Here is a 72,089-nt window from a genome sequence, read left to right on the forward strand (position 1 = left end):
ATCAGAGCTTAGGGATCCTGGATACTGTGCAGTCATCTCAGTCAAGAAACTCCAATGAACAATTAATGTTAAGCTTAAAAAAAACTAAAAGGCCATGAATTAGACTTGATAAGGGAGTGGTGGGAAAATTGCAGCATTATAATCTCTAATCCTAAGTGAAAATCAGGTCAGCTACACTTCAGTATACCTTATTAATGATATCTTTAAGTTTCTTCAGTGAATGTTGGTTATTGTTAGTTTTCTGGAAATCAGTTAACTATCCTGAAAAGGCAAGTTAGCAGTGGTTTCCATCTTCCAAATTCAGTACTTGTAAACATTTTCCACAGTGCCTTTTTCCCTGTAGTAGACTTTGTACTGTTGAAAACAATTGCTGTTTTATTTAAGCAGAACTCGCTCTTTGCAGCCTTCGCTAGGTGAGGAGACAGCCTTCACGTGGAAAAGGCTCCAGCTAGGAATGTTAGAGTGCTTCACACTTAACTTTTACTAGAGAATTACAAGAAAGCATTAGTCGTCCAAATCCAAATTATGCCTACCAGTATGCAAATGGTTATTCCTCTTTTCCAGAAGATAAACCATTAAATCAATGATTAATTACTAGATTGTACAAGGTAAAAGAAAAATTTGGGGCTCTCTGGGAAATCCACTTCGAGTTTGATTTAAGCAACAAATCAGAAAAAAGCAAAATAAGTTTGTCATTCTCTGGGCTAAGATAAGGAAATTATGAGTGCTTAAAAATATACCATCTGGATATAGTAAAACTCCAATGTTGACTACTCTAAACATACCATTTATCTAGAAGTTAATTTTTTTCAAGTGTTGTGCCATGAGGCACCTTCTGTTTAATCCCCCCCATTTTTTTTCTGACTATTTTCCAGTCTTTTCTTCATATGTGGATGCACTTAGTACCTTAGAAGAATCACTAGAAGCAGGTTAACATAGTACTCACTTCCACTCTTCAGCTGAGCCCATTCCATCACATTTTCCCTAAGAGAGATTTTCTTTCAGAGTTTTAAGTTTGTAAGAAGCTCTTAGGGCCACATATTTCACCTTGATCTTGTTTTGTAGCTTTCACTAATCTCTGTGCAAATGTTATGGGAGAATTTAGTACAAAGACAGTCCTAAGAACAACTTATAAATGGGCCCGACTCAAATCTTCATCTTGCAAGCGCCAGGATCCCATATGGATGCTGCTTCATGTCCTGGATGCTCCACTTCACTTCCAGCTCCCGCTTGTGGCCTGGCAAAGTGTTAGAGGACAGCCCAAAGCCTTGGGACCCTGCACCTGTGTGGGAACCACGGAGGAGGCTCCTGGCTTCAGCTCCGCTCAGCTCCAGTTGTTGTGGCTAATTGGGAGTGAGCCAGCAGATGGTGACTTTTTCTGTCTCTCTTCCTCTCTCTGTGTTCTGCCTTTCCAATAAAAATAAATAGGTCTTTAAAAAAAAACATAAAATTCACAAATGAACTTGCATGTCTATGTGACTTATAGAGCATCACTGGAAACTAGATCGAAATATTGGCGAAGACAGACAAGAGAAATTGTCATTGGGATTTTCTTCCCTTCCATCTGACTAATGCAAGAAGTGAACCAAAGTGCCTATTTCTTGCTTTAAGGAGTGTTAGCAGTAGAATGGGAAAGATTTGAAAGAATTCTTCAGCTGCAAAATTTCACTCCAGGGACTATTTCTTTGAATAGGCTCTGGCTACTTAAATTGAAAATGAAATTAAGCATTTTCAGAGATTTTTCAATTCCTCCCCTGCCAGCATCTCCCGAATCGCCTCCCCTGGTAAATGAGGTGCTTGGTAAAATATGGCCTTGAAGACCTGCCAGCCTGCCTCCTTTCAAACAGCAGGAGCTGTTTATTACATTTCATTCAAAGCTGTCAGATGTGTTTTCACTACTCTGATATAATTTAGAGGTTTTTTTTTTTTTTGCAAGAAAAGAAAAAATTAAACTGATAGTGGAAACAATGACTCAACTGAAAAATTGAACAATTTTAAATACAATGTAAGATGAATCAAAGAATCAACTGGGATTGTTCTGAGAGATTTGGCTTCAGTTACAAACAATGTATTATTTTTTAAAACATACATATTAATGTGTCTCGGCTTCTGTATACTGTGTTCCACGACAATGATCCCAATTAAGAACTCTTCCAGACTCTCGCCTAGTTCTCCTGTAGGCTTCAATTGCTAGAAAATGTAATAGTTGGCTCTTGAGATGTTTAGCTGAAATGTATATTAAATTAAACATCTTAAGAGCTGTATTTTATTTTCTCAACAAGTTGTTTTTTAAATAAGCAGTTACTACTATTATTTAAAATGTATTATTTCAATGATGGAGAAAGGGATCTAACAGGAATAGAGAGGCAGAGAGCCATGTCTGTTGGTATTATTCCAAGTGGCCACCACGCTCCGAGGTTGGGCAGGCCCAAGCCAGGAGGCTGGACTCCACCCTGGTCTCCCACATGGGTTCAGTCCTTCAGTCATCTTCTCCGCCCTCCAAAGTGAGAAGCAGAAACGTGGATCTGAACTAGTGCAATCAAACTTGAACTGACACATCCAGGCAGCTTAACCCAGTGCATCAAACACCAGTCCTGCAAAGTAGTTTTTGTCTATCTGAATGAATTGCTTGTGGGAAAGCATGTGTGTTTTTCATGATTTTTCTTTATGTGCACTTATTTGTATTGACTTGCAAAAACCCCCAGGGTGTCAGACACATGCTCTGCTAGGGGGTCCAATGGATGCATGCACTTTGTTTTGAATCAATCTGAGTCTTTTTTTTCTTTTCTTTCTTTCTTTTTTTTTTCTGCAAAGACCCATTTATGTAAGATTTCCACTTAGACCAGCAGTAACACATAAAATGTGTTTTAATGAATAACTGAAATGAACAAATTAATGAAACTTTGAATTCATTGTTTCACTATTTTCCTACCTAGAGTTATATAAAAATATATTAATATATTATATATATATATAAATGGTTGCAATTAAGCATTTTTACATTGGTTTTTGATGCAATTTAGTTGGAAGTTGGCTGTCTCCTCTCCCCATCCCTCCCCCAAATTCTCTCCCCTCCAGTCTGTTCTCCCCTCTAGGTTCATAATATGTGTCCATCGTGAATTTTCCCAAGTCCATCATGCTTCCACTGGAGTGTCTCCCAGCCATGTAGGAAACTGACATTTTGTTGTAGGTTATTCTTGTATCCTGAGACCCTAATGTAAGTACAGTGAGGATTGGGTCTTCATTACTTATGGGCTGTACCAATAACAGTGATAGAGTGGACATTGACCATCCCAGGTGGTTATAAACAATCGATCTCTTGTGGATGGTTGATTAATGAGTTACATCACAAATTCTTGTTAAATGAGGTACAGGTAAGCAATTAAGCATTTTAGAATGGCAACTGCATTACCCACACCATGGGAATTCTTTTCTGGGTTACGTGGAAATCATTTTGCGCCAGTGATAGTTAAGTCGGTGATCGCCAGAAACCTCAAGTGAAACATTCTGTGTTGTCTTCATTTAATGTAATGATGTTTCGAGGTGGTCTGTTTTGTCTGCAACAGTTTCATATTTTTTTGATGTTCTGGACCTTACATGATTACTGTATTAGAAGCTCCAAGAGAAGTTTTTATTTTTTTTCCCCTAAAGTCTATACCTATTACATTGTTCTATAAAAATATTTAAGGGACTGGTGTTGTGGCTTGGTGGCTTTAGCTACTGCTTGGAAGGCAGCGTGTGATAGCAGAGCATGAACTCCGGTCCTGGCTGCTGCATTTCCGAAGCAGTCCCATAGTCCATGTGAGACAGCGGCAGAGCACGCCGTATTCATGCTGTCTCGTACTGCCCATGTGAGAGGCCTCCGTGGAGTTCCTGGATCCTGCCTTCAGATTGGCCCTGCAATGCTGTTTTAATTATTTGGATGTGAAAATGGAATATGTCCTTTGCGTCTCTGTCATTCTGCCTTTCAAATGCATAAAATGTATCTTTTTAACAAAGTTTTTGTTTTCATCCATCTTGCTCTTCTCCTTTCCCCTTTTCTTCAAAATGTTTTCAAGCATTTCATTTTGGCAAGTACAATTCATTTATTCTCTGCATTTTTCTTTTTTCTACTTTGTTTTTAGTACTGCAAATCATTCTAAGATAAATTTGTATTTCTCTGACCCCATTCTAGCTGTTTGTCCATGGAATTTAAGTTTCTTTCAGTAGAGAATGATATTTAGAAAAGAAAATGTCTGAAAACTTAAAGTACAGGTTCTTATTGTAGTCTTACGCTTCTGTTTAGTATAACTGCTTAGAACCAGCAAGTGTATAAAATTATAAGGTTATGCTGATCCCATCAAATCGTAGCCAGCACTAAACAGTGTTCTCATCGTTCCAATTCCTTCCATATCCCTATGCTTATTTGTGATGAAATCTGGCTTTGAACAGTATATATATATATATATATATGATATAATTTGCTCAATTCAACAATTTTCATAAAAATAATATAGAATCAGCACAGCAATCTGTGAATCTGTATATAAGTTTTGTTCCACTTTTGTGATAGACTTATCAAGAAATTCAAATTTTTATTTTAGTTCTTCAGAATATATTCAATAAATTTGTGTAAATAGAGTATAATGCTAAAAATTACGCATTTTCCCTGGAATCTTATGTTTAATTTTATATAAAGTAGTATTTACTTATAGATGTAAATATATATTTGTCTTAATTTTTGCCCATCTAATATGTGTATATGCTTATGTCTTATTCTCTCATCCTTCAGGTCTACATTACTGCAGCTCCTTGCATGCCAGATAACCACTATCAAGTAGTTTTGTTTACTTGAAAAGTATTTTTTACTGTTAATTTATTTTTACTTACCATGACATGGTTTTGTAGGTCTATGAATTACCTTCTCCACCTTCCCTTGCTTCTTTCCCATGTCTCCCAAGCCCCACTATTTTCCCCTGTATTGTAGTGTTTTAGCAGAAGTGACAAGTCCAGCATTCATCTATTTACGTGTATCATGGTATTCTAGGTTTAGACAATGTAGAAAGTCCAGCATCATTATTTCAAGATATAGTTAACAGTATCATTGGGAGTCCTTTTATTCAAGAGTAAAGATGCATAATGAAATTATGTAGTTCCTGTATGTGACTAACTGTATATACTGTTCACCCATATAGCTATTTGTTTTGTATTTTGCATCAGAGTTCAGAGAGAACGTATGTTAATTGTGCCTTTGAGTTTGACTTACTTCACTGAGAATAATGGTCATTAGTTGGGATCATTTGGCTGCAAATTGTAAAATTCCATTCTTTTTAATGGCTGAGTAGTATTCCATGGAATAGATGTACCAGTTTCTATATCCATTTCTACATTGATGGACATCTGGGTTGCTTCCATATGTTGAATATTACAGATCACGCTGCTAGAAATATAGGGCTGCAGTTTACTCTCTCATATGAAAATTTTATTTCGTTTGAATATGTTCCTAAAAATGGGACAGTTGAGTCATATGGTAGATCAATTTTCAGTTATCTTAACATTCTCCATACTAGAATTCCATAGTGGCTGTACCAGCCTACACTCTCACTGCCAGTGGAGTAGGGTATATTCCCTTACATTGTTGTCAGCAACTTTTGTACTAGACTTCTGAGTGTAGGCCAATGTCACTGGAGGTAGGTGGGATATCAATGTGGTTTTTGCTTGTATTTCCCAAATAACTAGGGATATTGAGCATTTTTCCATATGTCTATTAGCCATTATTTTCTTCACCCATTAAAAAAATCTTTTTTTAAGATTTGTTTTATTTTTATTGCAAAGTCAGATATACAGAGAGGATAGAGAGAAAGGGGAAGATCTTCCATCTGTTCATTCACTCCCCAAGTGGCCGCAACTGCCGGAGCTGTGCTTGTCCAAAACCAGGAGTCCAGAATCTCCTCCAGGTCTCCCATGCAGGTGCATCGGGCCAAGGCTTTGGGTTGCCCTCAACTGCCCTCCCAGGCCAAAATCAGGGAATGGATGGGAAGTGGGACCTCAAGGATTAGAACCGACGCCCATATGGGATCCTGGTACATGCAAGACGAGGATTTTAGCTGCTAGGCTACAATGCCAGGCCCTCACAGACAGTTTTTTTTAGCAAGGTTGTTTGTTTTCCTGTTGATGTATTTCTGAAGCTCTTCGTAAATCCTGGATATTAGTGCTTCTCTGTTGTAGAGCATGCAAATATTTTCTCCTGTTGGCTGCTTCTTCACTTGGTTGGTCATTTCCTTTGCTCTACAGAAGCTTCTCAGTTTGATGTAGTCAGATTTATTTATCTTGTCTTTGACCGCTTCTACTTTGGCTGTCTTTTCTAAGAAGTCTCTACCAATCCCCCTACCCTGTAGCGTGATACCTATGCTTTCCTCTAAGATATTGATGGTTTCTGCGTGCAGATTTAGGTTCTTGATCCATTTGGACCTGATTTTTGTAGTAGGTGAAAGGTGGGACCTTGTTTCTTACTTCTGCAGGCTGCTATTCAGTTGTTGTAAGAGAAACACAATTTTTGAGAGCAAAAATTTTTCCTAGATTATTTTCTGTTCTCTTGTCAAAGATGACTTTGCTCTTCATGGGTAGGATTCCTTCTGTGGTTTCTGTTCTGTTCCATTGACCTTCTTTGTCTCTGTACCAGCCCAGACTGTTTTGATTACCACTGTATATTTTGAGGTGTGGAATGGTGTGATTCCTCCAGGTTTATTTTTGTTCTTCAGCATAGCTTTGCCTTTTTGTGGTCTCTTGTTTTTTCAGATTAATGGTATTTTTTTTACTTGTCTACTTTTCTATTTCTGAGAATGTTGTTGGGATTTGCATGGGATCACATTGCATCTGCATATGACTTTTATAATATGGAGATTTGGATGATGTTGATCCTGCTGCTCCATCAACATGGTAAATTTCTCCATCATTTAATATCTTCTTTCTTTTTCAGTAATTTATAATTTTCTTCATTCAGGTCTTCCATATCTTTGCTTAGGCTTATTGCAAAGTATTTAAAGTTGTTCTCTGCTATTTTAAAGAAAATGTACTTACAAATTATTTTTTAACCATAGGACTATTTGTGTATACTACTTCTACCATGGCAAACTGTTTGGTGAGTTCCAGTATCTCTTTACTGCCGGCAATGCCTGAGTCACCATATACGCCGAGCCGTGCGGAGGGACTAGAGTTGAAAAGAAATCACATACACTGGGTCATTCGTATAAAAAGAATGCCATTTATTGAAACTTCAGGCTGTTCTAATATACCCTGTCTAGTTCCTCCTGGGGAATATTCTCACGCTGTTTGGTCATTGCATGTCTCACATGTATCAGGAAGCTTGCGGTTAGGTCAACATGAGCCCATCAGTCATGCGGGGGGGACACTGTGCCCTGTTTGATCACACATCCTGCTTTACTTGACCCACAGTTTCTCAAGCTTTCTCAAGCACAATCCGTATGAGAAAAAAGCAAGATTAGTGCAGCAGGTATATCTGATAAAGTTAACCCTTGTCCGTGTCCTTTGCTTCTCTTATGTATCCTGCTGGATCATATGGCTTTATTGTTCATTTCAACCAAACATTTCAAGAACTACCCCAATCCTCTACGTGTCTATAAAAACAATAGAAAGCAAGGAAATATTTTCAAACTCTGTTTTTCAGATCTATTTTTTTTTTTTTGAAAGTCAGATTCACAGAGAGGAGAAACAGAGAGAGATCTTCCATTCACTGGTTCGGTCCCCCAGTTGCCACAATGGCCAGAGGTGATCCAGGAACTTTCTCCAGTCACCTGTGGGTGCAGAGTTCCAAGACTCTGAGCCATCCTCCACTGACTTCAAAGTCCTCAAGCAGGGAGCTGGAGAGGAACTGGAACAGCTGGGACATGAACTGGCACTCACATAGGATCCTGGTGCATGCAAGGTGAGGAATTAGCCACTAGCTACTTTGCCAGGCCCTTTTCAAACTCTATGAACTCACCTTAATAACAAATCCAGGGAAATACACAAGAGAAAGGGAACTACAGACTGAAATCCCTGATGAACGAAGGTATAAAAATTATAAATAAAATAATAGTCAATAGAACCCAACAATACATCATACAGTCCACCTTGGGGAGGTAATATTTAACACTGGCATGCAGGTTGGTTTAACATACACAAATCAATAAATGTGTTATACCACATCAACAGCATGAAGAATAAAGCCTTATGATCGTGTCATCTCAGTTGATGCAGAGAACACATTTGAGAAAATCAAACACCACTTTATGATGAAAACCCTAAGCAAGGTAGGCATAAAAGGAACACTCTAAAATACAATCAAAGCAATCAGTGAAAAAAACCTCATGCCAGTATTATAATTGAAAGGGTTAAGACTCTAAGCTTTTCCACTAAGAACTGAAACTAGACGAAAATGTCCACTTTCGCCGATGCTATTCAAAATAGTATTGGAAGTTCTCACCAGAGTTCTTATTCAAGAAAAAGAAATTAAAGGCATTCAAATTTGAAATGAGGAACTAAAATTATCCCATTCATAGATGTCATGATTCTAGTTTCTTTAACTTAAAGAATATCAAACTCATAAATATTGTTTCATTTTCTCTTTATTCAATTACAGTTTTGCATCCTCCATTGTTTTTTTGTAGTCTTATTTCAATTCATAGACAATGTCATCAACCTTTAAGCCTCTTGTTTCTCTACACATTCCTTGTGTTTTCTTCTATTTTCTCTTGTAGTTCAGCACTGTAGTTGTTTGTGTATATTGCTATGATAAACACCTCTTCCATATTCTTGTACATATAGATATAGATACAGACATATAGTTTCAGAACATTTTGACCAAATTTCCATCTTTAGTGTTATAAAATTTTTCATTTAATTGAAAATATATGTACCTGGGCCTCTACTACCTTCATAGTAGACCCACAGGAAGCTCCTGGCTCCTGGCTTCAGTCTGATTTAATGCTGCTAATTATAGCAGTCTAGCCAATGAGCCAACTGATGGAAGATTGCTATCTCTTTTTCTCTCTCTCTGTCTTCATGTGTTTCTATTTTCTCTGACATTGACTTCAGAAGAAATAAATAAATATTTGAAAAATGTATTAGGGTGGTATTTTATACTTTTTCTATTTTTTTAGCCTACAAATTTGGTTTTTATCTAATTTTAACATCTTTTATTTTGTAATTACATTTATGCTTCTTTTCATCAAATATGGGTATAATATTATTTCCTTCTCTTCAACCAAAATCCATCCTTTCAAAACTTTTCATAAATGATCAAAGGGACACACCATAAAGCTGCCACTAAACAAATTATTTTTCTGTTATAAAGAATGATAGAGGATGAGGAGGTATGTTAGAAAGCAAACAGTATATTAAGTTTTGTTACCACAAGCCGTAATAAACGAAAGCTTAGTGTCACCTAACGATATTTTCATACTTCATTGAGTCTCCAAAACCAGAAATAAGCCTATTTCTGCCATCTAGCCCCTTGAGCAGTTTCTTCTACCCCTCTAAATGTTCTATTAAATTATAACAGAAAAGATGAAATCATGAATAATGATATCCTCATTGTTGACGATCTGTCAAAAATATACAAATATTCAACATGTACAAACAATAGCTTCCTGGTGTGTTCATAGGCACACAATGAATATCAGAGTGCATCAAATACTTTTTTTAAATTAAAATACTTATTTAACTACCATTTAAAGTTATATGGCATTGATATTTCCATTTCATATTACTTATGTGCATATTTTCAGAAAATATTATTATTTATGTTAGTTAATCCACAGCTGTTTAGGTGGTTCAAATAAAGTTTATGTTTCCAATTACTATAGTATATTGTTTGTATTTGGAGTCAATCATTAGTCAATATTACTTTGTTTTAGATGTGGAATGTATTTTTGTGAAAAATGTGTTGCAATCAATCTCCATAGTATTGACTTTCCAAAACATATTTTCCATTGTATAACCTAAAGCATTAATTTGTAGCTTTCAACTCGACTCAGATGCTTGTGAATGTAACTGCCTTTAGAGCAATTTATATTTTTCTCCAGACATGTACAATTTGAATTTTAGGAAAAGGGCAAAGTTATGCAAGTTTAAATAAATCCTGGCGTCATGTTCATGGGTCCAACAAAAAGTGAAAGCAATAAAGTGTGTTAGCTTTCTGTTCTCTTAAATGAATTCTTGGGTGCTGGGATTAAGGGGACCATTTTCCCTGAAAATCTTTATTCAAAGAAACAAAAGATGACTTTTATTATAATTTCTTTCCAAAAAGATCATTTTCAATCATATGTTATTACGCATTTTAGCTACCAATTTATGTACTAGAAATAAGGTTCTAAAAATACTGCATCTTGGTGGAAAATTTCACTGTAGAGCCTGTGATGGGTTTACCGTACCTTTGCCAACAGCTCCCTCTATGTGCCAGAGATATTTTTTGCTCATCTGAAAATTTGTGTATCATTTTAGTACAAATAGGCTCCTAGAAAAGAGCTTAAGTACTTCAGCATTCTACAAGCAATAGAAATATTGCCTTTTGGTAACCTCTGTTTTCAGAAGTGTGTCTTACAGTGTAAAGTTGACTTACGTTACTTAAAATTATTTTAGAGGCAATTCATATAACTCCAATTCTAATTCACCTTGTACACACAACTGTTTACTGTAGCTAGAACAGGGATTGTGGAGGCAGAGAGAGGCGCTGACACATTTGACAAGGTACATTTTATGTGATTCATGTCTATTCTCTTTTCATAAGTATGTTTCATTACTAATATAAAATTCATCTGGTTTAGATTTTTGAACTGAAATATGATGTGAAAACCATTTTTGTTAATAAAAACAATATGTTTCAGCAGGTGGAAAGGGCTGACTGTTTAACCATGGTGGCCGCTTTTAATCTAATGAAGTACTTACAAAAGGCTTACAATTTTATGCTGAGAAAATGCAATTAAACTGGTGACTTATGAAATAACATTCCACAATTGCTTTTGCACATTTTCAGCAAAACCATATAAATGGAACTGCTGAACTATTCATGTTTCAGTATCGTTCCTCACTGGTCTAAACCCTGCTTGACTAAGATGACTTCAGAATCCTTTGCAACACAGTAGTCCAAAGAGCCACAAAGTGTGTGAATTATATATATTTGGCTTTAACTTTGAAATCCTAATGAGGCAATTTTGCAGTGTTTCTCATATAATTGTTTAATAATAAACGTGTGTTTTGTTTGTTTTTACTAAGAGATATTTTAACATTTCCATTATCCATTAATTTGAAATGATTTCGGGTCCTTTTATTAAGACTTTAATGTTAATTCTAATGAGAGATTCATTCTAAAGCTACTTGGCAATGCTGTGATAGCTGTGCATATGGATATTTTTTTTTACACTGTAGGGTAAAAATTGCAGAACGTTAACGCCACCAATAGTAATTTTTATTTGTCCCTTTTCTTATACTTGCAAGGCAGAGGAACGGAGGAAAGCAGGGATCGTCTGTGTGCTGTTCTACTTTGCAGTCAAAGCTGGGTCAGGATGAAGCTAGGGGCTCTGGCTGCTGTTTACCTCTCACAAGTGAGTGGCAACTCAGTGCTCAACCACTGACTTACCCTGGACTGACTTGTGACTTGCATGAGCAACAGCTTGACCAGAAGCAGTAGCCTGAACATCAAGCGCTATTCCAGTATGGGAAGCAGGTGTCCCGAGTGGGAGCCTTAACCTGCTGTGCCAAAGTGACCCCATAGTTAATCTTTGTAAAGAAACAGCTTTGTCAATATGAAAACCAAATTCATACATTCATTCATTTTCAAATTTAAAATATTTTACACAAACCAGTTAAATGAGCATTAGTATGTTCAATTTTGTAATTGATAAGTTGTGGTTCAGACTGTAAGAAGCAGTTTACTCAAGTCCCACAAAGGCAAATGAAACCGCAGATTTGCCTGATTGTAAAGATATTGATTATATCCCTTGATGGAATTGTCTTATTTTCTACTTAAAAAGGCTTCTACATGTAGTACAAACTCATCGCATACAGACATATATTGCAAAATACATGACATGCAGAAGCTACTTGATACAAAACTGTAGGAAAAGACTATTATGTAAATCAGCCAAAAAGCTAATGTCTATAAGATGAAAATGAATCTCACTAGCAAAAAAGACATTCATACATCCCTGTAACAAAATCAGAAAGTATGTACAGAGAATAAAGAAAAAAATACAAAGAGGAAACCAACAGGATAGTCTCACCTCCAGTCCAAAACCAACAAATGCATGAGAAACAAAGTCATGGCATGCTGCTTAACTATTAGCAAAATATTGTGACAGGTGTGTACAAATTAGACTTGGAATGAATGGGAATTGAATTGAATGGGAATCTAATAGTCTGAATGGGAAGTTTGCATTGTTTAAACATTTTTTGGGAAAAATACATATACATTAATTTAATGCTACTTTTTGTAATGTATTTCATAAATGTACCCAAGCATATGGATCCAAGTGTATAGTATAGCTTTATTTGTAAGAGCCAGCAACATACAGCAACATGTGTTCAAATTTGAAGTCCATTTAAAGGTAATGACTGTAGGATAAAGAATAGATGATATGAATCAATATGGAAGAGGAGCTGTAACATGTAATTAATGTTTTAATAAAGTATGTAGGATATGACCATATTTATAAATATTGGTTATATGCATGCTAGAAGGGATAGAAAGTAGAAAGGATAAATCATGAAACTAATGACTCAGCTATTATTTTGGTCATGTGTCTTTGTCCAGGTTTGAAGGCAGGAGTCCATTTGAGTTACCACTTCAGAATCCAGGGTGGAGGGATTGCAATTACCTGGGACATGCCATCCTCATGATTGAGGACTGGTGCACACAAGGCTCCAAGTCAAACATTTGAAACTTAACTAACATCACATTTTATGTACCCTAAGCCCAGGAAGCGATCACGTAAAATACAGATAAGGAAGTGAAGAAAGGTGCAAGTGTTCTAAGTCTGTTGCTGTTATTAAGCTATAATAAAACATAGTATTCTTATTTTTATATCTCTTTTAAAGTTTTATTTATTTTTACTGAAATGGCAGATATACAGAGAGAAGGAGAGAAAGATCTTCCATCTGCTGTTTCACTCCCCAAGTGGTTGCAATGGCCAGAGCTGAGCTGATAGAAGCCAGGTGCCAGGGAGGGTCTCCCACGCTGGTGAAGGGTCTTAAGGCTTTGGGTCATCCTCTTCTGCTTTGTCAGACCACAAGCAGGGAGATGGATGGGAAGTGGAGCAGTTGGGAAGTGAACCAGCACTCATATGGGATCCTGATCAATAGGGTATTATGCCACCTACCACCCCCATTCCCCGCCCCAGGGGGTATCACTTCCATGTTCTGGATGATAGCCTTGGCCAGACAATATGTATCGATATGTATATACATACGGAAACACACACAGATGTTCAGTAACCACTAAGTCAAGTCCCATTTCTACATTTTGTGATTAAAATGTAGAATAAATATCAAGATCCATAAAAGATCGCATTTCAAAGAAAATGTTGGTAGTATTTGAATTAAACAGCCAGAATATTCAATGAACTGTAGCTTGTGTTCAGTTAGCAGGGCGTTTTGGAAGGATAATCTTTTCAGCAATTATCATCTTTGATGAATCCAGAGTTGTCTTCAGTATTTTGAAAATGTTCATGTTTTAGCCAATGTAAAATATGCATTTATTGATAAATTTACTGCAATGACTCATCTGTACTTCCAAAGAACTTTTATACCACACTGATATTTCAAATATCCTTATCAAAAACTGAAGTTCCAAAAAGTAGTGAATGTAGAAAATTCTTTTTAAAATTGTTATTTACTTATTTTTCATCTTATATTAAAAATAAAGGTCAGAGATAGAGAGAGAGATCTTCCATTTGTCTGCTCTCTTCTTCACATGCTGGTAACAATGAGGACTATGCCAAGTTAAAGCCAGGACCCCAACAAGACTTGTATGGAGCCAAGTGTTTAAGCCATCATCTGCTACTCTCCAGTTTGCATATTACTGGGTAGTTGAGTTAGAAGTGGATGACTTTACTATTGCAGATTGTAATGAAATAACCCAGATGCTCATCAAAAGAAGAATGGAAAACGAAATGGTGGTACATCTACTTTGTGGAATACTACTCAGACGTTAAAAATAATAGAATTCTACCATTTGCAGCCAAATGGTCCCAACAAGAGAACATTATGCTCAGTGAAACAAGTCAACCCCAAAAGAACAAATATCACATGTTCTGTTTAAAATAAGGCAGTCTTCATGCAAAATACAAGATCAGTGGCCCTGTCAATGCGGTTTTGGCTACATCTCAGAGGGGGTGTGATATTTTGTTTTTATTTTCATTCATTAAAAACATTTTTATTTTACTTATTAAATTCCTTACTGACTCATAGGTCACATAATAGTAGCGTTTGCTTTATTTCTTCTGCAAAACATTGGTCCTATTGTAAATTTTCAATTTTTCTCTCTGGTGTTGATTTTGTTTTATGACTTTTCACTTAAGGGGATGTATGGTAACTGTGTAGTAGAAACTGTTATATCACATCCAGATGTGAAGACACAACGCAGTGTGCATCTCTACTTGCAAATCTAACATAGACTCCCAGTGACACTGTTGAATGTATCTGGACAATAGGATGCTGGACTCTCTGCCATTATTCATACTTACAATGCTAGGCTACACTTAAATAGCAGAATGATGGATATTTGAATGGTTGTGAAGGACTATATGAAGGATTATACTAGTGTAATGACATGTGGGAAAACTGTGAGAGGGTGGGCAGTTTGTAGTGGGCAAGGGAAATCTTGGAGCCTATGGAATTGTATCATGGGATAATATAATTAATTAATTAATTAAAAAAACAAATGGAGGGCTTGAGGATTGAACCAGGAACTTCAGTATGGGATAGTAACACACCAAATAATGACTCAACCACTGCAGTAAAAGTCCACACCATATATTTTTTAAGTATGTTTTCTAATTTTCTTTCTATATTACATTATGAGACAAATTTCACAGCCATATATTCATCTCTTTTTGCCACCTTAATCTAAGATCAATAAATATTTAATATAGCCATGATTAAACGTATATGAAATAATTCAAACTTGAAATACAGACAAGTTCAACATCAAGCTTTTAATTTTAAGAATCAGAGAAAACACAATGAAAATGAATTCTAAGAATCAAAATCCTTCCTACATAATGGAACTACAGTTTTCAAGAAACTTGGGACAGAAAACACAAGATTTCAATGAGTAAATCACATGCCTTATGTAATCTTTTCCCCCCAATTGACTTCCAGTGTGTTAAGATGTGTGAACAAATCTTAGTAGATATTTGGAACCCTAGTGATATCGATGTGTATGAGACATGATTAAACTAAATTATGTTAGTTGGCCTGAAAGAATGGGAGCTTAATTTGACACTATTATTCAATAAGAAACCTGACTAATAATTGTCTCAAAAATTGAATATAATTGTTAACTACTTTAATTCCCTAGAGTCATGTTGGTTGGATGGATATCAGATAACTGTGTTGATGACTGGGAAAACAGTACAAGAACCTCATCAATAAGAGCTGCCTAGGAATACGATTTTTATATCTGTATACAGCTTTGTTTTACTTCAAAAAGAAATAGAGCCTTCTAAATTACAAATAAGGAGAAAAAGGTTAACCTGAAGCATATCTTTAGTGAAATTGTTTCTGTGATCTCTTCTGTGGTCATTTATAGATCAGAGAAAGTTGTGGTCATTGTCAGAACCTACACATATACAAGTCAAATAGCAGAGTATGTGTGAAACCCAAGTCAAGTTACCATCATCTGCTAGGATTCTTCAGTAGTAAATCAGGACATATTGGAATCAAGGTTTTATACAAAAGTTGCAGATGTTCTATATCCATAGCTAAATATAATGACACAATCAAACCAGAGGAATCAAAATTGAAGCTTTGCGTTGGAACTACAGTGGACTTAACTATAATTGTGATGATGTGGTTTTCTCATTTTGCACTAATGTTAATAAAACATATCTGGGCTCAGCGTGGTGGCCTAGCAGCGAAAGTCCCTGCCTTGAACGCACAGGGATCCCATATGGGTGCCGGTTCTAATCCTGACAGCTCCACTTCCCATCCAGCTCCCTGCTTGTGGCCTGGGAATGAAGTTGAGGACGGCCCAAAGCCTTGGGACCCTGCATCCATGTGGGAGACCTGAAAGAAGTTCCTGGATCCTGGCTACAGAATGTCGCAGCACTGACCTCTCCATCTCTCCTTCTCTCTGTATATCTGACTTGGCAATCAAAATAAAATAAATCTTTAAAAAAATAAATAAAACATACCTATACTGTGTTACTTGAAGTGAGAAGCCTTTTAAGGTTATCTGTACCATTCTGTACAACATAGCAGATGTAACTCAGCAATAGTGCAGGTAGAATGAAGGAGTAAGTGGATGGAGCCTATACTTCAACTGGAAAATGGGAAAAAAACAGCAAACACAAAAGAAGTTAACAGATTCCTCTTAGCAACAGAGAACGAAACTCTAGCATTTTATACCAGGCCCAGGATTCTTGGGTGGGGGAGTGAAATGTGAATTAATCTGTAAAAGTGCAAAAAGAAAAGATGTATTGGAAGAAGAGGAGACAGAAAAAAAGTGGGGGTAGCATTGGTAGAACCATGTACTTGGCTTCTGTCTGCTTTGTGGGCCAAGTATTCGGGGCCGTATTTGGTGCCTCTTTCCTGACATGATGCTGCATTTCTAGTACCTTGGCAAACAGCAACACTTATCAACATAGCTCCTGTACCTTACTACTTCTCACCACTTCTCCTTCTCATAGTTCAGCTATGGCAATCTCATGCTCATTTTGCTGAGCTGTAGCCACTTGGCCTGCATCTGCAATTCCATGCTTAGATGTCAAAGATGGTTTTTGTACAATGTATTGTTTTTACCTTAAAACAGATCCTGTCATTTCTGTTTTCAAAAAGCTCAGTAACACCTCATCTTACTTGGAATGCAAAACTTTAGGAAGAGTCCTTAATACCTGCCCATATTTTCAAGAATTTCATATTTTCCTTCTTTTTTTTTCTTCACCATGCCAACTGTCATTGACTTCACTCAAATCAAGCTGATTTTCTTAATATAACTTGAATATGTCAATCACATCTGTCTTATCTGTTCAGGCTTTTAGAACGAAATCTCATAAACTAGATAGTGCATAAAGAATCAAAATTTATTTCTCACACCTTATTATAATCTTTTATTTTATTTCTAAAACTTTTAGAGACAAAGAAGAATAGGATCCAGGGTCAGATAGACTCAATATTAATATTCAGCAACAGCCTGATTTTAGTTCACAGATGGTGCCTTTTAAGTGTGTCCTCACAGGTGGACAAAATGAGAGAACGCTTTAGGATGTCTTTTATGAGGGCCCTGTGTCCAGTCATGAGAATTCACTCTGATAAAATTCCCAAGGTTCTAAGTCCTAATGCCATTGCCCTGTTATTAATATCTCATGTACATTTTGAATGGACACAGGCATTGTGACCATTACATTTTTTCCTAGATTTGTTTATTTTTGTTGGAAATATAGATTTACGGAGAGACAAAGAGACAGAGCGAGAGATCTTTTATCCACTGGTTCACTCCCCAAATGGCTGCAATGGCTGCAGCTGAGCTTATCCAAAGCCAGGAACCAGGAGTTTCTTCTGAGTTGTCCAAACAGGTGACGAAACCCAAGGCTTTGGTCCATTCTCTATAGCTTTCCCAGGTCAAAAGCAGGGAGCTGGATAAGAAGTGGAGCAGCCAGCACATGAACAGTGCTCAAATGGGACGCCAGTGCTTCCAGTCAGTGGATTAGCCAATTGAGACATTATACCAGCCCCTATCACAACATCTCAAGTTACACCATTTGCAATTACTCTTCCATGAACCTCCTCCATGTCTCACTCCTCCATCCATTCTGATTATTATACTATCTTTAAGAAAGCTATAAAATATGAACAATGATATTCAAATGAATATTTCTCTAAAATAAGACTAGAAACAATTTAACATTTTAATTATTTGGCTTTATTGAGGTATGATTTAAACACTATATAGTCACTGTTTTAAGTGTGGTATAGTATGAAATTTAAGTTGTAAAATCTCACAACCTCCATAACAATCAAAAAATAAATTTTCTCACTTCCCCCAAGATACACTTAATGCCCATGCAGAGTGAAGAAGCTCGCTCCAACTCCCAGACCTTGGCAAACACTGAGTAGCTGTAAATTACTACATCATATCTTTTGGAAAACTTCATATTAGTAGAATCCTACAGTATGCAGTGTCTGTCAATTCTCTTACTTCATATTATTGAGATGAACTCAGGAACCAGTTGTTCCTTCCATCTTATTTGTATTTTGTAGTATGTTACACTTTTAAATTATTAATCAGGGCAGTGGGTGCTTGAAAATTCTCCAATTTTGGGCTATTTCAAAGTACAATTTGTCATTCCTAAGGCTTTAACGAGATATGTATGTACTTTTCTAGAGTAGCACTGCTTAACTGTGCAAGCATGTAGCAGTGTGATTGAGATAAAAGTAACCACTGTCTGTGTGTAACATACGTCCAACTATATTTTATGAGTAGTTTATGAGTAGTTTTCTCTGAATTTGATACCACAGAACTGTCCATTGAAACAGATATTCCTTGGCTTGTGTAGACAGCACTCGAATGCTTTGTCTTCACACAGTATTCTTCTCACTGTTTGTGCTGGCACATGGTAATTTTCTTACAAAAACACTAGTCATATTAAAAATGTGTGTCACCTCCTTCTATTATGAACTCATCTTAATCACATATGCAATGACTCTGTTTCCAAGATCACATTTTACGGTCTGGGAAAGTTTGGCTTTGTATTCTTTTTTTTTTTTCTGAGCTGTCTGTACAAGCCTAGTATGTTTACTGGTGTTTACCATGGATATCACTTGCCCTTGTAATGTAAATTTTATCTTCTCTGTTTAACAGCTGAAAAGTATCATAGTTTTTATTTATTTCCATGAGATTTACTTTCTGATTCATTAGGCAATCATTTTTTATGTTAATACTAAATGGATAAATAGGTGAATGAAGATTAAAAAAGATTAATAAAAAAAAAAACTCGTTTAATCCTATAACAAAACCTGAAAGTTATTGATTTGTACTGGAGCCAAGAAAATGATTATATTATATATTTTTCATCAGAAAGATGAAATAAGTTGTTTCTCCAAGGTTCATGAGCACTTTTTTTTTTAACACAAACATTCACTTCCTATGGAACTCAGTTGTTTAACAGGTTGCTAAAGTCAGTTATAGGAAATACATAGGTATCATTGTAGAACTAGTTCTGACTAGTCTCTAACATACCTTCCAAAATTTTATTTCTCTAAAATCTTTAGACGGCTTCTCATACACCCTTGCCTCATCCTCTCCTAGAAGTTTTGCATTACAGTATCTTTTATTCTTTCATTGTGAGACTACTTCTAGCTTCCCTAATTTGATGCTGTGTCCTTTAATCTATTGTTCTAAGTATTTTCACATTATAATTTTCTGTTCCCTTTCCTCCTTATTAGTTGACCTTCTTACATTGGTGATTTAGAGCCATTATGCGTGTAAAATTCATAGCAATTACTTCTTTGAATGTTAATAAGTATTTATTCTGATTTCATTAGTAATAATGTTATGATGTTGAGTTACAAAAATGTGTAAATTGTTAATGGGCCTCACAAAACAAAGCTTTGGAAACTATTGCCGGATGAAAAAGTAAACATCACTAGTTTATTTTAAAATTCATTACTGTAAGAAACATAGAAAGATTGTTCAGTAAAAGTACTAAAGCAAGTGACTGAGTTTGAGGGATGAGGAAACGTGGTATTCCCTGTACTATTTCTGGTTGAGAATTGTTCTCAGAGCCCCTAAAAACATGTTTATCGTGTTTACTTTTCTTTAAAAGGAAAACATGTTCCACAGCCTAGCTTAGAATAATCATGGATCTTTTTCTTTCCCCAGAGAGTAGATAAACAGCCATAACAGAGAAAAGCATTTGTTCTATGACCCAAGAGCATGCTCAGATAGACAGGTTACCGACAAGGTCACACTTATATCCAGGTACAGGACTTTGTGTCGTGTATGTGAATAACAATTGGTCTCAAAAATCAATATAGTGCAAGAGTGGTGACCGAGGTGATAGAGCTGGAGGATAGTAACATGTTAGTTGGCCTTAGAGCTAGTGAGCTGTGCAGGATCTTCTCCAATGAAGTGTTTGCTGTGGTAGTCCAGCTACATCTGAGAGGCAACCAGGATACCAAGAGGGCAGTCAATAGCTGGCTCGTTACTGATTTCCAGGGCATCTGTGATTAGAAAACAAACAAGCTGTTGTAAGATTACTTTTCCACACTCTGTGAAATAAATAATACTCATTGTTTCAAGATTTTGAGCTTAGAAATAAAACCTGGGAAATTCTGTTTTGACCTCTTCTACCAACTACAGTTGAGATCTTTATTGAAGCATTTCAACCTCCTTGCATATTACTCTCCCAATACACATGGTAAAATGATAATGCTTGATAATTCCTGTGGCATGGAAATTAACTAACATTTATAAAATGCTTTGGAGAGAATGCTCAAGTGAGAGCATTGGTTAATATAAACCAATAGAATATTGATGAAGCTACCACTAGCATGGGCAGTGCATATCCATTTAAATAGATGGCAATGATAACCTATCTGTATATCTTGAGGTGTCACAGAATATCTAAGAATCTTGTTTTATTTTGAACATTCTTTTCAGAGGTTTATCTTCCACCATATGTATATGATAATACAATAATACAATCAATCAGTACAATTATGCAATCAATCAATTACTTGCAATTTTGACTATATCCTCCAACAAGTGTTTGAAAGTATATGTTCAAGAGAAAGTTAGCAGGTAGTGGAAAACAGAAATACCATGATCTGAGAGATACACATAGAGCAGTTCAGGAGAAGAGAGAAATGACATCTCCTTTCAGACAGAATTCAGGGGTTATCTAAGGAAGCTGATAATGTTAAGAGCGTTGTTTTGCTCCTTCACACATGTAAAAATATGATACATTGCGATTGCATTGGATACAAGTAAGCTGAGCAAGAACAGTGCACATGCACCTTGTCTCTCCAACAGATTGGATTGAGAATGTTGCCCGATACTTGTCTGCTGGGAGAAGATAGCAGCAGCATAAGTCAGCCAAGAGTTGGGCACCTCAAGCCTGAAGGACAGTGGTGCCCATGGCAGAGAGCAGCCCCCTCCGCCTCCTCGCTTACCTTCTTCTCCATCTGCGACTTCAGATCATTACAGAAATGGTTTAAACTGTCTCACAAAGGAGTTGTGTATGGGAACAGGGACAAGAGTCATTCCTTGGTCATTTAAGCTTCTACAACCTGACAAGCAAATATTTATTGGTTTATGACATTAAAATCTTTTTGCTTCGAGGAAATATGCCATTAGCCGCTTCTGTCCTCTAAATTCCGGAGGAAAAATTGATCATTAATGCAGCTAATGGTTATATGGGCACCAGAATTTGTAGAGAAAACATATACCGTAACTGTAGGACCTACGCTTTATGAAAGAAAGATCACAAATGTTTCCTATCACACTACAACTAGAATAAAATGAAACAAAAGAGAAACTAAAAGAGCTTAACAGATCATTTCATAAAGATATCATTGTCAACACGAACAATCAAACTAAAATAAAGTAGAATAAATAACTGTAAGTATAAATGTCAAAATATATGAGAAAAGTAATATAGTAGACAAATGGGATAGAAAAATGAATAGACCAAAGGAAAGGCAGTAGATGCCATCAACAAGCTGATGCTCATAAAAGTTACCAGGAAGCAATCAAAAGATACAAAGATGGGAAGACAGTAAAAGGACATGATAAAGAAAAGTAAAAGTAATGTTTCTCTTATCGAGGATTATCTGAAATATGTTAAGCAGCGTTAGTAACATAAAATGGAAATGTTTGATAAGGCTAAAGACAATCACTAGCGAATGACTCATTATAGGGAGATGTCACCACATTCAAATCTAAAGGAAAAATCTTGAAATATTCTAGGGAGAAAGAAATGAAATGAAGAAAGTTATACCGATGCTTAGGTTTTCTCAGGATCATGCTGTCAGGATAGAAATTCTAACTAGCTGTTTAAGTAAATTAGAAAATTGTGAAACTATTGCTTCAAATGTTAAAGACACTTGAACATATAAATTTATTGAGATAGATAGATAGATAGATAGATACAGATTTATTTATTTACATGAAAGAGTTATATATAGAGAGAGGGAGAGACCCAGAGAAAGAAAGGTCCTCCATCTGCTGCTTCACTCTCCAAATGGCAACAGTGGCCAAGGCTGGTACAGACCAAAGCCAGAAGCCAGAAGATTCTTTTTGGTTTTTTATGTGAGTGACAGGAGCTGAGATACTTAGGCCACCTTCTGGTGCTTTCCCAGGCCATTATCAGAGAACTGGATCAGAAGTAAAACAACCAGGACACAATCCAGCATCTATTTAGGATGCCAGCACCACAGGCAGCAGCTTAGCTCACTATGACACAATGTAGCCCCCTTGATATAGTTTCTTACAGATAGTTTACAGTTTTACTTTTCCTTTCACTCTGACAACCTCTTGTATTTTGATTGCTACATTTAGACATTCACATTAAAAATTATCATCAATCTGTTTGGCTTAACGTTCATTATGTTTATAACTATTAAATTTCAGTTTATTGATCCCATTTCTTTTTCCATCCTTTTCTTATTTCTCTGTTTTCCCCTGAAGATTTATTTATTTGAAAGGCAGAGTGAGAGAGAAAAAGGGAGACACATATGCAGAGAGAGAGAGAGAGAGAGAGAGAGAAGAGCAAGAGAGAGAGAGATCTTGACATGCATTGGTTCACTCCGTATATGGCCACAACAGTTGAGGCTCAGCCAGGATGAAGACAGAAGACAGTATCTTCTTTTGTGTTGGCCACATGGATGACACAGGCCCAAGGACTCATTACTAGGCATGGTGTCTGGGAGCTGGATTGGAAACAAACAGCTCTGACAAACCCACACTCCAAAATGGGATGCCAGCATCTCAGGAGCTTGCTTAACTGATTATACCATTGTATTTTGCCTAACTTACTAGATGTATGAATGTATATGCAACTTTTTATTTTCAATAATAAATTGTCAATTATCTTAATTTAAAAATTTGGTATTTGCCCGAGAATTTCCAATATCATTTTTAACTGACTTCACTTTGAAATAACACTATAGAATTTCACATGCACTGACTTTAAAAAAAAAAAATTAGTTTTGTTGAAAAGTCTGATATACAGAGAGAAGGAGAAACAGAGGAAGATCTATCATCTTCTGATTCACTCCCCAAGTAGCCACAACGCACCAGTGCTGAGCCGATCCAGAGCCAGGAGCCAACAACCTCTTCCGGGTCCTCCATGCAGGTGTAGGGTCCCAAAGCTTTGGGCCATTGTCAACTGCTTTCGCAGGCCACGAACAGGGAGCTGGGTGGGAAGTGGGGTTAATGGGACATGAACCAGCACCCACTGGGATTCCGGAGCATGCAAGTGAGGGCTTTAGCCACTAGGCCCACATTTACTATCTTTTAACAAAATATCCCCAGTACATTACTATTAGTAATTGCTTAAAACATTTATTTATTTTCATTTTAAAGACAGAGTTACAGAGAGAGGAGACACATACAACACACACACACACACACACACTCAAATGAGAGACATTTTTCAGCCTGCTACTCACTCCCCAAAAGTTTGCAAAAGCTTTTGAATTCAAATACTCCTTAGATAAAGTCTGCATCTTAATCTCTTGCACTCTCCACTTTATTATTTGTTACCACACTAAAATTCTGTTGGTCTATTGTTTAGGCTTGGCAGTGGGGAAACGTTCCATTTTGTTATGGTTAACTCTCAGTCCCCAAACCCTTCACAGTGCCACCTCACTATTGCATAGAGGGAGGTAGCCTTGACTGCCTTATTTGCTAGGATGTGGCACTCCCATAGTCTTGTTCCCCGGAACATGGGTCTTTGCTATGCAGCATTCTTGAAGCATAGCCATGATGCCTATGTTTCCTTTCATCTGCTAGAACTATTAAAGGAACTTTCTCAGAGATTCAGCAGTTGGATTTTCCAATTTAGAATCTCTGCAAGGATGGTATCTCCACAAATTGATCTGCATCAGTTTTTTTTTTCTCTCTGAATGAGTTTACACTTAGCCGCCAGTTACTTTTCAAAAGCATCATTTTAGGGCTCCTGCCTATGTATTGCTGCAATAGTACCAGTCACAGTAAGCATCTCTTAGCACTCTCTGGATTAATTTATTTCTCCAGATATTCAAGCAAGAGTTCTCCTTGCAGTCTGAGTTCTCAGATGGACCTGAGAAAAGTTACTTGGTTTTAATGTCTCTAATTGGGTAAAGATGGCTGTTTCAAGCTGAAGCCAAAAGTGAAAAATCTATTTTAAGCTGTAAGGGTGGAAAAGATTCATATAGAAATGCTTTAGAAATACAGGCTCATAAATGTAAACATAAGAAATGTAGAAATAAGATATGTACATACATATATATAGCAAGTAGATAAGAGACAGTACATTTTTATGTCATTCATAAAAATTCAGCAAAGTTTGTTGTTTTGTTTAATTAGGCAATTAAACTGCAGATCATACCAATATATTTGAGGAAGTGATGCACAAGGGGATATTGGAAAAGAGAAAACAAGTCTTAGAAAAATGAAATTAAAAGATAAATCTTTGCTAGGTAGATGAAGAAATTCGATTCCAGCTAGTGAAAAATGACAAAACGAGATAGAAGAAAACAGCGTGCGGGAAAACAAGAAGACAAAACCAGTTGGTGAACATGTGGCTTAGTGTAAAAATCACAGCACATTTTGCAAACAGGATCAATCCCCAGTCAAGAGAAAATCCCAGATTAGTTTAAAATGTAACATTTAGACCCATTAGAAGAGAGTTGGCAACATATCACAAAACAAAACATACTATTTTTTAAAGATTTATTTATCTATGTATCTATTTATTTATTTATTTATTTATTACTGGAAAGTCAGCTATACAGAGAGGAGGAGAGACAGAGAGGAAGATGTTCCCTCCACTGGTTCACTCCCCAATTGGTCTCAATGGCTGGAGCTGAGCCGATGGAAAGCCAGGAGTCAGGAACCTCTTCCAGGTCTCCCATGAGGGTGCAGGACCCCAAGGCTTTGGGCCATCCTCTACTGCTTTCCCAGGCCACAAGTAGGCAGATGGATGGGAAGCAGGGATGTCAGGAAGCTTACTTACATCCATATGGGATCCCAGAGCATATAAAGTGGGGTGTTTAGCCACTAGGCTACCATATAGGAACCACAAAACATACTGTTACTACACAAACAGTAGTTATGCTCCTTGGTACTTACCCAAAGAAGTTGAAAACTTAATGCACAATAACTTGCTCATTGAAGTTAGAGTGAAAACACGCAAACAAGCAAAATGTCCTAGAACAGGTGGATTGAGTATGCAATCAATCGCACATTTTGCAGCACTGAAAATAAGTGAGTTATAACATCATGAAGCGAGCCCAGCATGGTAGCCTAGTGGCTAATGTTCTCGCCTTGAACATGCCAGAATCCCATTTGGGTGCTGATTCATGTCCCAGCTGCTCCACTCCCCGTCTAGCTCCCTGCTTGTGGCCTGGGAAGATAGTCAAGGACAATGAAAGCCTTGGGACCCTTCACCTACGTGGGTCCCTGCTCCTGGCTTCAGATTGGCTCAGCTAAGGCCACTTGGGGAGTGAACCAGTGGATGGAAGATCTTTCCCTCTGTTTCTCCTTCTCTCTGTAACTCTGACTTTCTAATAAAAAAAATTCAAAATAAAAAAAAATCATGAATAGATGTAGAGAACAGTTAAATGCATTTTGTAAAGAGAAAGAAGCCAATCTTAAAAATATACCTTTATCTGGAATCACATGTATTGCACATTTTTTCAAGATTTACATTTGGTAATTTTTTTTTTTTGCTAAGATTTTTATAGGGAACCTTCAAAACTGCATTCCCTTTGGATTTACTAGATTCTGTGTTTTTATAGATTAGGGTATATTTAATCGGTTTTGGAATAACTCTAGCTATTTTCTTCTCAGATTTTTCATATACATTACTCGGTTGTTCCTAGTAGGATTTCTATCAAACACATGTTAGCAGCCATCACAATGAGACTTAAAATGTTCTGTAGGGTTATGTTAGTATTTCTAATTAATCTTTCTTTTGTACTGTGATAAATGCAATATTTTTCTTCTGCTTATGTCACTGAGTGTAAAGGTCATGGTTGAGACATATTTTTGTTGTGTTAGCAGTTATTTCAGATGTAATAATCACATTCTATAAAATGAACTCTAATCAATTTTAGCATATTTATAGAATGTAAACTAATATGGGAAAATAAGTTATGGTAAAATGTGAAATACATTTCTATTTCTATTTTTACTAAAAAGTATGAGAAGTTTATGATGTTTTAATACTGACTGTAATAAATCTTGTCCACACATGTGGTTATATAATCTCTGACAATGTCTTTTGTTTGTAGACTTTTTGTAAGAGCTTATTATAAATTGTAAAGAAATTATTCACAGAGATGATCCAGGAGGGTGAGATAACTGATGTGGGCCTTCCTGTGCTTGCCTTAACTTCAGTGACACATCTGCAGGCAGTTCAGTTCAGATACATCTTGCATCATCAAAATTTTTCACCCTGTTGGGGTCCTGATTTATTCACTGTACTAAATCCTATAGTGGAGATATTTAATTCATATTTTTCATTTCGGAAAACTTGCACATAATCCAAAACTAACTACCTTATGTAAAAGAAATTATGCAGGAAGAGTTCAGTAGGAAATTACAAGAGCTTAAGCAACCCCAGAAAAAAAAATAATTGTACAATTTCTTCTTAGTGCAGTCAAGATAAACAATGTTGTTTTATCATGACTATTATGGATATGGACTGTTATTCATTGTGAAGTAATATTGCTGCATTTCATTTTCAAATAAACAGATTAGCTATTTAAAATACTTTTCAAACATTTATTTGTTTCTTTTATTTTGTTATATTCTCCAAGAATAAAGTTTCTGTACTCAAACTTTTGGGGAAACTACTTTAAAGTAGTACAAAATTGATTTGCACATTATATCATGTGTATAATCATGTATAATACAGAACCACAATTTCAAAAAATTTTTTGTATCAGCAATAGGGTACCATTAGAATGAGAAAGCCTTTAATTATGTTGTAAAGGTCTGGTAGTCCAGGAAAATGTCACTTTAAGATAAACTTCTAACTGTTAATTATCAGTGATATTTAACATGTACAAAAATTAAATATCACTATATAATCTTGTGATCATTTTATTGCTTTTGTAGACATATCAATGTTCAATGGTTCTCAAGAAATAATGAAAAAGGCTTTCCACTAACCCAGTTCTTAGTGTTGTCTGAAGAGCTGTATGACATTCTTGTGCTTTGTTGTACAAATAGACCTTTATACAACATGAGGAAACAGAGCATTATCTCCACAAACTAAACATAAAAATATATGCTGCAATTTAAGTTGTGCAGTTCTCAAGCATTTATTTTATAAAACAGGAAATACAATGCTATCTAAAACAAACAGAATTTCCTGATTATGGACAGAGACTCACTAAGAGCAGTAATAATGATTTCAACTGAATGTAACTATTTCAAAGTGAAATTCACTAGTAATCTAAAGTCTATCACATATCACATGTTTTGCAGTTAATATGATGAGAACTATATATCATTAAACTTATATATAGTACATTCCTACATGGCATGAAGTTTCCATCAACTGTGGACCACATAGATGAGCATGGTCCCATAGATTATACTACACTTGATCTTAGCCAAAAGGCCGAGAAGCGATAGTCGCATAGATTATAATGGAACTGACAAATTCTTACCATCTGGTGCTATTGTACCCATAGTACAGCAGCACCTTATCCATTTGTTTATGCTGGTGCTGCTGTAAGCAAACCTGTATGCAGAAATGATGTCAGGATACCTTAAATAACCGGCTGATGGAGTGATGTTTTCAGGTGTTATATTTAGGTCTTTACTCCATTTGGAATTAATTCGTGTACATTGTGATAAACAGTGGTCTGGCTTCTTTCTTCCTCTATGTGGCTATCTCAAAGTCTTAGCATTGTTTATTGAAAAAAAACAGCTGGTTTTCCTATTAATGTTCTTGGAAATTTGTTCAAAGATCAATTGATTACTTCTTGGCTCTACATTCTGTTCCATTATTCCCTTGATATGGTGTTATGCCAATACCACTACCTTTGAATTACAGTAGCTATGTAGAATCAATCTCTCTCTGTCTCTCTGTCTCTCTGTCTCTCTCTCTGTCTCTCTCTCTCTCTCTCTCTTTCTCTCTCTCTCTCTCTCACTCTTTCTCCTAGTTGCATTACAGGTAGGTGGTTTTCTTCTCCTCCAGTAATACCTCTAATACACGTATTTGGCATTCCAGTGACATTCATTATTTTATATAGATTTTTAATCATTCTTTTAAAATTTTAAATTTATCTGATTGAGTTATTTCACAAGTCTGAAGTTGAGGTTAGAGTTTTCTACTTGGTTCTGTCACTACTAGTTTTTGTTTCACTGACTCAAAATTTCATCTCCAAACTTTCTATTTGATTATGCTTTATGGTTTTTAATCTCCTTAGTAATATTTTCATTCAAATCACCCACTGATTTCCTCATTTCTTTAATCTCTATTTTGTTCATTCCCAATGAGATTCCTAACAGTCAGTATTATAAACTCTGTGTCACTTCATGGATTTACTCCACTGCACAGCTTAATTCTGGAGGTTTATTATATTCTTCTGGAGGCATAATGTTACTTTGCGTCTTCACGTCTCCTCCAAATCTACACTGACACCTGCTGCATTGTCCCTTCTTCATTGTAGAAGAGTTTATGGTAAAGCTGGAATGCACAGTATCACTTGAATTGTTGCTTTGAATGTGGTTCTAGGTGAACGCAGAGATGCAGGTGCTAAATGATTTCTTTTGCCTTAACCAATGGCTTTTGTGTCTGTGACACGGGGATCTAATCAGCTTCAGAGAATGAAATGCTGCTTTGAGATGAGTATCTGATTCCTAGGGTGTGCAGATCTGAGTTAGAGTTCAGAGTCAGTTTCCCTGGTGACTGTGATAGCCAGGGTCGTTCTTGGTGCTCAGGGAGACAAAGTTGGCTGTTCCCTGGTCCTATGACAATCGTAAGCGGTATCAGGATTTGTAGGACCAAATACTTCCTCTTGAGGACTGTGTGATACGGATGGACCAGTCCTCAGGTCTGCTAGCCAAGTTCAACAGGTGCTGTGGCTTCCACCACCAACAGCCCTCGTTCTTATACAGAGGGTGTGAAGTGAACACTCTTCTCATACTACTGCATGATTACTAGGTATTCAGGAGATTTTTCTGTGTAGGTTATGAGTCAAGCCTTTTGTAATGTTGGTCAATTCTTCCCTAGGACCACCAAGTAGATGCAAGCATTAATGGGATATGTACAACTGACTTAGAGACCTGGTATTGCAGAGTACATCATGGTCATTATTCAGATCTATCCGTGTGGGAGCAGGTTTTTTGTTACATGTTGTTTCTGATATTAACCCCCAGAAACTAAGGTGAATACATTCTGGTTCAAACAGAATGTGTGAGTATAGCTTTGGGACACATGCCCCTAAAACTCCCACGGCTACAGGATACAAGCTATCTGCTTTTTGCCCCACTTGTGAACCTGATTCTTTTTTTTTTTTATTTCCAAGTCAGATATACAGAGAGGAGGAGATACAGACAGGAAGATCTTCTATCCGATGATTCACTCCCCAAGTGACTGCAACAGCCGGTGTTGTGCAGATCCGAAGCCAGGAGTCAGGAACCTCCTCTGGGTCTCCCACACGGGTGCAGGGTCCCAAGGCTTTGGGCCTTCTTTGGTCCTCAACTGCTTTCCCAGGCCACAAGCAGGGAGCTGGATGGGATCCCAGCGCGTTCAAGGCGAGGACTTTAGCCGCTGGGCCACGCCGCTGGGCCTGTGAACATGATTCTTACTCTAATAATAGTGAGTTCATTAGAGCAGCATGCCACACATTCCGGGTTTGTTGTTGTTTATTTGTTTGTTTTGCTTTGTTTTTGCTGCTAAAAATAGGACTCTGCATGGGGTGGCACAAGCAGAGTGGAAATGCAGCTTTCCTGCTCCAAGCCTGGCAGTTTCAGCTCCCAGTCTGTTCCCCAGACTCGTGTAAAAATCAGTGAGTAACACTGGAATTCCCTTTCAGCTGAAGCTGTGAGTGGTGATGCACACAGCACCTCTTCCTGTGTTGCATGGGAGGCTGGCGGCTCACCACCAGCATCGGTCTGTGCTGCCTGGCTGGCTGCAGCTGTGTCCTTGTATTCTTTCCTCCTGTCTCAAAGAGTCTTCTTGATTTTTTTTTTTTTTTATTTCACTTCTTGACCAAAACTTCTGTCAGTCAGATCTCTGGAAAGATGGTCCTTTCTTCATCTTTTGCAATTCCAGTGCAGCTGAAGTTAGCATGAATTTACACTATTCAGAAATGTTAGATTATCCCCTTCTGATTAGATTAAAACCGCATTTACTATTTAATGTCCTAAAGTGTTGTCTGTGGGAACACATTGCTTTTTACACCTTGGTGCTACCGTAAAGAAACTGTCACCTGTACATGATTAAAGAAAAGTGGAACTAGACATATGGATGAGGAAAAAGAGCTGAGACATCCACAGACCGATGGTAACAACAGAGCACCGCTGCTACCCTTTGACAAGCACATGCGCAGGACAGCTGAATGAAAGGCCCGAGACATGGCAGTGTGCATAGAGGGAGATGCATGCTTTTGCTCCCATTTGCTTCTGCACACGTTGCAGCCCCCAGACTCCTTTGTTGAACTGCCAAACTGCTCTCTCCAGTGGTACCTAAGCTTGTTTCATCACTTGCCAAAGAGCTTCCGGACTTCCTGGACTTCCACAGCTGTGCATGCTCTGGAATCATTGTGGGCCTAGGAAGGGAAGCTTGCTACATTAGCCTTCCAAATTCTGGTAATGATGTTTTCCATCAGGAATTAATTATGACAAGAAAATGCAGCTGCAGCATATTCACACTTGCTCAGATAAAATTTGAAAATATTGTTAGTTTTTCCCAGGCATCGGAATCCATATATCCCGTTAGACAAAGAAAGATGGATCACTTCCATGTGGCTGGATAACATAATAATAGTTAAAAAGTGAAACATAATAATACAACAAAACATAATAAACCGAAACAGCTGTAGATGTATAATTTTATGCATTTGTATATATTAACATTTTTTATTAAAAAATCTTTATTTGTTGTTCATTGTCATTTCTCCAAAAGGCAAAGGGGAGGGAGAGAAAGAGAGAATTAGAATAAGCAAATATCTTTCAATGGTGGCTTCACTCTGCAAATGCCTGTAACAGCCAAGGTTGAATGGTATCAAAGCCAGAAACTAGATTCCACGTGGTCCCTCAAATGACTGGCGGGAACGTGAAGACCTGAGCCACCACCTATGCAGCATGTGCGTTAGCAGAGAACTGAAGCAGCAGGGAGGAGCAACTCAGACCTAGTCCTTGACTACTAGAATTGGGAGTTCCAAGAGGTGCCTTAACTTGTGCCAAATTCAAGCTCCTGAAATCTTTTTTCTAATATTTTAGTTGCACTTTATTTTTCGTGTGTGTGTGTGTGTGAACTTTAACTTATTTGGAAGAATGAGAGATAGAAAGGCAGAGACTTATCAGTTCTTCCATTTCTTGGTCTGCTTCCCAAATAGATTCCCATGGCCATGTCCTGGTCAGGCTAAAGCCTGGAGCCCAGGACTCAATGCAGATCTCCAGGAAGCCAAGCATTTTAGCTGTCCCCTTCTACCTCCGAGGCAGATAATAGCAAGTAGATGCATTGCAAGCAGCAGACGTCTGCTTGAACTGATATGGGGTGAGGACATCTCAGGTGGACATTTTACAAGTATGCTTACAAACCACACTTTCTTCTCTCTCTTTTTAAAATTATGTTTATCATTTTCTGGAGCCCTGCATGTAGGCCTAGTGGTTAATGTCTTTGCCTTGCACACACCAGGATCCTACATGTGCACCGGTTCTAATCCAGGCAGCTGTGCTTTCCATGTAGCTCTGTGCTTGTGGCCTGGGGAAGCAGTCAAGGAAGGCCCAAAGCCTTGGGACGCTGCACCTGCATGGGAGACCTGGAAGAGGCTCCTGGCTCGTGGTTTCAGACTGGTTCAGTTCTGGCCATTGCAGCCGCTTGGGGAGTGAATCATTGGACAGAAGATCTTCCTGTCTGTCTCTCCTCCTCTCTGTATATCTGCCTTTCCAATAAAAATGAAAATCTTAAAAAAATATATTTGTACTGTTCGCCATGATCAGTTATGTACGTACAGGGATTGCCTCACTTTCCCTCTTCTTTTGCCCTTCCTGTTTTTACCTTCTACCATAATATCATCTTTCAGTAACAGTTCACTGTTATTGTTACATCTCTTTCTTTTAAAAGTGACTCAGTTTTTCTTCCCCAGTCATATTTCTTCTGATCTAGATCCCTACTAATGCATCCGGGAAACAGGTAAAGATGGATGCTTGAGCCCTTCTTCCCATGCGGGAGACCCCGAAGAAGCTCCTGGATCCAGACGTTGGTTTGGTCCATCCCTGCATCTTGTGAACATTTAATGAGCCAGTTAATGGAAGATTTTTCTTTTTGTCTTCCTCTCTCTTGTGACTCTGACTTTCAAATAAATGAGTAAATCTTATGTTTTCTTTCAAAATGTGCAATCTTACATTTACATAGGACTTAATTAGAGTCCAAGTAATTCAGTATATATTCTTTAGTTTCCTCCAACATCTTGGCAGGTAGGAAAAGCAGACATTATAAATATATATATTTCTTAATTTTGAAATAATCCAAGCTACTCTGACAGATCACTATGATTTATCACACAAGCCATCAACTTGATAAAATAGTTTCTTGATGCTTGGGTACATTTCATAAATATAAATAGATTTCTTCTCTTTTACTTGATTCAGCATTGACCTCTATTTCATACCTATTCAGACTCTTTGCAAAATTTATTAATCATTGACCTCTATATACATGGTCAGATAACTGTTCATATGTAACATATGTAGGATTGAATATCTCTGTGCTCTGTTTTAAAATCATCAGCATGTGTATTTTTAAATGCCAAATTTTCTAAAATTATATTTATTTCATAAGATAGGGAAACTATCTAGAACATTGAATCATAATATATCTCAACATGAATCCAGTGGATACTCAGAATTCCTATGTGCCTATCATTCTGTTCATGCTTATTACTTATTATATGACTCCATGTTATTAACCTATATGATTGAATTGATTCTGTACTCAGTTAAAAAAGGTATTACCTGGCCCAGTGTTGACAAGTTTGTGTTTCTTACTTGTTTGGTCCAAGTGCTTGTTTCAGGATAAGACTGTGAATTCTGATAGTCCAACCATCATTGTTCTGAACACTTCTGCTAAACCTTTTAGGAAAATGTAACATTTTGGAACTCAGGAGAAATTGAAACAATATAGTGTTGGAGTCCCAAGCCATCTGCAAGAAAATAATTTCATTCACTCCTGAGGTGGTGACTAATTTCTCTGTTAAGGACTGTGGATGACAGCATTAAAATCTCAAACATTACAGAGGGAATCTGCTTTACTCAAAGTACAGCAATTTGAATATCAATTTTATCAAAAAGGAAAAAAAATCCTTTACAGAAACACTCGGGATAACATTTGTCTAAATATTTGACAGTGTGGTACAATCATATTGACACACAAGTGTATTCTGTTTGTTTTTTTTGGGGGGGGGTTAATGTCCATAAATGTCAAATATAACTAATGCCAATCAATCTATCTTTGCTCTCAAACAGACACGCTGCTTGTCTTTAAGAACTGACAGACTGAGCGCGGAGTGCAGAATAAGTACTGAGAAGATGAACAGAGATGGAAGGGATTCTACTCTTTTAAGGTCAGCTGCAATTTGAATTTTGCAATTCTGCTTTAAAAATTCTTATTTATTCAACTAGTCTAAACTGTGCATCTCTAAAGGATGTCTGAGTGATACTAGATTTGCCAAGAATGTTTATCTTTCCCTCCCAGTTTGTAAATGTAAAGGCAACACAAATAGATATTTTTAAGTCAAAATAACCCCAACCCTTCTTGCAAATCTAAAACTGAAACTCTGATCTTGGACTCTGAAAACATCGTTGTTTTTGTTTTAAATGGCTTTGGTTTTTGCAACATGAAACATAAATGCCTAACGAATATTTGTTGCAGTGATGTGTAATGTTATTAAATTGGGTTGTTTAAGTAGATTTTCAAAGCAAAAAATGCATAGTCCGTCCCTTTCCCATGCTATCCTTTACTAACTGGGGGACTGTGATTGACACAAACGGTTGTCCAAAAGGGATGTGCTTCAATAATACTATCTTTGCCCTGAAATTAAAGAAAATATGTAATACTAGGACACAGCCAGAGTCAATTCTTTTACTTCCTGTTTTGTGGGTTTACGCAAAGCAGCTCATCTTGAAGCTAGTGTTCTCATTAAGGAAACAGGTTCAGTAAGAAAAAACACATTCTGGATGTTAGAGTTCACATTTTGGTAGAAAGTTCAGTAACCTCAAACAGAAGCATGTGTGGTCTTCCAGCAGATAATTTGTAAATACAGCAATGGCGATAGAGAAAACAGTATTCGTTTATATTTCCTGTATTCCTTGGTTAAAGGCTTACTCATGTTTCCTCTAGGGTCACAATTGTTCCCAAAACATTAAAACATATGGATTAAGACAATTTGTATTTGTGAAAAGTTGGGCATGGAGGTAGAGAAATAATCAGGATTTTATCTATAGAACTTCTCGTCATGTCAGTGTATTGGGAATTAACTTTTATACTTCTGCTTTAGATAAATGATTTTTACAAAATCATAGATGGAGAAGCAGGTGCTGTGTTTTTCATGCTACAGACTTGCAATCCTGTACCTGGATCATTAGATATAGGTGCCATTATTTCTAAATTACTCACTCATGGGATAAGGTTGAAAAATCTGGAAAAGTCATGATCCTTTGCTGAGGCTTGTGATTTAAAAAAATAAGTATTAACAGAAAAATTTGGGTTTTCTGAATGCTCACCATCTGGAATTAAATTTTATCCCCAACATAATACTTCAAAGCAAGAAATCTAAAGTGGATAAGAGTAGAAACCATGGGGCTTGAATTACTGATGATTACCAATGATATGACAGCCCTTGATTGTCTGCGTCCTACTTCCCTTCGCAATAGAGGGTTCCATCATCCAATCTGTTGAAGATCCAAATAGAACAAGTAGGTAGTTGAGAAATCCATGTTCTTCTGCCTTGGAACATCATTGCACCTGGTTCCTGGACCTTCATACTTCAGGCTCGGTCTTCAACTTGAGGATAGATGACAGATCACAACACTTCTTAACCTTCACAGTAACGTGAATCAACGCCTTGTACCTATCTTTTTCTGTGTATCTGCTTGTAAGCTATCAGTTCTGTTTCTCTGCAGAACCATACCTAATATGCCTATCTAGTATAAGATATGATACATCTATCAATAGTTACAGCAAGGTAACTTGGAGTGAATAAACCTCTCTATTGCAATAAATATAAAATTGGACAAAATATACAAGGCAGCTGCCTTCCAGAATTGGGCATTTGATAATGTAACAGTATAATTTCTGAAAGAAAAGAGGAGAACTTGTAAAACGAGTTCTAGACTTATCTCAGCACATTATTTGGGATAACTTCCTTTCTGATTGTGGACACTTCTGCTAGAATCCACATAGCACACGGTTCTGCAAGAGCTGAGCAGGCAAGTATCAGGATTAACACAGCCAAGAATTTTGCTGTACAGAGCAGAGAATGAGAACAGAGACACAGAAAGGGGTGTCCATAGTGGCAGTTCTTGAAACTTAGCTGAAGATAATCATAGGTTGTGGTTAAGAACTTGCTTCTTTTTTCTTTTTTTTTTTTTTTTTTGTTTTATTTTGTTTTTTTTTAACATACTGGTTACGCAAAACCTTGTCAATTCCATAATGTTACAAATTGCTGTTAATGTTATATTGAGAGTCTTAATTGACTGGGAGGATATGCTACCAGCTCTGACTTTGGACCAGAAATGGTCTCCCCAACAAACTGTTCAACCCATCTGGACAATGAGTAGCTGGACTCTATGCTGGGTATATGTTTGCAAGGAAAGAATCTTGATGGAATTTGAACTGTAATACTGCATCAAGGTGGAGGAATCCACCAGGGGGGAGGGGTGGGGGGAGGGGTGGGGGGATTCCCAGAGCCTATGAAACTGTCACATAATGCATAATAATTAATAAAAAAAATTTAAAAAAAAAAAAAAAAAAAAAAAAAGAAACTTAGCTGAAGGAAGAGCTGCCCACATGCAGTGAAACTGCTGCATGAGCCTAACCAGCTTTCATAGGCTTGGAACATCAGAAGACTACACCACCTGGGCTTGGAGTTCTAATACACTAAGACTACAGAGAACACTTTAACAGTGCCCCCCCGCCGACACACACACACACACACACACACACACACACACACACACACACACGTAAACACTGTCTCATCTAGCTGACACAAAAGAAAAACTTGGCTTAAGAGCAAGGTCCATTGCAATGTAGTAAGCCCAGCCCCAGAACTTCCTGAAATAATAAAGCCAGGCTCCCATAAAGCTCCATAATTGTACTGTCAGAGACTGAGTGTGGCTGAAAGCATGAGAAACAGCTGGAGATTATTCACAGATCACCTGGCAATGCACTGTCTGAGTCACTTGAATGTTGAAGTTCTCAAAATGCAAGTATGTGTAATGCTTTACTTAATGTACCTGAGTGGTGAGGAATGAGACAGTAAGATGGTTATGGCCAGACCTAGTAGAAGAATTTCATGGAAAGACCCAATTGAAAACAAGGGAAAAAAGACAAAAATCTTGAAATCTGGAAGAAAATGAAGACATATTGAGAACTAGAGAACAAAGTAAAAAACTGTCAGATTATCATATGCAGAATACAACAAAATAAGATGAAAATTTTAAGGGCTGAAGCAAACCAAAATTCTTATAAACTGTTACCAGCAAATCAATAATGACTCTCAGAAGAGAAGTGAAAATGTATATTTTGAGATATGCAAATGCTGAGAGAATTAATTGCCAACAAAATTCCCTGCATAAACTACTTAAGGTGTTCTTGAGGCTGAAAGCAAATGGTAACAGATGGAAAGTTCTACAACAGGCAGAACAACCAGAACAAGTAAATAGAAAACATCTGTTATCACTTCTGCTATCTGAAAATATTTCGAAAGTCAACATGCTACTTAAAAATTCTTAAAAACAAAATTGAAAGGTTCATTTTGTTTCATACTTATTGATAAAATGTATGATTATGAGAATAAGATAAGTAAACATAATGTAGTTTCCTTTTTCATATTTGTGATAACATATCAAGTTGGAAGTGGAAAACATCAAATATTTTGTACACATGGAGAGTGTGTGATAGGAAGCCGATAGCATCATGTGTGGAAGGTGAAGCGGAACAGCACTGACTCAAACTCTGGAAGGTTGAAGAAGGTAGTTATCCTTGAAGCAAAGGCTGAAAAAAACTGATTGGAAAAGTTGAAGCAGTTTATAGCAAACACAAAATAGAAAATTAAAAATATTTTCCCCACCACACACAAACAAAGGAAAACAATTGCTATTCAAATGTGCATCCAACTACTGGAGAAATCAATCTAACCAAAGGACAGACCCTTTATCAAAAAACAGTACTCTTGTGGTCGGTTGTTAGATGGATAACAGAAAAGGCTCAAAACAGCAGTTAATATCAAAGGAAAGACTATCAGCAAATCCCAGCAAGCGCGTCCTTGAATAGTTTTGCAAAACTTTGTGGCAAACTAGAACTGTCCAAGCAGAGTGTTGGGGAAGGAAGAGCAGAGAGCATCTGTCTTCAAATTACTGTAATTGTCCCGTCACCCTAAAAGATAAAATTCACCGTCTCTGTTAGCAACACATCTTTGTATCACAGAGCACTGGTGACAGAGAACACATGCTGAATTATGTGATTCGCAATGTCAGTTCTTTTGTGGAGACAGCTGTGGAGGAAGAACCCCGAGGAAGGGAATCCCTCATTTAAGCTGTATGGCCAGTGACAAAGAACAGTAAAGAAAGAAATGCAAAGTGCTTCCGGACGGAAAATACAACCAGCTTGCCAGAGAATACTGATATACCTTCCCATTGGAAAATAAAAAAAGAAAAAATACAATTAAAACTGGAATTCATTCCTAAATATTAAACTAACAAGAAGTTTTACAAATCCCCCCAAAAATGAACAAAAGGAGAAATGGTAAAGTCAGGCAAAGTTATCACCAAATCATTAGCAGATTATTATTCTCACATCTGAGCTAGTCTTTATAAAGCCACCTTCAAATAAACAGGAAAAAAAAACTGAAAAGGAACACAGCTGATTAAATGTAGTCAGAGTATTTGAAAACTGGAAAACCACCTTGAATGATAAATTTTAAGAATGAAGAATTAAAAATTTTACATTAAATATAGATAGAAGTGAAATGATACACAATGATTTTAGAAATCAATGCTAAATACATCAAATTAAAGAACAAAGCATTAGGCTATTGAAAATTCAAAGAGAGACATTGAAATAATACAACAAATTAACTAAAAGCATAAAACTAGATAAGGAGGCCATGGGAGACCTGGAAGAGCTCCTGACTCCTGGCTTCAGATGGGCACAGTTCCGGCTGTTGTGGTCATTTGGGAGTGAATCAACAAATGAAATATCTTCCTCTCTGTCTTTTTGTCTCTCTGTATATCTGACTTTGCAATAAAAAAATAAGGAAATCTATTTCTTTTTAAAAAGCCTAATTGACTCATCCTCCCTTAACCCACATGGGAAACTGCCAAGTGGCTCCTAAGTCCTGTTTTTAGCCAGAATAAGTCCTGGTTGTTGTGGACATCTGGGGAGTGAACCAGTGGATGGAAGATTTTCTCTCTCCCTCTCCTAAACTCTTTCAAATAAATAGATCATTCATTTTTAAATTATTTTTTTTACTACTTATCATATATTAATTTATTTTAAAATCGGAGTGAGAGAAAGAGAGGGATAGACATATTCCATGCACTGGTTCACTCCCCAAATTGCTACAATAGCTAAAACTGGGCCAAATGAGAGCTAGAACGTGGAGTATCTGCCACAAGGGTTGCAGGGATCCAAGCACTTGAGCAAGGATCTGCTGCCTTTGAGGAGTATTATTAAGAAGCTTCATCAGAAGTGGGTCAGCCGGAACTTGAACTGACCTGACACTGGGTGCTGGCTTTGCTTGCAATAACTTTATTTCGGCAAGCTGGTCCCTGGATATTACTAGTAGGTGATTTAACATTTCCCATCTTTAACACTTAGTATCCCAAGAGAAGTCCCAAAATGATGGGAAATTAAAAAAAATTTTTTGAAGGAATAAGTTAGAACCCAGTATTATGGTACAGTAGGTTAAGTTGATACTTAGGATGTCTGCAGTTCATATTTATAGTGGCTAATGTGAGCCAGAAAATCTTTGAAAAACAAAACAATTCCATGGATTAATGGCTGAATGAAACTTTAAAATTTCTTATACATTCTCATGATTAAAATTGATACATACTGGGGTCTGAATGAGTAGATGGCCGGCCAGTGGAACACATTTGAAACCCCAGAAATAAATTGACGTATTCCTGAAGGGCCAGTGCAGTAGCTGAGTGGCTAAAGTTCATGACTTGCACACACTGGGATCCCATATGGACGCCGGTTCTAATCCCGGTAGATCATTTTCCATCCAGCTCCCTGCTTGTGACCTGGGAAAGCAGTCGAGGACTCCCCAAAGCTTTGGGACCCTCCATCTGCATGGGAAACCCAGAAGAATCTTCCGGCTCCTGGCTTCGGATGGGCATAGCTCCGGCTGTAGTAGTCACTTGGGAGTGAAGCAATGAATGAAAGATCTTCCTCTCTGTCTTTTCTCCTCTCTGTGTATCTGATTTTCCAGTAAAAAAAAATAAATCTTAAAAAAAACTACATATACCTGAAAATACTGTACATCTCTTATTAGAGTGCTAAATGTGGTCATTATAGTAAATGGTGTGATGTAAAAGATAACCACTAAATAAGTTATAAAATGAGATTCTGTTTTGTGGGTTTAGCTCAAAATGTGATTCTCTTCTGTAAGTCTTTAGCTTGCCTGCTTAGGATGCAGTTTACATTAGAGTTATGCTCAGCCACACAGGTGGGAGGGCCCACATGCAGGAACCAGAGCGTCCCAACCCAGCCCCTTCCTTGGTTCATCTCCGCTTCTCTAGCCACTGAGTTCCTTTCAAAACTCTGTTAGAAAATCCTTTGGCTTTTCCCTTAACGCTCTAGCTACTTGGTGAATTCAAACTTGAAACTAAAGCTATTTTACTGTGACTTTTTTATATTTCCATGTTTCTATGTGATTATTGAAGTATTATTGTAGTAGTGGAGCTAACCTAACTCTTGACACTACCGTATGTCGAATAATCCTTTGGAAAAGAAAACATTGTCTTTCAATAGTCTTTTATGTAAAACCAACATAGATGCCTTCAAGGTCTACTACTCTTTATGAAATTTAAGTTTAGTCTTTGCTGTCTGAAAAGCTACTAAATAAGTCTCGACCAAATCTTCAAAACATAGGTGATTATGATAAAGTTGCAATTCCTATGCAAATATATAGAAATTTATATATATGTTATAATTTTATTTTGTTGTCAACTTCTTTGTTTTGAGTGGCAATGTTATTTTAAACTCAGTAATATCCAGTATATATTAATTCTGCTCAACCCACAGAATCAGTTACATATATATGTATATAATTAAGTTTCAGAAATATATTTTTATCTTTAGATTAAATCAGTTATTCTACATAGTTGCACAGAAGGAGCAAATGATGTGTGTATGGAATTTAAAAATAAATAGACTGGAAGATAATGAAAAAGGAAAAGACTTGTAGAGAATTAAGCCCACTGTAATGTCTTTTTTTAATCTCAGTTTTACTAGCATCTTCAAAGAACTTCATAAAATCACTCCAGTAAACATCTAGAAATTGAATTGTTTTTCTACATACTTTTGAAGTCACTTATGACTCATTTGTATAGATGACACATCTTTATAAAATAAATAATTTACCAATGACAGTTAAGTGGGCAGACAATGGGTGTCTTCATCCTCAAAATTTGTGATATCTGTGTGCAATATCCACTGAAATATTGTGAGTAGTAGTTCAAGGAATGACGGGAGGTCACCATAAAAATATAATATGTGGCACAAATGTGTAATGTGAAATATGTATAAAATATTAATCCAGGTACAAAGTGTGATACAAATATTTAACGTGTCAGCAACCTAGTCCAGCAGGTGTTCAAAGGCAAACAAAAATTAAAATAAATGTACTATACTAGGAAGCATCCCTTGGGAGTCCCACTGGCTTGACTAGAAACATAAAATGTGCTGACTCTTATCTTAATATTGAAAACTATACCTGCTGTGATTGCTCTTTAATGAAATAGTCCTTAAAAAATTCAGCCCAGTGGTTCAAAGTTGACTATAGTCTGATAGAGAATACCCCCTCCATTTTGCTCTAAATTTAACAGCCACTAATTGCATTGCAAGACCCCCTTCCTTTGCTGATTACCTTTAAGTACTCCGTGAGATTAGGTGTTAATGAGAATTTTCCTTTGCTTTTTATTCTTCTTAAATTTTGTTTTAACTGCACTATTAAAGCTGGTGTATTACACAAGATTTACTCCACACACTCTAACGTGGTCTGTGTTTCTCTTCATGTGTGCGCCGAAGGTGATTTTGCTTTATGGACAATGAGGATTAATCCTCAAGCGAGGATGCTCTATTTCTATCATTAATGAACAAACTGCTTTTTTACAAGGGTTGGCTACAGGAGATTGGCTATTCCTGTCTGGTTAGTTTTGAGGTCCTTCAAGCTTTCTTTGGGGATCACATTACTTTCCACTGTGTTTCAAAAAGAGATTAAAGAGTCCTAAAGGATGCTAACATATATGTAAACCTGAATATGTTACTCTTAGAAAGAGAATGAAGAAAGAAACTGGAGGTATGTTGTTTGGGAGGGCACTGGAAAACCTAATACATTTTATCTGTGTAAGTTTTATGGTACCTAATTCCATTGTTAAACACTCATGGAAAATTCGATTCATTTATTAGACTTTTAAAAGCTAGGAGGACATAAATAGTGAATATTACAGAAAATTATTCTCACGTAATGTCCCTAGTGATAGCGTAGTGGTTAACGTCCTCACCTTGCACGCCTGGGATCCTTTATGGGCACTGATTCTAATCCCAGCGGCCCCGCTTCCCATCCAGCTCCCTGCCTGTGGCCTGGGAAAGCAGTTGAGGATGGCCCAAAGCTTTGGGACCCTGCACCAGTGTGGGAGACCTGGAAGAAGCTCATGGCTCCAGCCTTTGGATTGGCTCAGCTGCAGCTGTTGTGGCCGCTTGGGGAGTGAACCATTGGATGGAAGATCTTCCTCTCTTTCTCTCCTCCTCTCTGTATATCTGACTTTCCAGTAAAAATGACAAAATAAATCTTTCAAAAAAAAAATAATTATGCACCATGATTCCATTCATCATCATCAGTTTTTTTCATTATTATCATAATAGTTAACACTTACTGAAAAATTATTATACCTCTCCCACAATGCTAAGTGATTCTCTGATCTATTTTCATTGAATGCACTATATAATCCCATGAAATTATTAACATGTTATTCTCATTTATACATAAGGAAACTAAAGGTCATATGTAGATGTTGAAAGCATAAATGGAAATCAGGTCTTCCTGTGCAGTTCTTAATTGTGCATCATTCTTTTTTTTTTAAAAAAAAAAAGATTTATTCATTTTATTACAGCCAGATACACACAGAGGAGGAGAGACAGAGAGGAAGATCTTCCGTCCGATGATTCACTCCCCAAGTGAGCTGCAACGGGCCGGTGCGCGCCAATCCGAAGCCGGGAACCTGGAACCTCTTCCAGGTCTCCCACGCGGGTGCAGGGTCCCAATGCATTGGGCCGTCCTCGACTGCTTTCCCAAGCCACAAGCAGGGAGCTGGATGGGAAGTGGAGCTGCCGGGATTAGAACCGGCGCCCATATGGGATCCCGGTGCGTTCAAGGCAAGGACTTTAGCCGCTAGGCCACGCCGCCGGGCCCAATTGTGCATCATTCTAATTGAACGTTTTCATACACAATGAAGGGCACTCAGAAGTAACCCTAATCAGTACACTGATTGAGATTTGAGTCTGCCACTGAACCATTCATTCTGGTGTCAATTAGTCACAGTTCATTTAGAGGCAAATTTTATGGCAGTAGTTACCAGGTTAGATGAGTAAACATATCACTGGATTAAGCAGAAAGTACCTTCAATGATTCGATTTCACTCAAATTTAGTGACCCTTAAGTTGTGTGCTGGGACATCCAAACTTGTTGTCTGACATTAGCTTTGCGTCCTGTAGGATTCAATTGTTAATAATGGCATCATTTATTGAATGTATATTGTATAGGACACATTATTCTAAGTCATTACACATTTTATCCTCTCATTTATTAGTTCTAAAACTGTGCATATTAATAATATTATCAGTTCCTTTTTGACAGATATGGCAACAAGGCATGGAATCGTTAGATAACTGAGCCAAGCTCACAAGGTGAATGGCCATCACGATTCTAACTTAGATCTAATCAGATCTAATCAAGCAGTCAAACTTTAAGCTGCCTCTCAGCTGGCAAAAAACAATATTCTCCCAGAAGGTTCAGTCTAATACGTTTGAATCTAGTTCAATTTAACTTTGCTGTCATGTATCACATTAAATCCAACAAAAAACATGTACTATCTGCAGCGACATAATCTGGGCAGTTCTTAAAATTTCGACACCTCAATCTACATCCCTTTATCTTCATTTGTATGTTCAAATGGCCTCCTTTGATATCTCCCTATTTGTTTATTACCTTGCTGCTATCTATATTTTCAAAACGTTTGTCATAATCAATAAAAATAAGTTAGAATTCTTGTGAAAAGTTAATAAAGCAATAGATACCTATTTAATGCTGGACACATGGTATTACAATACCACAGGTAACCAATGAAAAAAGAATAGAAGCCACATAATCCAATTCCTGATGCAACTTGGTTATTATTTACTCGTCTGGACATTATTGTACCCAATTTACAATATTTTGTGGTAGTATTCTTGAACTCTTAATTTTCTGTTCATCATAGTGAATCTCTGATGAATTTATAAACAGGAGCCCACAGCATGGCACAGTGTATTGTTTCTCCTTTCCAACACTGGCATCCCATATTCAAATACTAGCTCAAGTCCCACTTCCTTCGCTTCCTACCAGTGGCCTATAAATGTGCCTGGGAGGACACGGGAAGGTGGCCCATGTGCTTTGGCTCTTTCAGTGCTTATGGCGAGTCTGGTTTTTTTTGTGGCCCGGCCCAGCCCTGGCGTGCAGCCGTTTGGAATGTCACCAGTGGGAGGCCCTCATTCTTGTTCTCTGTTTCTCCTGGCTTCTCAGTCTGTGTCATTCTGCTTTTCAAATAAATCTTTAAAACAAATAAAAATTAAAGAGCTTTGTTTTTTCAGAGTAGTTATCTACATAATTTTATCACGGTACAGCTTTTCTTATTTAAGATATATGCAGATTGGCCTTTTATCTAATAGAGCAGTTGTACCGAGCCAAAGTCATAGAAGCATCTGTTGTTGATCTGAATTCCTTATGTGTCCTATCCCATATTTTTTTTACTCATGCACAAAAAAATCTGCTGCTATAGATCATCACAGACATACATTCTTTGCAAAATTATGATGACCTCTGAAAGACATTTTAGTAACATTTTGTTGAATATATCAAAATTGCTGTAGATATTTATGCTACTCTTGCTAGTAACCTTCCCCAATTTTTTATTAGTTGTTACAGTCGTCAAATGATTCTTTTTTAGAAATAAGGTTTGTTTTTAAGACACAGTAATGAGACAAAGAGATATAGCTTTTGTTTGCCAGGCCATACTGAAATCAGGAACATTATCCACCCATATCTCCCATGTGAGTCAAGGGTCCAAGAAAGTGCCCACCATGGGATGTCGGAATTGCAGGGGCGGTGTAACACCCTACACTACAGCCCCCATCCCCAAAGGATTCTTTGACATGTGCTAATAAGTAAAGATATCATAGTGGTATGGGGATCATTTTCATTTTTCCTTAGAGTGACGTTTATACGTTTTGTCAGTTTTATTAAATAATGCAATAAGATTGGCATTATTTGTTTCCTCATTCCCGAATTTATCAAATGCCCAGTAGGGAAATATGACATTGCTCAGACAGCTTTCATCATCCTCTTTGCATATGTTGTTTATCATTCTGGTACTTACTGCATTGCTTGGCGTGATCTACTGCTCCCTGGTTCATTTACTGTTGTACTCGAATGACTCGCCTTCCTTCACTGGAAGATTACAGTCAAGGTAATCATTTCTTTTCCCATACTGAAGAGGCCTTTACTTTCTCTCTTACTGGTTTGATAATTTCATGTGATTCATGTTCTCTCTGGATTTGATGCTTTTGTTAAAGAATGGTGCTATTATAATCCTTTATGTTTGTTTTAAAAATGTAGTTCCTTTTAAATCAGTAAGGATTCCTTCTGACATCTGCAAATTTGAAGCATAGCTTGGTAGTTACAAAAATCATCCTTGGTTCCTTCTTCGAATTTATATGCAGTTGATTTGTTCAAATTTACCTTTATGCTAGGAATATTGTCATGTCCTGAAGCTTTTCAATATATAAGCACACAGAATCATTTTGTCTGTTTGTTTCAAACTCTGAAACTAGTCACACAAAATTCCATTAGCAAACTAATCTTGGACTGTTGTGGATAAATTCCTTCCACAACACATATTAATTTTCTAAGCAGCATTTTGCAGTAATCTTTATATCAAAGATTTTTTTTTTGTTAGATACAAATTTTGCCATTCTTTAATGTCACAGTTACCAATCAGGATCTATATTCCAACCAATTTTCTGACCCTTAATGCATCCTAGACAATTTTATTTTCAATTAGATGTCAGTAAGAGGTACAACCTATCACAGAATTTGAGTAAGAAAGTAATATCTATTAAAGTTCTTTTTACCAGCAATAAAGCCTTATTGGAAAAATGAAATATAAGCATTCTAATGGTATGTTTAAGCCAGAAGACCGTGATTCAGATACACCTGCAAGAATGAAAGGCAGTTAAGTGTTCCTGTTGAACCTGGTGTCCCTCTCAAGGGTACTTTCTTTAGTTGGGTTCACAACGAATAGCAGCATTATGAGAATCGGATCACAGTCTAAAACGATAAATATATTGCATTGGAAATACAAAAGTTCTACTTCCTTTAATTGTTTCATTTGAGAATGTTTGTTCATTTGTTTCTTTGTGTTCGCCCTTTCCTAATTGGAAGTTATTAGGAAATAGGAAGCTTACAACATTTATACGTAACTCCATGTTTTGAAGTGACATCTAAATAACCTTTTACGATTTTCAGAGACTGCAGGTGAGGTAGAGTATTATCTGCAACCTGAGCAGAATCGATCACAATTAGTTTGGTGCTTCCCTGGCCCTCTCCCCCCATGTCCCGCTTTCTTTCTTTTCCTTTCTTTTCTTTTTCTTTTTTTCCTTTCTTTTCTTTTTCTTTTTTTTTCTGTGTCTAACAGCTTCATTAGGATGACTAGAATTTTTTGTTACTTTACGTCTGTCTTATAAAAGGGCTATGTGTTTTTCTTAAGACTTATTTAGTTTTTGCAAAGTCAGATATATAGAGAGGAGAGAGAAAAGGAGGAAGATCTTCCCTCCAATCATTCACTCCCCAAGTGACCACAACAGCTGATGCTGCACCGCTCTGAAGCCAGGAGCCAGGAATTTCCTCCAGGTCTCCCATGTGTGTGCAGAGTCCCAAGACTTGGAGCCATTCTCGACTGCTTTCCCAGGCCACAAGCAGGAAGCTGGATGGCAAGCAGAGCTGCTGGGATTAAAACTGGCGCCCATATGGGATCCCAGCACGTGCAAGGCGAGGACTTTAGCCGCTAGGCCATGCCGCCGGGCCCTATGTGTGTTTTTGTTGGGACTTAAATATAATAAGCTGTGAAGTAGAGACAAGAAAGATACTCAATACTGTTGTTGGCATTAAAAAAAAATGCACCTTCCTTCAATCTCCTTCTAAAGTTTGCTTGATTTAATATTGGCACAAGGTAAAAAAAAATTATTCTTGTTGGGAAAAGCCAATTACATGCATAAGGTAACATTTCCTAAGAAACGAACTATTCGTGATAGCTGACTGCAATGGCTTGGCTGATGTGTGATGACATTGGGCTTCATCTTTGTAAATGTTTCCCGTTGTCTCCAACTTGAAAGAAGCATATAAATATAAGGAAGCATATAGATACGTAGATATACACAGATGTAGCCGTCTAGATATATAAAGATGTAGATGAAGATATAAATACAGATAAAATCAGGGAAAAGGAGGATTCTGACTTGGCAGAGCACCTTTCTCCAGGGAAGACTGCAGATTCGGTATGTTCCTTCTTGCCATATAGTAAATATGAGGTAAATATATGTGGATGAGAAAGAGTGCATGGAGACATGACAAATTCATGATCAACAGGTGAGGAGAATAGATGAGTTGACAGAAAGATATCTACAAAGAGCACATAGAACCAAACAGACCTAAAGATAAAGAACTAGTTATCTAAATCAATGGTTTTGGGTGGAAAACTTGGGAAGTACATACCAAAATTTTAAAAGTTGCACATGGTGATATTTATTTGTACTATTTTTACTTACGCTTATCTAATGTCTAGTGATGGATTAAGACAATAATTTTAAATCATGAATGTTTAATGAATCTATTTATATTGATTGAAAAGCTAGTCAATTCTTTCACCATTAATTTGCTTTTGCAGCTTTTCAGTTCTTAGCTAACTGTAGTTGCACAATATAGTTTTTGCATTTTCATTCCATCAAACTTATGATGTCTGAAGTCTTTTATAACTGTCATATTTTTATATCATGAATCCTATCTTTTTCAAAATTATTTTCCATTCAAAGCTTTTACCTATCTATGTAGATTGTAGGATTATTTCTCATTGCTTTTTGAAATATGGAAATTTTGATAAACCATCTATAGTGCCTGTAATTTTCCTACAATGTTCTGTCTTTATGTAATGTGAATCTTTGATTTTGCTAATTTTGTGTAATTCATCTGGTTATTGGGTTTAAGGAAATCAGGTTTGATGCCATTTGATATATGCTCTTAGTATATTTGCATGTGTATATCAGATATAACATGTTCATATTTGCTGATGAGGGATCTTGGAGTCTCAAATTTTTATCGTTTTTTTTCTGTTCTCTCTCTCATCCCTTTCAAAGACTCTCTTTACATACATGTGTCATATACGCAAGATATCATGCCAAAATTGCTCTTTTTAATTTTCTTTTTATTTGCTGATAAATTTTTAAGTGTAAAAATTCTCACATTCACTGATTTTTCTTTTCCTTTAATGCTCTATCAGCTATTCACCTCGTATGTGGAACAGCTCAAAAACATGCTCTTTTTCCACTGTGGAATTTCTGCTTGATATATTTTGATACATGATATTTCCTCATATGGCCATGTTTTCTTTAAATATGTGTGTATGGTTATGGCACCTATTTTATCCCTTGTTTAGTAGTTTTATCATTTTGCCTATTTTGTTTCAGATCCCAATGACCACAATTTGTATTTTGTAAGGTCGTATTTTCATGTTTGATGATTTTAACAACTTGTGCATAGCAGCTAGTTAGATTGCATTATGGAATTTCTTAATTTTACCTTTTTCCTTAAAAATGTTGAGTTTTGTCAGTTTGTAGAGGGTTCACTTGAGATTAAGCTGATCCTTTTGAAAAATGTTGGGTTTCATTTAGAAAATTTTTCTTATATAACAAATTGTTACTCAGCATTGACCCTCTGTGAGTCTCCTAATATTTGAGTATGCTTCGCTTTTGTGGGCTGGCAGTATAATGTCTCCACAAGCTGTCTGACTTTTTACACACTGAAAGAATGAAAAGAATGAATAAACACCTGACAGAATGAGAGAAAATAGGTTCCAGCTATACATCTGAACAAGAGGTTAATAAACAGAACAAGAGGTTAATAAGTCAAAACCACTAAACAGAAAAAAGCAAATAATCCAACTAAAATATGAACAATAGATGTAGGTAGACATTTCTCAAAGGAAGACATGCAAATAACTAATAAATATGTGTAAAAATGTCCAGTATCCTTAATCATCAGGGAAATGAGATACCACTTTAAATCTAGTTAGGTTAACTCTTACAAAAAAAAAAAAAGAAAGAAAGAAAAATAGAAAGAAAGAAAAAAAGGAAAAGGAGAGAGTAAGGATGTGAACAAAAGGGAGCCCTTGCACAGTGTTGACAGACGTGTAAATTGGCATAGTACTGTAAATAATGATATTGAGCCTCCTCAGAAGTGTAAAAATGTACAACCTATGTGGTGGAATAGCAGACAAGATTTCTAGCTGGGAAAACATCCCCAAAGGGTACGACTTTGTGTTTCTGATGCTCCATTTCCCATATATCTTCCTGCCTGGGAGAGACAGAGTAGCATGAAACAATGGCTTGGGCCCCTGATGTCCACCTGGGTGACCTGAAGCAATCTCCTGTCTTCTGGATAGAGCCAGGCCCAGCAATGCCCATGATGACCATCTGGAGAGTGAACTATCAATGGGAAATTCTCTGTCTTTAACACGATTTCTAAAAATAAATAAATAAATGAAAAGAATGAGAACTAGAGCAATCATGTTATTGAGAATTCTGATATTGCTAATAGATATGAAAATCAGTCTGTTAGAGACAAAGGTACAACCATGTTTATTATAGCACTTGTCACAATAGCTAAGACACAGAAGTAAACTAAGCATGCACTATATGATTAATGGATAATGAATACGTTTTATCATGTTTACAGTGGAGTACTATTGGGCCATAAAAATGAAGATTTCTTGTCATTTATGACATTACCAAGGCAACTGAGGGTTATTATATTAATTGACATAAGCCACCCAGCAAAATACAGAGTCACATGATCTTGTTTATGTGGAGTCTTCAGAAAAATGATCATAGACTTATAAGTATAATGGTGGTTGCAGAGGTTTGACAGAAAGAGGTAGTAGAAAAGATAAGGCTGATTATATTAGAGCTTAGTAATACGAGAAGCTATGGTGTTCTGTTGAAAACCGGTGTGACTGCAAATGACGGTAGGTGTACATTATATCCAAGCAAATAGGAAAATACTATTTAGGATGTTTCACCTATCATTAAATGTTAATTGTTGGAGGAGATAACTCTATTTACCCTTTTTGACTATTAAACAATGTGTGTACTTGTAGCAGAATATCACATAACATCTCATGTGTCAAATGCTTTACTTGTTAACATATTTATAAAAGAAAAATTAATATAAATATGTAGACCTAAAAACTCAGTGTCTTTATGTGCTCCAAATAATCTTTTTTCTTTTGATTACAATATTCAAGAAATGTTTCAAAGCTTAAATGAATATTTTATAACCTTTATTAGACTATACAAGTTTAAATTAAGTTTGGAGTTCATGTTCCTTCTGTGCCATTTGTACATAGATTCATTGTCTGCCATGCTCAGGTTTACTTTGTAAAATGAACAAATACATTGTCATTTTCAGAAATGGGTACTTCAGGAAAGTTAAAATGTCATTGTGTAATAATAGTCTCCTAAATTTATTGTGTCATGTAGTTGAGAAATATTACTATTTCTTCTTCTGGATTTACAATGCATTTTGTCATATTGAAGACATTTCACAGCAGTTGTGAATTATTGTAATAGAGTTAACTGTGTTTAATTTTTAACTCAAGCGTTTGCTATCTTATTTGAACATGAAAATCATTTTTCATGTAGTATATAAATACTTTTACAATTATGTTCTATCTGTATTGAACTGCATTTGGAGATTATTTTTCATAGGAATTATAGAAGTGTTTGCCATCAGATTTTTGTGACTGACTGGAACATATCACTCTAGCACTTCTTTTTATTCATGTTTGCACCTCCTTTAGAATTATTTCCATATCGAGCTCGCTTTCCAAAAAGTCTTCCATTTTTCTTTAGAGGGCAATGCATTTGGAAGCTTAGAATTTTTTTCCACAAATTGATATTAAAATATCTTTCATTTGATCATAAGTATGCTAAAACTAAAATCACATTTCTAAATTGCACAGTTACAAAGCACTTACTAAACATCTTAATTTCTTTTCCCATTGCTGGTACTATCACTTGTTGGAATAACTGATATAGGAAGAATAAGCATCTGTGGATTATTATCACTAATAGAAATGTTCCTATTCAAATAGCATCTTAATTTCAGAAACTACCTATTATATTAGTAAGTTTGTATTATTAAATAGAATAAAATTTGATTTTTGGTGATATCCCATGCTTGGCAATATAAATTGAAGGCAAGCAGGGTAATAATTTCACAGAGAAATACAGCTTTATTTTCCATAGAAGCCAAAACAGATATGCCACATACAGTCATCAGAACACCCCACATCAAGGTTGCAAATACTCTTTTAATAGTAACAGCTCCTCTGTCACAGTTAGGTGAGTACTATGGAATTAAATTAGTACCAATTATTTATAGTCTGTTGGCAAAATTGAGTAAAAAAAAGAATATTAAGTTTTCAGATTATTAAAATTGTGTCTCAATGAAAGTCATTTTCATATTATGGAACATTGTTTTCTATGAAAATATTCTATAGAAAATATGCAGGACATTATATGTAATGATGATTTTGCTAACTGTATAGGCTAGTTAGAATTTTATAATGGATTTTTGTTTTGGTTCAATTACAAAATAGAATTAAACATTATTCATTTTATCTCCCAAATTCTTCATTTTACTTTCATCATTGAATCAGGGTTTATTTTTTTTAAGATTTATTTATTTTATTACAAAGTCAGATATACAGAGAGGAGGAGAGACAGAGAGGAAGATCTTCCGTCCAATGATTCACTCTCCAAGTGAGCCGCAACGGCCGGTGCTGCGCCAATCTGACGCCAGGAACCAGGAACCTCTTCCAGGTCTCCCACGCAGGTGCAGTGTCCCAAGTCTTTGGGCCATCCTCGACTGCTTTCCCAGGCCACAAGCAGGGAGCTGGATGGGAAGTGGAGCTGCCAGGATTAGAACCGGCGCCCATATGGGATCCCGGGGCGCATTCAAGGCGAGGACTTTAGCGGCTAGGTCACACCTTGCCGGGCCCTGAATCAGGTGTTTTAAACTCAATAGCTCTTTGCAATATTCCTCATTACATACTTGCAAAATATGTCTTGTATATACTACAAGAATCATAATATATTTGTAAGTAACACTTTCACAGTGAAAATTCACACTCTCACATTACACATCCATATTCCAAATTGTTTTTAGTGAGCTAAGAGCATTTTTGTAGATGTCATGATAAGCATTTTTGCCTATCATGAGGTTAGGACAGCTGGCAATTTAATTTTAGGTTTGACACTTTTTTATACGGATTGTTGGCATGCTCATAAAGTAATTGAATAACTTGTTTGTACACTCTGTAATGGTTTTGGGTAATACATATAAAAGATGAAAGTATAAAAGAGGAACATGTTTAACAATTAAAAAAGTATTTATTAAATAATTCATAAAATCATATCAGTATGAAATATTCAGTTTCATCTTCATCTGAAGCTTACACTAAATGCAAGCTATAAATTAGCAAATGTATCTATAATATGCTGATCAGCTGATATTTGATAATTGATTTTATCTCTTACAATACTGCATAACTTTCTTGCACATGTCTAATTTATAACCTGTAAATTTATCTGTTGTTTAGGCAAACATTATGCAAAATGTTCAATGTGGCAAATATTGCAAGAGAGCTGAAAGCAGATGATTTTTAATATTGTCCTTATATCCACTTAGTTCTTTTCACTTTTGCATTTATTAGGTGATTACTTATAATATTAGTACTAAATAGGTCATTTTAGGAAGATACATTTATTTATTTATTTATTTATTTTACAATTTTGTAATACATTTGTTTTTCATTCAAATATTTTCACAATTACCTGCTTATTATCGCTACAGTTTTCAAAATTACAATACCTACCTTTATATCAGAAGCAAAAACAAGGTGCTAGAGAGCAGCGGTCTCCTTTTTCTTCATTGTTTATGTCAGTAGTGACAGCTGACCATTTGAGAATTATGTTGAAATTCAAAAGAAGCACCTCTTACTCTGGGCAGGTGCTGTCAAATGTGTGTGTATCTATAGTTTGCTGAGTGAGTAGGGGCTTATTTTGAGCTCTTCCTTGTTCACTGACCTACACATTTTTATGTAGAGTATGGCTTATTTGTCCTTACCATTGTGAGCCTTGTAACCTTCAGCATTTACTTAAATGTGGGATCAGATAAAGTTAGTTGGCAAATTGTAACACATAATTATTCAGCTTCATTTTTAAAATTCTGCTTCAATCCAGATTGATGTTAAATCCCACTAGCCATTTCCTACCATGAGAAAGATAAAGCGTGCAGTCATTTGCACTTTTAGTGATTGAGCTATAATCTATGTAATATCAAATCGGCTCTTTTAATTAACACCCAACAGCTGACAGCAGAAAAAACAATGATCTTCATTAAAAGATAGGCAATGGATGTAAATAGACATTTCTAGATTCTGTACAAGTGACCAACAAACATATGGAATGGTGTTGAATCTCACTGATTAGCAGAGATGAAGAAATTAAAACCACAATGACATATCATCCCATATCTCTTAGGAGAGCTGTTACAAACCAAATCACAAAACTAAATATAACAGGTGATGGTGAGGTCGTGGAGAAACTGGAAAACTTTTATACAATTGGTGAAGATGTAAAATAGTTCAGCAATATAGAAAATGCTCAGAAGATTCCACAAAATTAGAAGTATATATTCTAATCCAGGATCCAGCATTCAGGAATGCCATTATTAGTATATATTAAAAAGTTCAAGTGAGGAGTGTCCAAGGTATCTTTTCTTCCACCTTCATTGCAGTAGCATTCGCTACAACCAACAGACAGAAACAGTGCGAATGATCGGCAGGTGAATGGTGAAAGAAAGCATAGTAGGTGCATTCAATGGAATCTTATTCATCCAGTATTATGAAGGGAATCCTACCATCTGTAGCAGCATGAGGTTGGAGGTAGTATGCTAATTTAAATAAGCTAGCCACAGAATGACAAAATTTCATGATTCCACTTTTACTCTATGGGAAGTATATAAAAAAAAAATCAAACTTAGCAGAATTGTTTAATAAGAGGGTGGTTGATGGGGACTGGTGGGAGGGTTTATGGTAGCTCTTGTTCAGTGGGTGTAAAGTTTCCATGTGCAAATCAATTAAGTACTGCATATATGCTTCACAGATTATTATCTGTAGTTAATGTAAGTTGAGATAGTAGATGCTATATTAACTAACTTTGATAATATTTACTATATTGTCAAACTGATTTATAGATTTCATATTATGTAAGCCTTTGAAACAGTGCCACATAATGCAATGTAATTAAAAAAATAAATTAAAAAACATAGAAAAAATGATTTCATATTATGTGTTCATACAGCACACATACCCACACAAAAATAATACTGCACAAAAATGGACATAAGAAAACTTTCATGATGGATGAGTATGTGATTACCTTGTTTAGTGACATCACATTGGTATGTATGCATCACCAAACTCGTCAAATTACATATATATGTATATGTATATGTGTGTGTGTGTGTATTAAACATGTGACTTTTTGGAAGCCTGCTCTATCCTACATAAAGCCATTATTTTCTTCAGTGATGTTTAGTGGGCTTATGTTTATCAAAACAGGTGTATAATTTTCATCACTGTCACGATCCAAAAAATTACATTATCCCCATTTAAATCCCATACTCACTTCCTGATAGCGACTAGACAACTTCTGTGTGGGTTTGCCTATTCTGTACATTTGCAAAATAAAATATTCATTATGGGTGCTCTGTGATCAGTTTCTTTCAGTTTACATAATGTTGGCAAAGCCCATTCTTGTGTCATGTGCTGCTTTTTGGAGGACACATTGTGAGTGAACTACATTGGGAAGGGGGCCAAGACTGGAACCCAGGCACCCTGATAGAAAATGCAGGGTTTTTTGTTTGTTTGTTTTGTTGTTGTTGTTGTTTTTAAGTTGAATCTTAACACTAGAGCAAAAAGCCACCCACCTCTGATTGCATCTTTTGAAGCAGCTATTTCAAAGATGAATGAAATCTAACTCATTTTTATTCTTTTGCTTCTTTTACTTTTCCATCATTTTACATAATTTGTTGCCTAGTCTAAGACAATGAAGATTTTCACTCATTGTTTTTTCTCTTGGTACTTTATCCTGTCAACTGTGGCTTTAACATCTTCAATAAATTTTCAGTTAACTTTCGCTTATCATGTGTGATAGTGGCATGAAGTCACTTTTAAAAATTTGACAAGTGAAGTTTCTTTAGCGTGAGCGTTTGTGCTCATTAACAACGTTACTCTCTTAGATACATGGACATTTTATATTCTACATGTTCTCGAGAATTTCCATATTCTAGACTCACACACGCGAAGACTTGACCATGACATGTCACTTCATTCTATTACTTTGCTTTTTTATTGCCATCCTATTATCACTTTTAAATTGAAGACAGTCCCTTCGAGACAATCAGTACTAAATGGGACTGATTCCCTTTTGAGTTTGATTGTTGACCTAAATCACATTATTAAGTTTTTTCACCCTTTGCCTTTCAAAATTCTTTCAAACCTAATCATTAAAAAATGTTCACTCCTCTCTCAGGCTGAATTTGAGAACTCTGTATGCATTCCCAAAGACGTGATGACAAATTCTCCTAGATTCATGCCTCATATTACCATTCTGAATTCAAACACTGCATATACAAATCTTGATTTCTACTGCCTTCTCAATAAACTGCTAGCTATGAAACATTGTTTATTAGAAGGCAGGAAAAACATTGATGTAAAGTAAATTACCTTTAATATAACCTGGAAGTTGTTTATATCCTTTCTCACACTGCGTTTGGATACCTAACAAGATGGTTTAAATGTAGAAGGCCCCTGTGATGACTCAGTGGCTAAATCCTTGCCTTGCACACACAGGGATCACATATGGTTGCTGATCTATTTCCCATCCAGCTTCCTGTTTGTGGCCTGGGAAAGCAGTCGAGGATATCCCAAAGCCTTGGGACCCTTCACTGATGTGGGAGACCTGGAAGACACTCCTAGCTCCTGGCTCCTGGCTTCAGATGGGCTTAGCTCTGAAGGTTGCAGCCATTTGAGCAGTGAACCAATGGGTGGAAGATCTGTCTGTCCTTCTCACTATAAATCTTCCTTTCAATAAAAGTAAACAAATCTTTTAAAAGATAAAAAAGAAAATACAGAGCGAGTGTAGTATGTTGTGAGCATGAACAACATTTGCCATCTTAGAAATACATAAAAGAGATATTATAAATGTGTTATGTGAATACTGAGTATAATCAGCAAATTACCTGAAATACACATTAATTTGTTTACATGAATCCTACTTAGGGCATTGGTTACATTTTAAAATATTTTTGGATTCAATTTTTAAAAAATGAAATGTGATTTTGTGCTAAAAAAGTATCTTTGGAAGGATTACTTCTTAATGGTATCTTCTTGCATATGCCATATGTGGTTTATGATATTAAAACTGACACATTTCTTTCTATAACACGAATGTTTAGTCAAAATATTTTGAAGATTTATCATTTTTTCATTGATTTTTGTATCAATGCCTAAAAATGTCTATAAATATTGAAAAAAAGATACAGAAAATAAGTTATTTGTTATTAAACTCCAAAATTAGTGAGTTTCGCGATGGCTCAACTGGCTAATCCTCCACCTGCAAATGCCAGTACCCCATAAGGGCACAGTTCATGTCTGGGCTGCTCCATTTCCCATCCAGCTCCCTGCTTATGACATAGCAAAGCAACGGAGCATGACCCAAAGCCTTTGGATCGCACCTCCATGTGGGAGACCTAGAAGTATCTTCTGGTTTCTGGACGAACGCAGCAATTTAGGGAGAAAACCAGCAAATAGAAGATGCTTCTCTCTATTTCTCCTGTGTAAAAATTTTTCCTTTCCCATAAAAATAAACAATTTTAAAAAAAATAGTGAATTTTCTTCAGCAAAAAACATTACCAAGCATGTTTTATTTTTTCCAAGATCCATTGAGTTACTATAATGATATTGATGAAAACAATGATTAAACAGATTATGAACAAGAACATTTATTGTCACAGTGCATCCTAAGTTTTATTCCAATCATTTTTAAAGTTACTTTATTTTTAAAATTTTGAACAAGGTATGATGACTATAGAGAGCACAGTGCATTGTTTTAATAACCATACACAGATTGAACTAATGAACACAAGCAATTGGACTTGATATTTACTTACCATTATGTTTGAGCATACATGCTGCCTTCTTCCAGTTTTGATATATTTTGTAATACATTAGTGTGAAATGTAGTCACCCTTCCTGTGGTATGAAACACCAGGATGTATCAAGGTGTTTTAGTTTTTGTTATCCAACTATTTCAGTGTTCCTACCTTCTGCTTCTCAATCTGTTGTAACCTCTGCTGTATGGTCATGTTCACATACAAGACAAAGAGTGTGATATCCGTTTTTCAGTTCAGCTTATTTATCTGAGCATGATAGTCTCAGTCACATTCATTTTTAAACGAATGTCAAGATTTTATTTTTTTCGGGCCCGGCGGCGTGGCCAAGCGGCTAAAGTCCTCGCCTTGAAAGCCCCGGGATCCCATATGGGCGCCGGTTCTAATCCCAGCAGCTCCACTTCCCATCCAGCTCCCTGCTTGTGGCCTGGGAAAGCAGTCGAGGACGGCCCAATGCATTGGGACACTGCACCTGCGTGGGAGACCTGGAAGAGGTTCCTGGTTCCCGGCATCGGATCCGCGCGCACCGGCCTGTTGCAGCTCACTTGGGGAGTGAATCATCGGATGGAAGATCTTCCTCTCTGTCTCTCCTCCTCTGGGTATCTCTGGCTGTAATAAAATGAATAAATCTTTAAAAAAAAAAGATTTTATTTTTTTCATGGCAGATAATACTCCATTATCGGTGCACTGCACATTTTCATTTTCTAGCAATTTACCCAGAGGCAACTAGGTTGATTTTCTATCTGGACTGTTGTGTATAGGATTGCAATGGATGTAGGAATACAGTGTTTCCTATATACTTACTTAATTTCTTTTAGATATATATCCATAAGTGGAAAAGCTGCGTCATAGGATAGATATATTTTAGCTTTTATTGTAACTTCCATATTGGTCTAGAAAATGACTATGCCAGGTGCATTTCATGTCCAGAATGGTCCAATTTCAATTTCCCAAGTGGGAGACCTGGAGGAAGCTCCTGTCTTTTGATTTTGGATCGGCTCAGCTCCAGCAATTGTGGCCATTTGGAAGTGAAACAGCAGATGGAAGGTCTTTCTCTGTCTCCTTCTTTCTGTAAATCTGCCTTTCCAATAAAAACATTTTTTTATAATAATCATCTTCACTGGAAAGCGGTCACAGCTTGTTGTGATATAGATATGTATTTTTCTGGTAACTAGTGGTTTTCAACATTTGTTCATGATTCTTTTTCTATCTGTGCTTTCCTGTGAAATTTCTGGTCAGATAATTTTTACCATTTCTTAATTGTGTGTTAGTTTTTTGTTGTTCATTTCTTGTAATTCCATATGTATCCTAAATATAAAGGCTTTTTTCGGATGCATAATTTGCAAATATTTTCTCCCATTTTGTCAGTTGTCTCTTCTGTATTGTTGGGAAGAAACTTCACAGTTTGGTACAATTCTCTATGTTTTTGCTTTTGTTACTTGTGCTTTTGGATGTCATGACCTTAATTTCATTTCCTTTTAATAACAGACCTGGAACTGAAGGGACGTTACTATTTCTCTTCCCAAGTAGGATGTTTCTCACATTAAGCTGAACTACTCCAAGGTTGCAGAGGGGCATGATGAGAAAGCCACTCTTTTGCTTTCTGTCAAATTCAATGTATCTTCTGTTATTAGTAAGTTAAAATCAGACACTGCAATCTTTCATCTAGTTACCTTGACACTTGTGAGGTAACTTAATGCATGGATCATCTAATAGATGGTTGGGATTTTTACATTTTCCATAAAGGCCCCTTACCACTTTCAAGTACTCTATAGTGACATACGAGGTGCCATGTTATATAAGGTCTCAAAGGCTTTGAGGCTGCAGGGACAACAGTGAGCTGTGCAGGTGCTGAGCTGGGAGATAACTCACTAAGTTCATTGTATTACACTGGTCCCACAGGGAAAATAATACCAACTTTGATGTCTTACGACTCAAGTTAGATCTGTGTGGCCCTCAGGTCTAACATCCAGTAGGTTCAGACAAGACCAGCACCACCTACAACCTAGCTATTTAGGACAACTGATGTCTTCCTAATCCTGAGAACTGTTCCAACCACAAGTGGGAGAAAACGCTGGAGCCTCAGCACAGGATCACAGGAGGAAGAGAGTGGTGATCCAGCAGCTGGGGGTACAGCAACATGTTGGAGATGTAACACAAAAGCCCAGATCTGGGGCCCAACATGGTGGCCTAAGGGCTAAAGTCCTCTCCTTGAAAGTGCAAGGATCCCATATGGGCACCAGTTCATATCCCAGTAGCCCCACTTTCCATCTAGCTCCCATACCTAGGCGTGCACAAAAGATGCTTGTGGATATAGCTTTGTTTAGTGAATTATGCTAAGTGTCTCATAAAAAATTATGTATTTCTAGAAATTTTAGTATGTTGGACTAAGGAGAGCAGAAAGGATTTCAGGCTGAAATGAATGTTGGCACTTTTACATTCTGATGAGTTAGTTGCAGTCTGAAAATGAAACCATGCACCTGCACCTTACTTTTTAAAGATTTATTTTATTTTTATTACAAAGTCAGATACATAGAGGAGGAGAGACAGAGAGGAGGATCTTCTATCCAGTGATTCCCCAACTGGCCACTTTATGGACATTTCAATTTTAGTTTATATACAACAGCTGCTATACACCTTAAAATGGTTATAGGGTACTATTCAGCTGTCTCGTGTCTATTTTCATTTTTTTTAATTTAGCAGTTTATAGAATTCAAGAGTGATTTTTACTGAACTTCATAAATTTTAGGATAGTCCAAACAGAGTTATAACTCTAACAAACCATATGTTAAAGATTGAGGAGCAGAACAGTTTTAGGAGGGATGTGCAGAGAAATCTTCAATACCTTAGTGAGGAGTCAGTGATCTTTGTGCCCTACCTAGTAAGGTATATGGCAGTCCAAGCTCACTTTTTCCTGGTTGCTCTAAGCTTTCCTTGTTGGTCTCTGTCTATCTGATCTAATTTTGAGGGGCTCTGGAACAACACTGATGGTCCTTGCAAGAGAAGGGGGGGAGCAAAGTTGCAACTAAGTAAGGACCAGAGAAAGGTCATCTCCCGAGTCCCGAAGGAAGTTTAATGTTCTTCTGTTTTTGAGGACTGCTCAGGGCTCCTGGCTGTTGTTCCGATGACATTAGACCCTGTGAGGAAGGATCTGAGCTTTTTCCATCCCTTGTGGGAGATCCAATAGGGGATGGTTGACCTTAGAGTTCTCGTCCTTTGAAGGCACTCCAATTCCCTATGATCTCCTTGGGATATAGTTGTTGGTGCCCATACTGATAGTCCTTGGTGAGGTGCCAGGAGTCTCCGGGGTTAGGATACAAGCCTCCTCCTGTCCTCCTGTTCCACTCTGAGGTCCCCTCCTGCTCTGTGCATATCACCTCTTGTTAAGGGGCTGTCAGGATTGCTCTTAGATTCTCCCTATATGTGTTTGTAGTTTTAGTATTGTCTAATGCTGATTCGAGTCTGCTGTCTGCAAAGTTACCTGTTAACAATCTTGATAGATTATACTTAACATCTTCCTCACACACTCTAAGAAGGTGGAAGATAAACATGCCTTTAAATCTGCGAAAACTGAACTATGTTCATAACCTGAACTTGCTAGAAATTGCTAATTCAGTATAACAGGAATGACCCCATGTTACATAAAAAAATTTATATATTTTTTGGGCCCGGCGGCGTGGCCTAGTGTTTAAAGTCCTCGCCTTGCACGCACCGGGATCCCATATCGGCACCAGTTCTAATCCTGGCAGCTCCACTTCCCATCCAACTCCCTGCTTGTGGCCTGGGAAAGCAGTCGAGGATGGCCCAAAGACTTGGGACCCTGCACCTGAGTGGGGGACCCGGAAGAGGTTCCTGGTTCCTGGCTTCGGATCCGCGCACACCGGCCGTTGCGGCTCACTTGGGGAGTGAATCATTGGACGGAAGATCTTCCTCTCTGTCTCTCCTCCTCTGTGTATATCTGACTTTGTAATAAAGTAAATAAATCTTTAAAAAAATTTATATTTTTATTTGAAAGGCAAATTTACAGAGAGAAGGAAAGATATAAGGAGAAGGGCTTCCATTCCTGGTTTACTCCCCAATGGCTACAATGGCCAGAGTGGAAGTGATCCAAAGTTGGGAGCAAGGAGCTTCTTCCAGGTCTCCAATGCAGATTTGTGGGGTTCCCAGGACTTGAACCATCCTGTACTGTTTTCCTATGCCGTAAGGAGTGAGTTAGATCAGAAGTAGAGCAGCAGAGACACAAACTTGCTCCCATATAGGATACCGGAGCCACAGGGTGGAAGGTTAGGCAGTGACGGCTTCCGCTGCTGCTTTTGATTCTTGTTCACAGGAGACCAAGGAGCAGCTGAGGAACCTTGATTTTCTGTGCAGATTCCTTGAGGCCACCATGCTACGAAGATGCTTAGCATTATAGGCATTTTGCACAAGTCTTAAGAAAAGTGAGACATGAAGTGTAGCTTGATGTAGTCTGTTACTTTGGAAAACATTTGCTGATAACTTTTTATTTCTGATTTAAAAGGTTTAAGCCAGTTTTCATGATTTTCTTTTAAACTTTATTTAGAGAGCAATGTACAAAATAGACACTCTCTACAGCATAAGGCATAGTTAGTATTTTATTTCTGACTGTAAACAGATGTGTGTTAGCAGCAGAAATATATTTGTCACTTCTGTCAGTGATGGAAATCTAAAAGCAGGGTGCCAAGATGATCTGCTTCTCACGGGCGCTTTCTGCTGAGTTATAGGTGACATGTATTCTCATTTGGTAGAAAGTGGGTGTTAGGACTTTTGCAGTCTCTTTTCCAAGTAAGCCAGTCCTATTGATGAAGGCACCACCCACAAGGCCCAGTTGCTTCCCCAACGTTCTACAATATAATACATTATCTTTAGTATTAGAATTTCAACAAATGAATTTTTTGAGGGCATTTAAGTTAGGTTAGATTTTTACATGGGAAAATCCATTTCAGGGCATGGCCATGTAGGTAAATTTTTGACAGAATTTTTTTGGGGGAAAAGAGTAATGTTTGAGTCAGGATTACTGAGTTCCTTTCTTACTCTACTATTTGACATGTATTCTTCAACTACAAAATAGAATATTTTTGCATATACCACATTGTCTTAAAAATGGTTTGTGAGGAAGTTTATTAAGATGACATGACAAGTTGTGTCTCTTAATGAGAATAATAATTGGTAGCACCAGTAGTTCTGCTTCCCTCTGACTAATTGACATTTTCTGCCTTGTATCAAACTCTTTAAAATCTTATTTTAATTTATTTATTTGAAAGACAAAATGACAAGGTAAGAGTGAGACTCAGAAAGAGTTCTTCCACCTGCTGGTTCACTCCTCAGATGCCTGCAATAGTGAGGGTGGGGCCAAACCAAAGCCAGGGACTTCACCCTTGCCTGCCATAGTAGTGGTAGGGTTCCAACTACCAAGGTCATCGCTGACTGCCTTCCCAGGCAAATTAACCAGAGGCTGCATCAGAAATGAAGCATCTAAGATTGAAACCAGCTCTGCAGTGTGGCATAATAACATCTTAAGTGGCAGAATATCCCACTGATCCCTATTAAACTTTGTTAATCCCCAAAATAATATTCAACAACCCATTGAAGACAGTTGAGATATAGCTATCAAATACCTTGTGTCAGTCACACCTACTGCATAATAGTTATTTGCTTACCTTGAAGGTCATTTGAAGAGGATTGTAAAATTCTATAAAAAATCTATAACTATGAGAGAAGATTCTGGAATCATGCTATATAAATAAGGACAGAAAGTCAACCTTCAAGATTTTTTTGTTTGAAAAAGACAGAGATACATAATGGATAGAGCAGACAGGTGTGGAAATATGTGTCTTTTCTTCTCAATAAGGAAAAGTAAAAGGATCGGGGAGAAGAAAAGAACTTCAACATAACACACTTACACTTTTCTAGCAGAATGCCCTGGGGTATTCTGAGAAATATGTAAGCAATGCATAATGCAGGAGATGACTTGGGCATCTTTCCGGAATGGGTGCCTATCTCCGCATTGCATCTCAAGGGAACACATGCAACGTGCTGGATGGAAAGAGGCACAGTTCACAGTAATTCGAATATTTGTGATTTGATTATTTGTGTCTTCTCCAAAACTCAGGTTGAAACTTAATTCCCAGGAAAACAATGTTAAAGAGATGGAACAGACCCGTGGAGGTGATTGTCTGCTAGAGACTTGACCTCATGATTGAGATCAGTGTTCCAGCTCCTTTTTTTGGAATCAGAGAACAAAGCCTTTGCCGCACAATGAACCTGACAGCTGCTTGATCTTGGAGTTCCTGGACTTACCTGAATGCACTGCATTCCCATCTCATAAAGTAACTTTGCAAAGATTCAGAGCTCTTTCACACTGCTTTTATTTTCACCTACGCACAGAACTATTTTTTGTCACAGGTGTTTTAATTCAGTTCAACCAAGTGGTAGTTTCAAACAGCTCCCATGTGACCCACACTGTTCTTGGACACAGACTGATTTTAAAACATGCTAATGAAGTTCTGCCTTTGGTAATCTGAGCTATTTTGACAGTGGTTGCCAACACTCCATTATTATTTCTAAATTGATTTCATTTAAGGAATAATATGGGCATACAGCAGGTACTGTAATAGTATTCTATTCCTCTGGATAGTTAAACTGAATTAAATTTAATTGATCTTCTATGAATTAGCCACTTTTACCTAATTTTAAATGCCAAAATCAAAATAGTTCTTGAGTCTGAGTTGTCAAGAGAATTTTGATATAATATTTATCATTTTTCATCTACTTGAAAGGCATACAGAATAACAGAGAGGGAGAGAAAGTAATAGAACTGAGAGGGAAATCTTCTAACTCCTGGCACATTCCCCAAATTCCTGCATAATTCAGGGCTGGGCCAGACCAGACCAGACTCAGGAGCCCAGAACTCCACATAGATATCCCACATAGTTAGCAGGGGCTCAGGCACTTGAACCATAATCTGCCTTATCAGGATGTATTAACATCAAGCTGGTTCAACAACCATGTTGCTGGGACTTAAATTGGTACTCTGCCATGGGATGCAGGTTTGCCAAATGACACGCTTAACTGACTGTACCACAGTGCCTTCCCCACAGAGAACTAACTGTTCATGATAAATGAGCTCTTTTTTTTTTTTTTTACATAGTTCTACTATGTTCAGATGAACTTATCTGCCTTGTTTCATTAATTGGACAATTTTCCAGGTAGACAACTAATACATAAGGTGCTCTGATGACAGGATTTTGCAAACATTTTTCTTATTCTTTCTCTTTTTTGTATTTTTTTTTTAAAGATTTTTATTGTTATTGGAAAGCCGGATATACAGAGAGGAGGAGAGACAGAGAGGAAGATCTTCCATCCGATGTTTCACTCCCCAAGTGAGCTGCAACGGGCCGGTGCGCGCTGATCCGATGCCGGGAACCAGGAACCTCTTCTAGGTCTCCAACACGGGTGCAGGGTCCCAAAGCTTTGGGCCATCCTCAACTGCTTTCCCAGGCCACAAGCAGGGAGCTGGATGGGAAGTGGAGCTGCTGGGATTAGAACTGGCGCCCATATGGGATCCCGGGGCTTTCAAGGCGAGGACTTTAGCCACTAGGCCACGCCGCCGGGCCCTCTTTTTGTATTTTGTTATTGTCACATTCACTAAACTTAATTTTTCAATTATAATTGGCAGATTTTTCTAGGCATGTAGGCTTTGTTCTCAGGAGATCACTAAAGAAAGCAGATGTTTTCACACACATAAGGTTAGTCTTAGCACCTTGGAGAGAAAGTCTGCTGGTTCACTACCCAAATGGTTACAATGGCAGAGCTGAGCTGATCTGAAGCCAGGAGCCAGAAGCCAGGAGACTCTTCCTGTTCTCCAGTGCAGGTGCAGGGTCCCCGGGCTTTTGGCTGTCCATAGCTGCTTTCCCAGGCCACAAGCAAGGAGCTGGATGGGAAGTAGAGAAGCCGGGTTTAGAACTGGTGTCCCAATGGAATTCTGAGCATGCAAGGCGATGATTAAGCCTCTAGATTACCATGTTGGGTCCCTGAAAATCCTAATGTTAACCAACTCTGATGCATAAACTATTTCTGGTTCATGTCAGACCATTGATTAGTTAAGCACATAATGTTAATGTAGTCTCATGTGAATTTTAATGAGCCAGAATTCCTTTACATGTAATACACACATTCACATACACATTCACATACACACACTGAAGAATAGCAAACAACCTTTTTCTTACGTACTTTAAAAAGATTCATCATAGTTGCATTTCATACCATTACCTGAATCAAGGCATCACTAGTATTTAATGTTTTCAGGCAGTAATCCTTATTGCTGCTTCAGAGAAGCAGGTTTAAAAACATATAGAAGAACATTGCTCAGTCTTTGTGTTAATAGATCAAGATAAAGAGGATTACTTTGTTACACTTTTAAAGTTAGTGGTTTATTTTTAAAGCAAACCAGGACATAACAGGCAACCCACAATTCAGGCAGCTCACAGAAGCAGCGAGAATTCAGACATCTCCAACCACGTGATCCAGCAGCATTTACAGAAAGAAAGAAGGGAGACATGGAAAACAACTTGATTGACTACAGCTTTAGTGAATCAACTAGCCAATTGATAACAGTTTAACTGGTTAATTTTCTAAGCCTTGGTTGATTATAGGATCTTCTATAACCTACCAAAACTCACAGTGGCTAAACTGCATACTGGCTTTGTCAATCTAACATGCTTAGGCCAAAGCCTTGAACTCCTGAAAAAAAGTATTTAATAATTTGAACCTAGCAACCTTACCTAATTTGAGATAGTTGAGAGAGATAACATTGTACTATTGCTTCGCTTTCTGAGATACTTCCATTATTGTCCAGATTTTTGCCACTAGCCATACATAACAGGTCCTCTGGGCGAAACTTGGAAAGTAAATATATTTTCAAATCACAAAAGTGCTGACACAGTCAGAATGGAGCTAACTGGTTACTATAAGCTCTGCTTCTTTATTGAGTCTGGTGCTTTTGCAGGAAAAAATGGTTTTACAAATATGCTGGTTGCATCAGGAGGCAACCTGAGAAATGTTTCCTTCTCAGCAGCAGCACAGTAGCATCCGGACTTGTTGTTTAGCACAATTTCAAAAGCTGTGTGCTCTATCCGTTTACAGAGAGTAGCAAGCTTCAAACAAGGCTTTTCTCCTGCTTTGAGCAGCAGTTGGCTTCATGCGGTTTTAAGAAGATTCCTGAAGAACCCGATTCAAAGACATAAAATAATGTGTATATGCACATCTGTTCTTTCAGTAAATGAGAGTCAGAGGCAAAAGTATTTTCTAGATACTTTAAGTGAGTTTAAACAATAGGCATTGTTTCACACTAAGTCTTTAGTGAAGAAAAATGCATGCATTTTGAGAACCTGAATATATAAAACCAATTCAATATTTGGGCAGTAAAGTGTGTGAAGACTTTTATTGTGAAACAAAAATCCTGAAATATCCTCAAAAACATTTCCATTTTCCCATGTTATTCCCACTTTCTCTTTCTGATTTCCTACCAACCATTAGCTAATAAGAGATTTTACTTTGGAAGATTCATTACGTTCCATCCATCTGTTTTGGCTGTATCTTTGACCACCAAAGACTCAATTAACCACAAAAAAATGAAAAACAAGTAGCATCAGCAACATGTGTCTATGATTAATTATGCTTATGCAACTTCATGAACTGTTAAGAGACATTTATAATGAAGAAGATTTGTTCGTTTTTTCTTTTGGTGAAAAAGTGATTGTTACAAATATTTTATTTTTGACATAGTCATCATATATTTGGAAAACATAGCCTGAACTGAAGATCTCTTGAGTGAAGAATGATAGATTGCCATGAGTTTCTCAATCATGGATATTTGTGGATGGACTGACGGATGTCTACCTACACAGATGTTCATTGATAGTAGACCACAGAATAGAACATAGTCAATACTCAAGAATGAGTATAAGGAGGAATTTTGAAAGAGGTAACTTGAACTGTAACTTCTCTTGTGTCCAAAACAACACTGAATTATTGAAAACTAAGAAGTTTACATTTATACATAGAAACATGGTATTAGGTTTTTGGAGAACCATAAAAAACAGTCTTGTTAAAATTTTCTAAATCAAATCTCCAATATACCAGAAAGGAGGTTAAGGTTTAGGAAATCTCCAGTACGTTTCACCTCAGGATCATCACCCAGGATTACCTTTAAGTGGAGATTCTGTGGCAGCATATTTTAATATTCCTGTGGGCCAAGTTGGAGGTAGTTCATTTATGTGTAAACAGAATTTCTGTCCTGAGGATCCTACTAACTTGAGACAATCATTTAGGGGTACAGATACATTTATCTTATGATAAAATAGTCATTGCAACATCTGGAACGTGTTGCTTATTACAGAAAAGCAAATGCCAGCAAATGGGACTGACAGACGATGCGTCAGTTATCAGTTTCTCATTCACCCATGGTTGTCTGTCAGCAATACCTGCCTAGACGGTTGGCAGGATGTCAGAGGACGGAAGATACTGACAGAGAAAGGGGCTCTTTCTGCTGTCTCTGTGCTTCTCTTTTTGCTTGCTGCTGTGGAACTGAACTGGTACCTGGGACGCTCAGTGGAGCATTCAGTTCTTGCATTTTAGTGACATTGTTAGTAGACTTGTGACTTCCGCAAATGACTCCGCTGTCTTCCAGGTGTTGGCTTTCAATGTTTTAGGTAGATTGTTGCAGTAAGTTCACAGGTGATTCAGTAGCAACCTCCCCTGCCCAGGCTATTCCTGGTCAGTTTCTCTGGGACACTAATAAACCACACGACCAAATGCGGACTGGTTCTGGCACAGAGCAAATGAGCAAACTTTGACCATCTGTCATAGTACACACTGAGCCTCCAATGTACACACTGACCCTCTCAAGAATGCCTTACGGCCCAGAGCAAAAGCCTAGTAGCTAAAGACCTCGCCTTGCACACGGGGCAGGATTTCATATGGGCACCGTTTCATGTCCCTGCAGCCCCACTTCCCATCCAGCTCTCTGCTTATGGTCAGTGAAAGCAGTGGAGGATGAGCCAAAGCTTTGGGACTCTAAACCAAAGTGGGAGACCTGGAAGCTGCTGGCTTCGGATCAGCTCAGCTTCGGCCCTTGGGGCACTTGGGGAGCGAATCAGCAAAAAGAAAATCTTCCTCTGTTTCTTCTCCTGTCTGTATATCTGACTTTCCAATAAAAATAGATCTTTTTCAAAAAAGAATGTCTAACTCCTAGTGTGAAGCTAGAGTTCCTCCTCTTTCTTTTTTGTGCTGTTCTTCAGCATATTGTCAGTTCTGGCCACCATAGCAAAACAACTACTTACATGGTGGCTTAAACTGTGGACATTATTTTTCTCACAATTACAGAGGAAAATAATTATGATAATGTTGCAAGAAAGTTTGTTTCCGGAAGCTTTTTTTTCCCCAAAGCTTGAACATGACTGCCTTGTCACTGTGTCTTCATATGGTCTTTCCTCTCTGTTTATGTGTCCTAATCTCTTCTCCATTTGTAGACTGTTGCAGGGTGTGAGCAAGATCATACCAGACATGTCTAAGGCTTATTAAGGAGTCTTTATTAACCAAGCTTGGTGATAATAGAGCACAATAGCAAATCACAAGTCCATACGTCAACCCAACCAATCATAATCCAACCAATCATAATCCCAAAAGGAACAAATGGTCATCATCCTTAAGTCCATCTATTAAGCTGAAGACCTATGTCCCAGCTTCCCCAGCAATATAAGTTATCCTAAGAGACATGCAACGAATAACCGGGACACACTTACAAAGCTGCAGACATTCACCTTTCCCTGGCTTTTCTGCCCACATTCTACTACTGCTAGGCCTCACCCCTCTTGGAACTCCAGATAGTACACAAAGCAGAAACAGCATTATTATAACTATTGCCTCTTCTAAGCAGTACACAGGGACCATGCTCAGGGGATTACCTGTCCTGGGTCAGCCAAGAGTCGAGGTGCCAGAGCAACAGAAGCACCTGGCCAGAAAGAGAGTGAGAGCCCCTGCTTCATGGGCCTTTTAAAGGGGTTTTTGAGGGGAGTGGTTACACGACAATGCAATACCATCCCCTCTCAGTTGATAGGTGAGTCACAGGTGGGCAGGAGCCAATACCTAAGTGTTATGGGCTAAGGAGTTGATTAATGCTGGTTGGGTTGGCAGGAACAGGAACTGGGCTTGTAGCTAAAACACCTAGACTAATTGGACTTCCAATATCCTGGCTAATTTAGGATGTGGGGAAGTGGTTGAGGATGGAATTAACATTGAGGATGGAATTCCATTCCATTGCTGTTAGGACTCACCTTCAGGACAGATGGTAGAGAACACAGCCAAATTTCATTTGCTGGCTATCACTGGCTGCACCCCATAACATAGACATCAGTCATACTAGATCAGTATCCAACTTTATGACCGTTTGATCATATGACTTTCATAAAAGCCCTGTCTGCATACAGTCACGTTGGAAGTTGAATTTTGAATGTACATATTGTAGGGGCACATGTTTTAGTTCACAACGAGTACTCTCCTTCACTGTATGATATTTTTTAAAAAAACATTCTTTATATTACCCAATTGGCAAATTTAGTGCTTCTAAAGAGTGAATAACTGGTCTTGTTATATCTTTCCTAGTCAAATTTCAGTATGCTGTCTGCTTTCTGTCAATTGTTGTATGATGAACATAAGGTTAGGTGATATTTCAACAGACCTCAAATCTCCTTCTCTTTGTCATAGCTCAATTTATAAAAATGAGCATTGGTTTTGCTTCCATTTTGGTACCCTGTCTACTTCCCCTGAGGAGCCTGAATTTTATCCTAGTTGACTAGACTTGACTTTATTCTTAACCTACCATTTTTCCTCTTTTCTTGTGGCTGGAATTGATCATGTATGGGCACGACTTACACATTCCATAATAAAGTTAGTGCTGTGTACTTGGCTGTTTGTACCAGAATTCTTTTTTTTTTTTTTTTGTATTTATGAATTCATCATGATAGCCAGTTATCACACAGCAGATTTCTAAGTACAGTGAATGCTTGAACATTTGCAGTACTATTGCTTTCTTGCTTTTCTGGAGAATCCAAGCATTATTCAAAAAATTAAGATCATGCTGTATCTCTTTTAGAAAAGAGCTGGTATTGTAGGAAATCCTTTCCTAACCAAATTTCCTGGATAGTTAGGTCTGAACTTTCTCCTTGTTAACATGTTGCTTCTTAACCAAAGCAACGAATGGATAGCACTATAAATCTACTGTTTTCTGCTAATTGGTGAGTGAAACTATCTACTTTCAACATTGTTTAAAGGAGCTTTAGCAGGGATGGTATATGTGATTTTCCAATGTGAGCCATCCTGAGAATATAGAAAATATTCCCACATTCCTCCTTCCAAAAGCCTCTCCTCAGCCCCCGGAAATGCAGGTTCTTCATGCATTGGGTGAGGTGGGATGTATCTTACCTAAATGTATCAGAAAGCAATTTCCTTTTTCTTTTATTAACGTGTTATCATTTTCAAAGCACAGTGGACTCTGATAACTGAAGGCTCATATCGAAGGTCCATTGTGAATGCAAACTTGGGAAAGCTGAGACCGCTAAGTTTTCCTCAAGGAGAGGATACATTGGCAGAGGGTGGGGAGTGGTTGAATCTAACAGCAACACAGGTCATGGAGTAGGGCAGGAGTGTAAAAAAAAAAAGAAGAGAATAAGGTGATTGGGGGTCCTGCCTATTATTTCAGCAATGTAGCCATAGTCTTAGATTAAAAAAAAAATTCTATACATTTAGTTAAGATTCTGAGATCAGCCCCAAAGTGATGGCTCAGTGGCTAAATCCTCTACTGGTACAGGGCAGGATCCCAAATGAGTCTGGTTTATGCTGTGGCAGCCCCACTTCCCATCCAGCTCCCTGCTTGTGGCCTGGAAAAGCATTCGAGGATGGCCCAGAGTCTTGGGACCCTGCACCTGTGTGGGAGACACAGAAGAGGCTCCTGGCTTCTGGCTCTGGATTGGCTCAGCTTTGAACATTGGTGTTATTTGGGGAGTGAACCAGCAGAAAGATCTTTGTATTTGTCTCTCCTCTCTATAAATATACCTTCCAATAAAAAATAAATACATCTTTTTATTTAAGTA

General features: G+C 37.2%; 1 pseudogene; it reads right to left on the reverse strand.

The window, feature by feature from the left end:
- Window positions 1–27,863: 27,863 nt before the first annotated feature.
- On the reverse strand, window positions 27,864–28,043 carry LOC118759202 (U2 spliceosomal RNA; annotated as a pseudogene).
- Window positions 28,044–72,089: the final 44,046 nt, after the last annotated feature.

The sequence above is a fragment of the Ochotona princeps genome, chromosome 10 (assembly GCF_030435755.1).
Source record: "Ochotona princeps isolate mOchPri1 chromosome 10, mOchPri1.hap1, whole genome shotgun sequence".
NCBI classification, from domain to species: Eukaryota; Metazoa; Chordata; class Mammalia; order Lagomorpha; family Ochotonidae; genus Ochotona; species Ochotona princeps.